We start from the raw sequence: 72,089 nt of genomic DNA on the forward strand, positions 1-72,089 counted from the left end.
AAAACTATAATATACCGATTGCAAATGTCTAAATTCCGAACACACAAACTGGACACAACATAAACCATGAACAACATTGCTGTCAAACTATAATTTCTCAGTAACATGGCTGCCAAATCATGGTAGATTAATCATCATTTAGTTAAACTGCCACGGTTCATGTTTCGGATCTAATTATGTAAAAATTGATGGTTTTAGGATAAAAATGATCTTCACGGTCCATGTTTCGGTTCTAATTATGTAAAAATTGATGGTTTTAGGGTAAAAATTACTGTTCATATTCAGAGTTTATCTAATCTTAAAATGAAGCCTTATTTGGTATATGGATGCCTTTGTTTTACATTACTCTATTTTTCTCAAAAAAGAAAAGAAAAGAAAAAGAAAAAGAAAAAGAAAAACCGAATTCTACATTTGCCATTGGAAAATGGACTACAACCAACTTTTGTATCAGATCAAACTGAAGATATCCAATGTTGCCTAAATGGGCCACATAACTATGATCCATAAAATCAAAACAAACTCAAAAGTCAGAACCCAATTGGTTTTATGAGCCCATATATTTAGGACTGCCTTATTACAATCTATATCATCAGAACAAACTCAAAAGCCCATTACAGACTATTAATATTGGTTTTATGAGCCCATATATCTAGGACTATATCATAACCAAACTCAAAAGCCCACAAGACACTATTAATTGGTCTTATGAGCCCATGTATTCAGGACTGTCTGTGACCAAGTGGGTGCCACAACCAAATTGTATGGAGCTGACATTTTCCAAAACGCGTGTATAAAAGTCATTGGTCAATGCTATACAAAGACGATATGAAACATCAAATTTTGCACTATTCCTTACTTTCCGGAGAAAAAAAATTGTGACACGACCAAACAATACACATTCAAATTAATCAATAGATGTTATTTATCATATAAAATTCATGCGATATCATGTCTTCAATATGTATTGGTTATATTGAATTGCTTATTCAGTTGGGTATTTCACTTTAATTTTCTTTTTCTTTTTATTTCACTGAATTTGTCTGAAGATGATGCTTGTTATATCCTCATAATTCATTAAAGTATATTTTACAAGACAAGTATTCTATTTTATATTTATTATCAGAATTATGCAAAGTAGGGCGACGTGGGTTTGGAATAAGGATGCCCAAGTAATTCCATCCCAGCCATCCGTAACTATATATATGTTAAATTGATTATAAGGATAATTAAATAGAATAATATACCCAATTAAGTGTAAAAAGAAAATCACAAAAAATAACATGATTCATTTTGGTTTCAAGATACTGACACGAAACACGGAAATGATATAACACAAATATGTCAAATTCTAAAATAGTAGGTTACGATCATGGCATGGACCCGACTAATACCAATATAAATTTTCATTTATATGTTTATTGAAAAGGCAATTATAGAACTTTAATTGTTAAATTGATTAAACAGATAATTAAATAGAATAATATACCCAATTAAGTGTAAAAAGAAAATCACAAAAAATGACATGATTCATCTTTGTTTCAAGATACGAACACGGAAATGATATAACACAAACACGTCAAACAGTAGGATATGAACATGGCGTGGACCCGATTAATACGTACCAATATAAATTTTCATTTATATGTCTATTGAAAAGGCAAATATAGAACTTTAATTAACTTATAAAATTCTATACTAAAGTTACATAAGTTGAAAGATGATGTTATTTGAATGTCAACAAGAATACGTTATATCATATATGGCATTACTACTCTCATTATAGCTATGTTTTTGTTCTTTAGAGGTTGAACATTGCCACGCATGTTTATAATGTCGTTTTGTGTTTGTTTTATATAAGACAAAAGGGTAGGATATGTTAATCAAGTGTTCGGAATGTATCTGCCGAGTGTCGAAGATGTGTTGGCCAAGTGTTTAAAAAAATATATATATATTTTTAAATAATGAACATGGCCATGAAGTGTTGGACACGAATTTAGGAATGTTCACGGGGCATCGGTGTCCAACATGATGTCGGGCACAATTACGGCAACTTATAGAAGTATTAGAGCTTCTTAAGTTCTACTTATTTAAAATAAAGCCTTCAAACACTCTTGTCAATTTAAAAAATGTTATCACATCATTCTCAAAGAAGTTTAACTCGTATTGAAACCATTTCCATCTAAGGTTATCTATATATATAAGTTTAATGAAAATGAATAATTAAAGATGCGTCCTTATCGGAAAAGATATTTGAAAATTGGATGTCTAAATTATTACATGTATTGTGAAAACTGAAAACAACTGTTGGTGTAAACAAACTTAAATACGCCGTGTTGACATATATATATATATTGCAGTAAACAAACTTAAATACGCAATAGCATCGGTTGAAAATAAAAATATATATATTTTTAAATAATGGACACGGCCATGAAGTGTCGGACATGAATTTAGGAGTGTTTACGGGGTGTCAATGTCTGACAAAATGTTAGGCACAAACACGGCACCTTATAGAAGTATTAGTGCTTCTTAGGTTCTAATTATTTAAAATAAAGCTTACAAACGCGCTTGTCACATTATTTTCTATATAAGTTTAAAGAAAATGAATATCGGAAAAGATATTTGAAAATTGGATGTCTAAAGGTGTGAACAAACTTAAATACGCTGTGTTGACACACACACAAGATAAAATTATTTATTTATTTATTTTTAAATAATGGACACTGCTATGACGTGTCGGACACGAATTTAAGAGTGTTCACGGGGCTTCGGTGTCCGACACGATGTCGGGTACGAACACGACACCTTATAGAAGTATAAGTGTTTCTTAGGTTTTAATTATTTAAAATAAAACTTACAAACACGCTTGTCAATTCAAAAAAATATTATCACATCATTTTCAAAGAAGTTGAGCTTGTATTAAAACTATTTCCATCTAAGGTTATCCCTATATAAGTTTAATGAAAATGAATAATTAAAGATGCATCTTTATCGGAAAAGATATTTGAAAATTGGATGTCTAAATTATTGTAATGTGAAAACTGAAAACAAGTGTTCGTGTAAACAAATTTAAATACGCAGTGTTGACATATATATATATATATATATAAGATGAAAGTTAAGCAGTGGCATCAGTTGAAAGTTAAGCAGTGACATCAGTTGAAAATAAAAAAATTTATTTTTAAATAATTAATGGACACGAACATAAAGTGTCGGACACGAATTTAGGAGTGTTCACGGGCGTCAATGTCCGACACGATGTCGGGCACAAGCACGGCACCTTAGAGAAATATCAGTGTTTCTTAAGTTCTAATTATTTAAAATAAAGCCTACAAACACGCTTGTTAATTTAAAAAATGTTATCACATCATTTTCAAAAAAGTTTAGCTTGTATTAAAACCATTTCCATCTAAGGTTATCCATATATAAGTTTAATGAAAATAAATAATTAAAGATGCGTTCTTATTGGAAAAGATATTTAAAAATTGGATGTCTAAATTATTGTATTGTGAAAACTGAAAACAACTGTTGGTGTAAACAAATTTAAATACGCAGTGTTGACATATATATATATATATATATACATCAGTTGAATATATAGAGCTAAGAAGCACGTCTCGATCATATTTTGGTTTGAAAACAATAAGCAAGTAAACACCTTTACGTAATGTTAAAAGTTGATCAATTCAAAGGACCAAAAATTCTTGTCTTGACCAGAAAATAGAAATCCATACCTCGGTGTACTGGTTTCAATAACTTTGATATATATATTTTGGACTGATACTAATGAATATGTAAAAATAAATGCACCAATCTTAGTTCTTCCTTGTCAAGAATATAACATCTATATATATATATATATATATATATATATATATATATATATATATATATATAGATGTTATATGTGCGTGCGTGGACGTGCTTATACTACAGTATACCATGGTTGCTTGTAAAACTTCTCAAGCTCTTTTCCTTTTTTCTTCTTTCACTAATTGAAAGTTGCTTAGAAACAAGCTAGGAAATTTCGGTTAAATTAATTAGCTAATATTTATCGTAATAAGATTGCTTAGTTGACCAAACATATTGGAGTCATTTTAGCTAGAGTAATGTTATAAGACTTTAGTTAAATTAATAGATGTATTAAATAATTTATTTAATTTTTCACACTTCGAAAAAAGTACAGTTTATACTTAACAATCAAATATAAAGAGTTCATCACTCTTGTGAGTATTGTTTTAATAAATGGTTTTACTCTTTTCTGTGAGTATAATTATAAATGTGTGTATATATATATACACACACATTTTTCTTTTCTTTTCTTTTTTCTCTCTTTTTCCAACCACTGGTTTGATAATGGGATATAACGTGCAGAGTGGTGGCCGACCTTCAAAATTTTTTAGAGTCAACAATTTTATTTATGTTAATGTATGAAAAGTGTGTGTGTGCGTGTGTATATATATATATGAAAGTTAACTCGATTTGCATGAAAAAAATAATGAGAGAAAATCCATCTGAGGGATCATGTAGGTGAGTAAATTGAGGATCACGTGTTTTTGGCAGACAGTGAACCGAAATCAGCTCTTATTGTTTGCCCTAGGCTATATATATAAAAATATGAAGTTAATTTATTAGGTGGAGTATTATTATTTAACACACTTAGTCAACCACTACCATTACCTTGTGGTTGGATTTCCTTAATTAAACAGTGGAAGCATGTGTAAGGTCGAAACCTAACTCTCCAGTAAATTTGACCCAATACACACATATGGCCCACATAAATAACAATAAGACAACGTCTGAAGTGGGTTGGCAATGCTTTTAATTCTAACGAACCTTAATCAAACCCTATTTAATATACACTTAGATTCAGATCCATCACCCGACACCTATCTCTAATTCCAATCCCAATTAAATAATCCAACATGCATGCCATAACAATTCACTCACACACATATTTTCTCATATAAACTCATATACAGTATGATAAAAAATAAAAAGAATTCTTATTTTGGTGTATTCGAAAGAAAAAGTTAGAAGACAAAGGAACGTTATTAAGCAAAACAATCAACTAGCGATCTCATTCTTTTAGTTTGGTGTATTCGACTAGAAGAAAATTATAGTTTCTCTACTTACTGAGAAAAGAAAATTTTACATTTTTCAGGGCTAAATAATAGAGGAGAATGAAAAATTGTGTCCCAGTTCAATAAAATTATTCTGGTGACGAAGCAATGAGAACACACCAAACTTTTTGAATTTTTGAAGAACCTGAGCTGCTAGAGATGGAGTAAAAAATAATCTCTTTGACTTGTAAAACTAATTGATGTTTTATCCAAGATTGATACAAAGATGGATTTGTGAAGAAAAGAAGTAGTTGACAAAATCACCAAAACAACCCTATCTAAGCGAGAAATTTTTTAGAATATGTCATAAAACAAGATGAAATTGTCGGTTACCTTACAATATATTACTGTTATATATGTGAAAGAAAATTTATTTAAATCATTTAAGAATCATTATTCAAAGAATTAGGTACCCGTCAACAAAAAATATTGCTATTAATAGATGTTGGATTGTGAGAAAATTGAGTTTAAAATTCAATTATGTGTAGCTGTTCATGCATCAAACTTCAAAAGCATTTTTTCGTTCATATGTTCAACTACGCTTTCTCCACGTGATGTTTATACTTGTTCAATTTCGTCAACGAAATCCAAGGTATCATCCAAAGAAAAGTCTTGGGCAGTACATTATATATACAATGGTATTTTACCTAACACAACACCAAACAAGCCAATGGCTTCTCTTCCCCCTCCAACCACAGCCTACGCCTCCTCCACCACCACCACCACCACCTCCGCCTTTCCATCTTCCCCATTCTTTGCCAAGAAGTCTCAAATCTCAATAACAAAATATCGACGTCCCACTAAAGTGTCATGCAAAGCCAAAGATGGTGACCAGAACCCTAGCACTAGCTCCAAAAATGGTACTGAAGCTTCTCTAGGGAAGTTTGATAGGAGAAATGTGCTTATAGGGCTTGGAGGGCTCTACGGTGCGGCGACATTCAGTGCTGCTGATCCCCTAGCATACGCTGATCCGGTGACAGCACCCGACATAACAAAATGTGGCGCGGCCGACTTGCCTACCGGTGCAAAACCCATAAATTGCTGCCCTCCAGCTACCACAAAAATTGTGAATTTCAAGCTTCCACCGCCATCTAACGCCATGCGCGTTAGGCCGGCTGCTCATTTGGCGGACAAGGAATACATAGCCAAGTATACCAAGGCCATTGAGCTCATGAAAGCCCTTCCTGCAGATGATCCACGTAATTTCATCCAACAAGCTAATGTTCATTGCGCTTATTGTGATGGTGCTTACGATCAAGTTGGGTTTCCGAATCTTGATATTCAAGTACACAACTCATGGCTCTTCTTTCCTTTCCATAGATACTACCTCTACTTTTATGAAAAGATCTTGGGTAAATTGATCGATGACCCCACTTTCGCTTTGCCATTTTGGAATTATGATGCTCCTGGTGGCATGCAATTGCCAGCTTTTTATGCTAACTCTAAATCACCACTCTATGATCCTCTCCGTGACCCAAAACACCAGCCACCAACCACCATTGATCTTGATTTCAACGGCACTGATGAGAAAATAAGTAGTCAACAACAAATGTCAAGCAATCTCACCATCATGTACCGTCAAATGGTTTCCAATGCCAGGACCACCCGGCTTTTCCTCGGCAGCCCTTACCGTGCCGGTGATGATGCTGACCCCGGAGGTGGCTCGGTCGAGAACATCCCACACGGTCCGGTGCATATATGGACCGGTGACCGATCCCAGCCTAATGGAGAGGATATGGGAAACTTCTACTCCGCCGCAAGAGACCCTATATTCTTCTGTCATCATTCCAATGTTGACCGGCTATGGTCGGTGTGGAAAACCCTGGGAGGAAAACGTCAGGACTTCACAGATCCAGACTGGTTGAACGCGGAGTTTCTCTTTTACGACGAAAATGCTCAGGCTGTACGCGTCAAGGTTCGAGATTGTCTGGACACGAAGAATCTGGGATACGTTTACCAAGATGTGGAGATTCCATGGCTGAACAATCGGCCAACGCCTAGTGCTAAGAACGCTACCAAAAAGCAAAGCAAGGCTGGAGTGGCAAATGCGGCGGAGACATCTAGTGTTAGGGATGTTTTTCCGACGACTCTAAACAGAGCGGTGAGGGTTTTGGTTCCGAGGCCGAAAAAGTCGAGGAGCAAGAAAGATATAGAAGAAGAGGAGGAGGTGTTGGTGATAGAAGGAATAGAGTTGGATAGAGATGTGTTTGTGAAGTTTGATGTTTATATTAACGACGAAGATGACGATAACAGAGTAAGGCCAGACAAGACTGAGTTTGCGGGGAGTTTTGTGAATGTGCCGCATAAGCATCATAAGCATTCGAAGAAGAAGACAAATACTCGCTTGAGGTTGGGGATAAGTGAGTTGCTGGAGGATTTGGGAGCTGAAGATGATGATGAGGTGATTGTGACTTTGGTGCCCAGGAATGGAAAAGGTCTAGTTACCATTGGTGGTATTAAGATTGAGCTTGATTCTTGAATCAATAAGTCTTAGTATTTATTTCCATTCATAAATTTTACTTCTTAATTATTAGAGCTTTGATTGTCTTGATTTTGTTCCATCGAAGTTAGACATCAATATTTGTATTTTTTTTTTTTTTTATCATGCGCATCTTTTGTCTGTAACAATAAGCTTCTCATGCAATTACTTGAAAAGAAAATAAAGATAAAAATTCATTCACTTCAAACCCAATTAATTCCTCTTGTTGAAATGTGTTCTCTTGTAATGGGCTGCTGTTAATATTTCCATTCACTTTGGTCTGGGACTTTGGGCTATCCCTTGCTTTTGTTGTAGCGAATTCGCTTTGGTTCTGGCATTTACCCATTTCACTTCAAGCCCAATTCCTCTTGGGCTCTGTACACATATACTGTTTTCAATTTAATTACTCCCATTTACATTTAAAGCATGCCATGCATGGCGATGGTTAAAAGAGGAGACTTGTCCGTTTGGTTGGGAAGTGAAATGAGTATAAATAGGTTATGTGTTAGTCTCAACTTAAGTTGATATCAGAGTTATACTTAGTCTTTGATCCCGCATGCCACGCCAAGCGCTCTGCATGAATGTGTTCGGGTGCATCATCCTGAGTAGGCAAGGTGGCCCGTTGCGAATTCGGATGGTGAAGAATGTTATAAATAAATTAGGTTGTTAGTTCCACCTAATAGCTATATTCCTAGCTATATTCCAAGAAACACGAAATTTTCATAATTAAACCTTTTTAATAAGTCATATAAACTTGTTTAATTAGTACCCACCAAACGTGAATCCTATAAAGAATTAATAAGTGAAATGATTTGCAAAGTCATGAACTTGGTCTTTAAAAATTATTCAATGAAATGCATGTCTTTATTGTTTCGAATGATGAAAAAATAAAATAAAAAATTCTATCACAAATCGGTGTTTAGACAAGTTTCCTTATATACAATAAACTCACTAGTTATCTTGGGATCGTTGCTCGATCTTCATTTGGTTAAATGATCTAAATAAGCATTAAATTAAATACTACAAGGACAATATTTGGGTCTTCTCTTTTACAAGGATGAAGTTTATCCTTCAGTTACTGTGGTCTAATATAATTAAAATATATATATTTAAAGAAATGGGCATTACCCATTTCTTACATATTAAATTATTTTTTTCCTTCTTTTTTTTATTATTATTTTTCTTTCCTTCTAAATCACGATTATTTAGCGTGCCCTAATTTTGTTGTATAATGATCTCTTTTTTTTTTCTTTTTCTTTTTCTTTTTATTGCAAGTTTTTTGCTCTCATATATGATTATTTAATGAAAGTTTGTAAGAAAACCTCTTTGCTTTGTTTTAATAATAAAATATTGGTCATGTTCAAAAAGTGAGATGGTTACTGAGGAATACTTACGGATTCAATCTTGTTCTGTTTCTAATTTTGCAAGGAATAAGGCCCAAATTTACATTGTGGTTGCTAGACAATTGCTTAATAACTGACTGTAACATTTGGATTGTCAATGAAAGCTTAATTTTAGCCATTGTACCAGACACGTGTCGAGAACATGTGGTGGTTGGATATAAAAAGATGGGGGAGTGGGGGTTAGTCTCTCAATCATGGTTGGGTTAGGGTTAGTCCACCATAATTTATGCTTTGCTCATGGACATTTGTAATTGTGGTTCATTGTATGTTTTCTTCGGTTTGCTCATGGACATTTGTAATTGTGGTTCATTGTATATTTTGTTGGGTTCTAATTATGGGCCTTCGTAGGTCCTGGACCACTTGAAATTTTAGCCCTAAAATATGGCATTACAATAAATCGGATTTCAATCCGAATCCAATCTGTTTAGTCTGATATGAATTAAATAAAAAATCTAATTATGATCTATATTTGATAATTCGATTATAATCCAAATTCAATAAGCTGTTAGCTTAACAAACCGGACATGAATTTGAGTTAATCCAATCCGTTAATAATTCGATCCGATTAAAATAAAATATATTTGTATATATATATATATATATATATATATATCAACAATCAAATCAAGTTTGTATAAATGTAAATCATGAGATCAAAAAATCTAATCACAATATTATATTTACAATACTAAAGTGTTCCCACCCAATTAAAGACGTAAGAAGTGGGCAAGTAAATCATGCTTCCAGAGAGAGACAGAGAGAGAGAGAGAGAGAGGTGAAGGAAAGTCATATTATTTATTCTTTCCTTTGTCTTCTATTTTTCCTTCTTTTTTTTTTTTTTTTTTTTTTTTTCACGTAGTATTACAATTTTACTAGCCCTAATTTTTTATATTTCAAAGCTAAAGTTATCTCAGATTTTTCTTATTTTATCCTCCTCTCTTTTTTCTGGTTTATGGAGACTTTAGTTCTTTCTTACCGAACCCATCTCAATCTCTCTCCTTTTTTACCCTAATTTTGATCTCCTTTGTTTTATCGGATTTGTTCCATCAACCATAATTCAGTACAAATCTAATATCTTGATAGGTCTAATTATAAAATAACGAACACTTCTATTATTGTCAATGGCTTGGTCCTACGTTCTCACCTCACAATGGACTTTTCTTGGAATTTGGTGCATAAACGTGTGGGAAAATAGTCAATATTACTTAAATTGCTTATGTAAACTGATTAGATTTTTGTTGAAATTTTTTTTTGGGTCATTTAATCTGTAAGAGAATTTTAGCCATAAAAGATGGCATTGCAAAATCACGTGCTATTCTATTATTGTCAATGGCTTGGTATCTCACTCTCACAATGGACTTTTCTTGGAGTTTGGTGCGTATATTACTTAAATTGTTTGTTTAAACTGATTAGATTTAGCCCTATCCATCTACACATCAGATTTTTGTTGAATATATATTTTTTATTTTCTTTTGTCAGAATTATTACATTCAATAAGCCAAATGATGTTGTAAGTTTGGATTGGTCTTGTTTTTTCCACCTCAAATGGATACGGAGTATTACTTAATTTGACGCGTAAACGAGGGAGAGAATCAATCAATTAATATTATCTGAATTATTACTTAGTCAGACTAATCAGAACTAGTCATCTAAAAAGTCGAGATAGAGCCTTCTTAGACACGGAAAAAAAAATTCTCACTGAATTGGTCCAGTGAGAGAATATAAAAACTGACTTTGGAGTTAAATTCGTGTTTATTAAGTTTTTAATTTATACATATAACTTTAGTTTAATATATATTAATACATAGAAAAAATTAGGTTTTAGTGATCAATCTTAAATAAAATTGATGTAAAGTTACCATAAAGTAAAAAAAAGATGAATTCTGACTAAACTTTTTTTTCGTTAAAGGTAAGCTCGTATAAAAAGATGAAAAAATTTACAGTGAGACTCCAGATGGGGAAGATACAACAAAGACCAACAACAAAGAGGAAATAACCTATACAAATTTTGATCTGCTACAAGCAAAATATTCAAAAGCTATACTAGCCAATTAAACTACAACCTTTTCAACAGCAATAACAGCATCAACTAATGAATACCATGTCCTCACGGCAGCATTCCAATAACCTTCTCAGCAACATAGGTCAAGGTAGGAGCAAGACTTGTGTAATACCCCTAAGTTTAAAAGGATAGTCCTGGTATTTAATTAATTGTTTAATTGTATTTTTAATTGTTTAATTGTTTTGTTTTAATTGTTTAATTGTGTATTTGCTTATTTTTTTTCTTAGTTGAGTGAATTGTGTTAATTGTGTTAGTTAATTGAATAATTTATTTGCTTAATGGTATTTATGTTATTTAATTAAATTATGTGTTTTTTTTTTTTTTTTTTTTTTAGTTAATGGTTTATTATATTCTTTATTTAATTTAGATGAATTAAATGTTTTAATTGTTTTAGTGTTTTATTTTAGATATCACGTTTTTGTATAGCCGACTTTTAATTAGCTTGGGATTAGGATTAGGTTTTTATTGGGGCTTATATATAAGCTTGTACAAGTCTGCTAGGGTTAGAGAAAACCCTATTCACGTACTTAGTATATTGAGAGAAAACAGAGTAAGGTTGTGAGAGACAGAGAGGAACCGAGAGTGGAACTTGGGTAATTAACAAAGCAATTCAAGGAGGACGTGGTTGTTTCTAGGTGGAACCAAAGCACTGGAGGTATAGAACTACAGCCTAGGACATTGACGGAAAGTTCAGAGACGTGGATTAGAGTTTAAAATCTGAAACTCAAAGGCAAGTTTCTGTTCTTCTCTTTCCCTTTAATTTGAGTTCTGTGCATGCCTAGCTAGACTCCAGGAGCTTAATTAATGCTAAAAACATAATAATCATGCATGTTTAATTGGATTAAAACAGAGAGTTTCGGATTTTATATGCTTCTTCATGATTTCTTTATTTCTTAGATCTTTATGCATGAATTGTGGTTTAATTTGAATCTTTATCTGCAAAATCATTTTAAATAATTTATTATAGATGTATGGGATATAGGTTGAAGTTTGGAGACCTTAACAATGGAGTTTTAGGGTTTACAAAGGCTAAATAGACGATGAAGACGACCTCCGCACTAACTTAGGGGGCTGAGTTGGTAACTTAGGGGGCAGAGTTGGAAACTTAGGCTGCTTAGTTGTAACTTAGGCGGCTGAGTTGGGATTTTTGGCTTCAAACGCCCATATTTATTTTAAAACCTATTTTAATTAAATCAAATGGGTTAAATGGACTAGGGAAGGTTCTAAAGTGTATAATACATCTCTTAGGCCTAAGGAATTGGACAAAATGGATTTGAAAATAATTTTATAAATTATTTAAAGGATGAATCAGTATAAAAGCTTACAGCTTAGCATACTGATAAGGGATGGAAAGAACTAAATTGCTTAGTTAAATTTTGGGTAAGATTATAAATCTTATATTTGGATGCATGATAGATCATTTTATGTTTAAAGTTTGAACTATGCATGCTCTGGATGTTAATTGTTGGAATATCAAATTCTCTAGTGCAATTACATGAATTAATGCTGGTATGTATATTGCTGAAATTTTAAATACTTTTCTGCAATGATATGGATAATGGTTTGGATTGTAAATTACTAACTTATTATGCATGTGTTGTAATTTACAAGGATATGGAGGATTGTATGCACCGGTATGAGACGGTGACATATTAGGGATGGTTTAGCTCAAAACGCTTAAACCTAACCTATCGGATTAAAGGAATGGATTGAAAAATATTGAATCCTAATTATGACTAAGTCAGATCAACTGCGACTAAGTTGAATGGCTTCTTGGATTAATGGATGGTAGTTAAGTCATATCAACTGAATAAGTTGGGTGACTAACTAGTTTGTATATTGTATGTCATCTTAATAAGTATTTGAATGACATACTCTGGTTTTGGACGGACTTTATATATATGTTTATAGTACCACGAGATGAGCTTGAGTCTCAGACTCGTTGGTTATGGTGCGTATATGCAGTGGATGCGTAGCTGGTTAAAGTAGGTTGAGGTGCACCCTGTTAGGTCTAAGTACTCATACCCACCTTTAGGTGCGTTTTCGCATGTTGCTTTCTATTCAGGTTGAGACCCCTACTGTAGTCCAGTGAATGTCCCTTAGTATGGATATATATATGTATGGACTAGATAGATATTGTTGAGCTATCTAGGATGTATTTGCGTATCGGATTACTGTTTGGATCGTAGTAGAATAGGACTTGCATGTGGGCCTGACCTACTCTTTATTTTCTAGGTGTTCGTCAGTTCCAGGGTTAGAGCTTGGACGTGCAGAGCAGATACAGACACTCACTCCTCCGTTTACGTAGGACTACTCTCTATGTTTAGCTTTATGTTTCATTTCAGTTATTTCAGTTTTAGTTTCGGATTTTATTAGGGGTCCACAAGGATGGATTTCCGAGTTGTTAAACTTATGGAGTTTTGGATTATCGGATTTCAATAATTATAGTTTGAGGATTTTTAATTTAGAATTCTTTCAGTGTTATTATTTATTTTCTTCATTATTTTGTAATCTATCTTCGTTTTAAAATACTTTAATTGTCTGATATCCCTCGAGTTTGGGCCTGGGCCTGATCAACCCGCGTCTCGGATCCGAGAGGTATCACAGTTGGTATCAGAGTACTCCAGGTTCAAGTGTTTCTAGAGTGTTTCGTATTAAGTCTTCCGCGTAGCATTTTCTCCTGATTAGAGCTTAAGTTTAGGATTCATTGAATTCCTTAATGGTTCATTTAAACTCGTACTGATGTCTATCTTTCTATGTTAATAGCATGGTTAACACTGGAAGAGGATAGAACATGAACAGTCGACAGAGGAGAGCGGAACGTAGGCAGCAGGAACGCCTACAACGTCGGCAAAGGAAGGAAGAGCAGCAAATGCCAGGGTTTCAGGAGGAGGTTCAGCAGGCTCAGGATCAGGTCAGAGATCCAGAGTTTCCTCCTCACATTAATGACCTTATTGCTCGGGCTATAGAAGCAGGGGTAACGACTGCTCTTCAGAATCAGCCTCAGGTACAGCCGGCACCTTTACCAGCACCGATTGTTTAGACAGATACTTGGGAGAAGGCTAGGAGTTTTTTCACAAAGGGGAGTCCACCTGGTTCTCGTGCTCTACCGATGCGAAAGCAACTCACCAGTGGAAACAGGATATCGAGCGACATCTTCTCTTAGTTCAGTGCACGGAGGTTTAGAAGCAGATGCTTGCTACCTTCAAGCTAGTTGGGGATGCACTACAGTGGTGGGAGTCAGTTACCACCGCAGAGGAGAGGATGTCGTTGACTTACGATCAGTTCAGTGCACGCTTTGATGAGAAGTACTTCCCTTATGCAGTCAGGGCAGCCATGAAGACTGAGTTTCTTAATCTGCAACAGGGGAACATGACAGTGGCGGAGTATGAGCAGCAGTTCACGCGCTTATCACTTTTTGCACCGGAGGAGGTGGATACAGAAGAGAAGAAGCGCAACAGTTTCGTTAAGGGACTAATGTGGTCTATCAAGAGAGCTATTACAGGTAATCCAGCTTATACTACATATGCTCAGGTGGTAGACGCTGCTCTACAACAGTATTAGTTGACTGTGGACTTCAGACAGGCCAAGGGTGAGAAGCGGGGTGACAGAGACTCTGCTAATCAGTCAACTGAGAAAGGGAATGGGAACGGACACCGACAGAATGACAAGGGCAGATTCCAGGGACAACAGCCTTGGAAGAAGCATAAGGGTAGTTCAGATGCTCCCAAGGATGTGGCACCTATTCAGCGTCAACATAATGGGGGACCACAGGCTGGACTGGGTCAGCCACAAGCTAACCGACAGAGGAGGCCATTTGGTACTTTCCAGGGTAGTTGTTACACTTGCGGAGAGTATGGTCACACTTCCAGGCAGTGTCCTACAGTTAGACAAGGACAGGGACAAATACAGGGGCAGGGACAGCATGTGCAGCAGGGGCAAAGGGCGCCAGTGCCTCTACCAGCTCCACAGGTTTCTCGGATTCAAGGACAGACTTATCCGGCATTACCGGCACCGCCGCAGCTTCAGGGATAGGCACCGCAGCAGCTATATTATGGCAGGGTGTACAACCCTAAGCCACAGGATATGCAGGCACCTCAGGCTGTTGAGGGTAAGTTTCCTATACATGGTTTTCATGGACGTGTTTTATTTGATACGGGTGCTACACACTCATTTATAGTTAGGACTTTTGTTGTTTTATCTGGGATGAGGACGAGGGTATGCACTAAACCTCAGGGTATTTCTACACCATTGGGCGATACAGCTATTATACATGAGAGTGATGGGCCTGTGACACTAGATATTGGCAGACTCAGATTTCTAGCCAACCTATTGGTCCTGGACATACAGATTTATGATGTGATACTTGGGATGGATTGGTTATCTCACTACTATGCCCAAGTTAATTATTTTGATAGGTCTATTGTGTTTACCATACCTGATCAGGACATGTATGTTGTCGCTATGCCGCGTTCTAGCGGAGGCATTAACACCTATTTGTTCCATGTGGAGGAGGAAACGGAGGAGGGGACTACTGTGTCATTGGATAACATACCGATTGTACAAGAGTTTCCAGATGTATTTCAGGAGATTTCAGGGTTGCCACTTAGTCGCGAGATCGATTTTGTGATAGACTTAGTTCCAGGCACTGTGCCTATTGCTAGGGCACCCTATAGGATGGCACCGGTGGAGATGAGAGAGCTGAGGGATCAGATTCAGCAGTTACTCAGCCAGGGTTTTATACGTAGGAGTACATCACTTTGGGGAGCACCGGTTTTATTTGTGAAGAAGAAGGATGGTTCGCTTCGCCTGTGTATAGATTACAGGGAGTTGAATAAGGTTACTATTCGTAACAAGTACCCTCTACCTAGGATCGATGATTTGTTTGATCAGTTGCGGGGAGCCACATACTTCTCTAAGATTGATCTGCGTTCTGGGTATCATCAACTAAGGGTTAGAGAGCAGGATGTTCCTAAAACAGCGTTTCTCACGAGGTATGGTTTTTATGAGTTTCGTGTCATGCCGTTTGGGATGACTAATGCACCTGCAGTGTTCATGGATTTAATGAACAGAGTCTTTCGGGCTTATTTGGATCAGTTTGTCATTGTCTTTATTGATGATATCTTGATCTATTCTAGGTCTGAGGACAACCATGCTAGACATCTTCGTATAGTCTTGCAGACGCTTCGTGAGCACCAGTTATATGCCAAGTTCGAGAATTGTGAATTTTGGCAGCGGGAAGTGAAGTTTCTGGGTCACGTGGTGTCAGAAGGGGGGATAACGGTTGATCCAGCCAAGGTTTCAGCTGTGGTAGAGTGGGGACAGCCTACTTCACCTACCGAGATTCAGAGTTTTCTCGGTTTGGCAGGATATTATCGTCGGTTCATCCAGGGGTTCTCCAAGATAGCAGGACCACTCACTCATCTGACCAAGAAGGGTTTACAGTTCGTGTGGGATGAGCACTGTCAGCGAGCTTTTGATGAGCTGAAAAGGAAGTTGACTTCTGCACCGGTTCTAGCTACTCCACAGAGCGGGATAGAGTATCTTGTCTACACGGATGCTTCGTTGCAGGATCTTGGATGTGTTTTGATGCAGGAGGAGCAATCGATTTCTTATGGATCTCGGAAGCTTAAGCCTCACGAGCTTAATTACCCAACACATGATTTGGAGTTGGCAGCAGTGGTCTTTGCCTTACGGATCTGGAGGTATTGTCTGTTAAGTGAGTCCTTCAGACTATTCAGTGATCACAAGAGTCTGCAGTATTTGTTCACTCAGCGGGAGCTGAATATGAGACAGCGCCGATGGTTGGAGTTTGTGAAAGACCATCATTTCTCTATCCAGTATCATCCAGGGAAAGCGAATGTGGTGGCAGATGCACTCAGTCGCCGACCTGTTAGTAGTCTTTCTGCTCTTTTCACCACTAAGTGGAAGGCTTTGAAGAATGTGGATGAGTTATCGGATGCTTTTATGACTTGCATGGTGGTTACACCTTCCATAATTCGCAAGGTTTTACAAGCACAACTCACCGATCAACAATACATTGACAAGGTTGCAGAGATAGCTTCCGGAGAGGTTCCATTCTACTATGTTGGGGCTGATGGAGGTTTGAGGTACAAGGGACGGTTAGTGGTACCTTCTGCTGATGATTTGATGAAGGATATGATGACTAAGACTCACCACTCTGAGTTCTCTATTCATCCAGGAGGCGATAAAATGTATTAAGATATGAAGCGGCAGTTTTGGTGGGCAGGTATGAAGAGGGACATTGTTTTTTTTGTCTCACGATGTAGTACTTGTTAGATGGTCAAGATTGATCATCAAAGGCCACCAGGAGCTCTACAGCCACTACCGATTCCGGAGTGGAAATGGGAGAGAATTTCTATGGATGTTGTGGAAGGATTGCCAAATTCTTTCAAGGGGCATGATTCCATATGGGTCATTGTGGATAGGTTGACCAAGTCAGCTCATTTCTTGCCTATTTGCACTGACTACACTTCGGAACAGTTGGTGAGGCTTTACATTTCCGAGATTGTAAAGCTACATGGCATTCCATTGTCTATTATATCAGATAGGGATTCGAGCTTTGTATCTGAATTTTGGAAGAGTTTTCAGCAGGCCTTGGTTACAGAGTTGCACCTTAGTACTGCTTATCATCCTCAGACTGATGGACAGACTGAGCGGGTGAATCAGATTATAAAGGATATGCTTCGTTCGTGTGTTCTTGATTTCAAGGGCCATTGGGAGGATTATTTGCCACTTGTGGAGTTTGCTTATAACAATAGTTTCCAGAAGACTATTGGGATGGCACCATTTGAGGCGTTATATAGCCGACCGTGTCGATCGCCTATTTGTTGGATGGAGGTTAGTGAGAGCAGATTCTTGGGTCCTGAGTTCATAAAGGATACTTCCGAGAAGATATCTCTTATACGAGATCGCATGCGTACTGCCCAAAGTAGGCAGAAGAGCTATGCGGATCGTCGCACTCATGTTTTGGAGTTTCGGGTTGGGGATCAGGTTCTTCTCAAAGTATCTCCTATAAAGGGTGTTATGTGCTTTGGGAAGAAAAGGAAGTTGTCTCCGCGGTTTGTCGGTCCATTCATGATTATGGATCGTGTTGGGGCTGTTGCTTATCGGTTGGCACTTCCGGATAACTTGGGTCGCGTTCATAACGTGTTCCATGTTTCCATGTTGCGAAAATTTCTGCGAGATGAAGATTGGTATCAGCATATCGATGTTGGGGAGATTGAGTTGCAGCCAGATGCAACCTATTTGGAGCCGCCGTGTGGTATTGCAGACCGAAGGGATTTGATTCTTCGTAACAAGGTTATTCCCTTGGTACGTGTTCAGTGGAGTCATCATAATGAGGCTGAGTCCACTTGGGAACGGGAGGATGTCATTCGCTCGCAATTTTCTGAAATATTGGAAGAAGGTAAGAGCGAATTCCGAGGACGGAATTCTTTTTGTTAGAGGGGAAGAATGTAATACCCCTAAGTTTAAAAGGATAGTCCTGGTATTTAATTAATTGTTTAATTGTATTTTTAATTGTTTACTTGTATTTTTAATTGTTTAATTGTGTATTTGCTTATTTTTTTTCTTAGTTGAGTGAATTATGTTAATTGTGTTAGTTAATTGAATAATTTATTTGCTTACTGGTATTTGTGTTATTTAATTAAATTATGTGTTTTTTTTTTTTTTTTTAGTTAATGGTTTATTATATTCTTTATTTAATTTAGATGAATTAAATGTTTTAATTGTTTTAGGGTTTGGTTTTAGATATCACGTTTTTGTATAGCCGACTTTTAATTAGCTTGGGATTAGGATTAGGTTTTCATTGGGACTTATATATAAGCTTGTACAAGTCTGCTAGGGTTAGAGAAAACCCTATTCACGTACTTAGTATATTGAGAGAAAACAGAGTAAGGTTGTGAGAGGCAGAGAGGAACCGAGAGTGGAACTTGGGTAATTAACAAAGCAATTCAAGGAGGAATGAACGTGGTTGTTTCTGGGTGGAACCAAAGCACTGGAGGTATAGAACTACAGCCTAGGACATTGACGGAAAGTTCAGAGACGTGTATTAGAGTTTAAAATCTGAAACTCAAAGGCAAGTTTTTGTTCTTCTCTTTCCCTTTAATCTGTGTTCTGTGCATGCCTAACTAGACTCCAGGAGCTTAATTAATGCTAAAAACATAATAACCATGCATGTTTAATTGGATTAAAACATAGAGTTTCAGATTTTATATGCTTCTTCATGATTTCTTTATTTCTTAGATTTTTATGCATGAATTGTGGTTTAATTTGAATCTTTGTGTACTAAATCATTTAAAATAATTTATTATGGACGTATGGGACAGAGGTTGAAGTTTGGAGACCTTAACAATGGAGTTTTAGGGTTTACAGAGGCTGAACAGACGAAAAAGACGACCTCCGCACTAACTTAGGGGGCTGAGTTGGTAACTTAAGGGGCTGAGTTGGTAACTTAGGCTGCTTAGTTGTAACTTAGGCGGTTGAGTTGGGATTTTTGGTTTCAAACACCCAGATTTGTTTTAAAACCTATTTTAATTAAATCAAATGAGTTAAATTGACTAGGGAAGGTTCTAGAATGTATAATACATCTCTTAGGCCTAAGGAATTGGACAAAATGGATTTGAAAATAATTTTATAAATTATTTAAAGGATGAATCAGTATAAAAGCATACAGCTTAGCATACTGATAAGGGATGGAAAGAACCAAATTGCTTAGTTAAATTTTGGGCAACATAATGGATTGTAATAAGATTATAAATCTTATATTTGGATGCATGATAGATCATTTTATGTTTAAAGTTTGAACTATGCATGCTCTGGATGTTAATTGTTGGAATATCAAATTCTCTAGTGCAATTACATGAATTAATGCTGGGATGTATATTGTTGAAATTTTAAATACTTTTCTGCAATGATATGGATAATGGTTTGGATTGTAAATTACTAGCTTATTATGCATGTGTTGTAATTTACAAGATATGGAGGATTGTATGCACCGGTATGGGACGGTGACATATTAGGGATGGTTTAGCTCAAAACGCTTAAACCTAACCTATCGGATTAAAAGAATGGATTGAAAAATATTAAATCCTAATTGTGACTAAGTCAGATCAACTGCGACTAAGTTAAATGGCTTTCTGGATTAATGGATGGTAGTTAAGTCATATCAACTGAATAAATTGAGTGACTAACTAGTTTGTATATTGTATGTCATCTTAATAAGTATTTGAATGACATACCCTGGTTTTGGACAGACTTTATATATATGTTTATGGTACCACGAGATGAGCTTGAGTCTCAGACTCGTTGGTTATGGTGCGTATATGCAGTGGATGCGTAGCTGGTTAAAGTAGGTTGAGGTGCACCCTGTTAGGTCTAAGTACTCATGCCCACCTTTGGGTGCGTTTTCGCATGTTGCCTTCTATTCAGGTTGAGACCCCTACTGTAGTCCAGTGAATATCCCTTAGTGTGGATATATATATGTATGGACTAGATAAATATTGTTGAGCTATTTAGGATGTATCTGCGTATCGGATTACTGTTTGGATCGTACTAGAATAGAACTTGCATGTGGGCCTGACCCACTCTTTATTTTTCAGGTGTTCGTCAATTCCAGGGTTAGAGCTTGGACTTGCAGAGCAGATACAGACACTCACTCCTTCGTTTACGTAGGACTACTCTCTATGTTTAGCTTTATATTTCATTTCAGTTATTTCAGTTTCAGTTTAGGATTTTATTAGGGGTCCACAAGGATGGGTTCCCGAGTTGTTAAACTTATGGAGTTTTGAATTATCGGATTTCAATAATTATAGTTTGAGGATTTTTAATTTAGAATTCTTTCAGCGTTATTATTTATTTTCTTCATTATTTTGTAATCCGTGTTCGTTTTAAAATACTTTAATTGTCTGATATCTCTCGGGTTTGGGCCTGGGCCTGATCAACCCGCGTCTCGGATCCGAGGGGTATCACAGCTTGCCCACAAGCTGTGGAACATCCCTGCTGAAATAAAGTTTGTTGTTGAAAAGGAGAGTTGATCATCATCATGTCAGAGCTGAATTTTAACTTGAGTGTTGCTAGTCTGGCTCTCACACAGCTTTTAACTTGCGCAATGATGTTGTGGTAGGGTGTTGCTTAGTTACTAAAGGCTCTAGCATTCCTTTCCATCCAAATAAAGTACACTGCAGCTGCCCACAACAGCTTATGTACTAAGCAATCTGCTGGTAACCAATGTGTGGAGCACCTTTGGATCATGTCATTCCAGCTGTTTGGCCTGATGTAGAACCTAGCCATTCTTGAATAAACTTCCATATGTTAGAGGAGTAATCACACTTGAAGAAAATGTGGTCAATTGACTCCCAGTCAGTCTCACAGAGGTAGCACTTGTTCATGTAGTGTTTGTATAGGACAGGTTTGGCATCAAGTGTGTAAAGTCTTCCTTTTACGACCAGCCAAAGAATGAGACTATGCTTTGGGATGCGATGCTTAAACCATACCACTTTATGCCAGGTAAAGATTGGTGATGGTGGGCTGAAGTATTTCAATGTGCGAGCCATAGAGAAATTTCTGTTTAGACACGGTAACCATTCGACTGAATCTGGATTGGAGGAGGGTGAGGGCAGTTCATGTAATTGGGAAATGAAACTTCTAGATTGGAAGAAATGGTGAAGCTGAATAGTGGCTAGATTAGCCCATTGGTTGTTGGAAATTAGTCTATCAACTAAGATGTTGTTATCTAGTTGAAGAATTTCCAAACCAATGAGACCCAATTACTGTACAAGAGGACCATTTGGTAGCCAGTAGTCTAACCATAAACTAGTATCTTTCCCTATCCCCACCCTGCCTTAGTAGACCTCTTGCCATTGTTCTCAGTCTCAGAAGTTTCCTCCAAAACCCTGAACTCAGACATGAAGTTTTAAGCACCCAAAAGCTCTTTGATTTTACAAGGTATTCCAGTGTCCATGCAACCCACAGGCTCTCCTTTCTCGAACAAATTTTCCAAATATGCTTCAGACTGGCAACCCTATTAGACAGCTCCAAATCTGGAAAACCAAGCCCACCGTTACTCTTGGGTCTGCACACAGCTTGCTAAGCCACCTTTGCTCCCTTATGCTTCAAATTAACCCCAGACCAAAAGAAGCTTCTAAGCAGCTGGTTGATTTGCTCAAGAACCTTTTTGGGAAGAATGAAAGCCTGAGACCAAAATGATTGAATGGAACAAAGAACTGATTTAACCAAAATAGCCCTTCCTGCATACGATAAAAATCTTGATGTCCAGCTTCTAATTCTTGCTGTGATCCTTTCAATGAGTGTTTGGCAATCCATTATTTAAATTGAGGATGAAGAAAGTGGCAACCTAAGATACATGACAGGAAGTGAACTTTTTTCAAATTAAAAAAGTGATAAATTGCTGCTTTCGGACCATTGTCAACCCTTGAGAAGAAAACCTTGGATTTCTCCCTATTCAGCTGCATTCCAGAAATATTAAAGAAAAAAGATAGAGCTTCTATTAACACCTGAACTGAGTCTAAGCTAGCATGAGAGAACATCAAAATGTCATCTGCAAAAGAGAGGTGGGTGATTGACAGCCTTTTGCACCTCCAGTGAAACCTGAATCTTGGATTGTTTGCAATGTGTTTGTCAATACATAGGGACAATACTTCCATTACAATAACAAATAACATGGGGGAGAGAGGATCTCCTTGTCTGATACCTCTCCTTCCTTTGAAGTAACCAAACAGTTCCCCATTCAGTGAGATTGAAAAAGCTGGTGTAGTTATACATTGTTTAAATCTAATTGATAAAAGTAGCTGGGAAACCGAATAAATGAAGAGTGTCTAGGATGAACTGCCAGTGAATGGAATCAAAAGCCTTCCTTAAATCAATTTTAAGGGCACAATTTGGGGAATGGTTTACTCTATGATAGCCATTTAGAAGCTCATGTGCTAGTATGATGTTGTCAGACATGTGTCTACCCTTAATGAAAGCAGTTTGGGTAGAACTAATAAGCAAGGGAAGTAAAGGAGCTAGCTTGATGGAGATGAGTTTGGATATGGCTTTGTAGATTATGTTATAACAGGAAATAGGTCTGAAATCATTGGCTGAGGTAGGGTTTGGTTTCTTAGGCACTAGAGCAATATAAGAACTATTGATTTCAGTCAACATTTTCCCTGAAATGAAGAAATCCCTGATAGCTGCAGTGACATCCTGCCCCACAATTGGCCAGGAGTGCTTAAAGAAATAAGAATTGTATCCATAAGGCCCCGAGCTCTTGTAGGGGTGGAATGAGAGAATACAAGCCTGTATCTCTTGGTCTGTGGGTATTGCTGTTAAGGAAGGTAGGAGGTTTGATGGTACAGTCTTTGTGATAACTACTGAGAATGATTCCATACCTGGATAGCTGAAGTTGCATTGGCCAAGGATGCTTTAAAAATGGCTGAACAACTCATTCTTAAGGTCCTGACCTTGGATTTGATTCCCATTTGGATCAATAAATGAGTGAACTTTCCTCCTGTTGGCTTTGGAGTTGAAGCTTTTCATGAAAAATGTGGTATTCTGGTCCCCTTCCCTAAGCCAATGTACTTGAGATTTTTGCTTGAAGAACATCTCCTCCACCAGTAAAAGTTCAGTGAATTTCTGTGATAGCTCCTCCTCCCTAAGTCTGAGTACATCATCAGATGGGTTAGAATAAAGGCTTCTCTGGCAAAGGGACAGGTCCTCTCTAACAGCAGCTACCCTCCTTGAGATTGCACTGAACTCCTTCTTATTCAACTGCTTAAGTGGTTGTTTTATTTTCTAAATTACCCTGCTCACAGTTTCACCTTCAAATGGAGCAATGACGTCTTTGCTTAAACATATAATTAAGGTTTGTGAATTTTTCTAATTAAACAATACTTAGCATATAAATAACGTGTGTGTGTGTGTGTACATATTATCTTCAAATAATTGAAACCGTAATGATTATCTTCTGTTAGGTTTTGTATTAAATCATCAATTTTTGTTTTGTTGTGACATGTGTGTTTCTTTGGATTTTATTAAATGCAATTTAATTTAATTTTTAATTTTTTATTTTTAAAGTTAAAACAAATTTTAGTATAAGAAAACACAAAGAATTGCACAAAATAAAACTTTGTGCACCTCTAACGACCACAAATTAAACCTAGAACCAAAATCACTGTCTTATGTGTCAATTCTGTGGAATGGAATTTTGACTTAGAGTTACGAGTGGTATGTAACAGTTATGTAATCAATTAATAATAGCCGTATGAGTGGTTTTTGTTAGAGTTGAACTTTCAATGGATGATTTTCGTTAGAATTGAATTTTCTCAGTATTAATGTGACTTATCTTGGTAATATCCATTGCTTGAAAATTTGTTAATTATCTTCAACAATTTTTAAAATTATAGAAATCTAATTTTTCCTAAATATAACTTGTTAATTATCAACAACAATTTTTAAAATTATAGAAATCTAATTTTTCCTAAATATAACGTATTTGCATATATAGTAAAATAAAATAAATGGTAAAATAAAATATAATGAATAACTTGTAACGACAAAGTTATGTTAGATGCTCACTAAATATTATCCATATACTCGCATAAAACAATTAAATTTACCCGACTTTCAAATCACTTGTCATTTTCCTTAAACATAAGTTATATACCAATTTTTTTTAAGAAAAATAATTGTTTTTTTTCAAGTAAAAAAATAAATAAAAAATTACGTTTGGTTATGTAACTTGACTAAATATCATATTTCTCATATTCTCTTTTTATTCACCAGAGCATATTAAGTAGTGCATGTAAATTTTTTTCTGCCCTTATTCCATGGTATATTACGGGTATTAGTATGGACAATCTTGGATTCTTATCGTATTTAATAGTACATCTCAATATCACTACTTTATTAGTAACAATCAGAATTGAAAAAAGTAGGTTTTTTTTTCAAGTGATGAGAAACGAACCTTGGAATTCATGGTACTTAGAATAACCAACATAATTGTATGTTTTGGAAAAATCATCTTAAAGGTATTTGGTAGGATTTTCTTGGAAAATTCTATTATAGAGAAAAGCAATATTAATTCTCTTATTTTATGTGCTACATCACTAGAGCTAGAAAGCTTACGAGAAAACTAAACTATATCCTGATGACATAAAATAGTTTAAGCTTTGTTCTTCAACAAATTTTAAGAACGTTTTTTATTACCTTTTTCAAGGAGTTTATAAAAAATTACCCTAGTATAGAACCCCTGAAACAGCTTAATTAAGCACCTACAGAATGTTTTAATTTGTAAAATGAAATAAACAGAATGGTTTATAAGTTAATCAGCACCATGAACTAGCAATCTCAATCCACTTTCGTCTATTTGATGAGAAAAAGATTATATAGTGTCACGGTTAAATAATAGACCAGAATGAAAAACTGGATCAAAGTTTTAATGAATTTATTTACCAATTTTTTTTTACAAATATAATTATTATTCTGGCGAGAAGTAATGAAAAAACACCTTATTTAATTTTTGGATTTTGAAGAACGCGTGAACTGTGAGAGATTAGTAAAACCGATTTCAGAATTACATAAACAATTTTAATGTTAGAAAACAAGATGAAATTGTTGGTTACCTAAAAATAACTGTTACATACCTCAAAGAAAATTGATTTAAGAATATTTATTCAACTAGCCGTGTATGAAAACAATATTACTTTGATATAGCCGTTGGACGGTGTGAAAATTAAGTTGTACAGTAATTTTTTTTTTCCTTTCTTCAAAAGTTCTATTCAATTATAGCAGTGTATCAATATTCAAAAGCATTTTTTTCTTTTATATGTTCGGCTAATTCCCATGCATTTTCCACATGGTGTTCACACTTCTCTAATTCTGTTAACGACGAATTCAAGGTGTATCATGCAGCAGCAACAACAACAACAACAACAAAAAAAAAAAATTGGGCACTACATTATATAGACCAAATTAAGGTATGTTAGCTTAGACCACAAACAATTCAGGCCATGGCTTCTCTTCCCCCTCCAACTATAGCCTACTCCTCCTCCACCATCACAACCTCCCCCTTGTCATCTTACAAAAGATGGTAACCCACGTCCTCTAAAGTTACCTAACTAAAAAAAAAAAAAGAAGAAGAAGAAGATAGTGATATCATATATATATATATATATATACACACACTAAATCTAAATTTGAAAACTTTCACTTAACTTTGTAAGCATTTCCTTTCATTTTTTTTTCAAGAAGGATAACCAAAACTTGTGGGTGAGTGATCGATGCATGGTTTGTTAGGGTTAGTCGCAACATATGCTTATTGTGAGGGAGGTGATTTTTATTTCTTTTCTTTTATCCCAACCATAATTTACTATTTTTCTAAATTGCCTTTCTTTTCTTTTCATTTATCTCCAATTAACTGGACCTTAGAAATAAATGTGAGCTTGAAAAAAAAAATAATAAAAAAAATAAAAAATTGAATTCGGGTCATAATGAGACAGTGGGTTAACATATCCATGAAAAATTAATTTTAGTTATTGAATTAGACACTTGCTGCTCTATGTAGGAACGGAGACAGTTAAGGACCAGAGGGGGCACGTGCCCTCCTTGGATTTTCTCCCTCTCTTATATTCTATATATGTTTTTTTAATGAAAATAAGGAAAATGTCCCCCCTTGAATTTTCTTATTCTTTATAAAATTCTATACATGTTTCATATTTTTTTTCTTCTAAATTGTTTCTTTAATACATATATTCTATATCTATAAATTAATTTAATTTCAAAAATATCACTATCTCTTTCTATATATATATATATATTTATATACAAATACATTATATTGTAAATATATGGAGGTTATGCAATACTTATGATGTGCCCCTTAAAAAATTTTCTAGTTTCGTCACTGCTGAAATCATGTGATGCGAAGGTTGAATGTGAAAAGAACTTGTGGGTGAGGGACTGATGGTTTTGTCTCAATCATGGTTTGTTACAGTTAGTCGCGACAAATGGTTATTTGGTGAGGGAGGTGACCTTTGTCTTTGTGGTCCATTGATTGTTTAGTTAATGCATGTGAAATGTGTTCTTTTGTTCTAATTATTGACTTTTTGTTATGGTTTTGTGGAGTACAAAAAATTTTTAGGATGGTTTAATTATATGAAAATTTCAATTTTTTGATCAGTTTTAATTTTTTTATTAGTTTTGAACTCTATAAAAGATAATTTATTGTACGAAAAATTATTTGGGGCTATGTATAGTGTTGTATGATTGATTAATTTGTGTCACCATAAGAGAAAGTAATTGAGAGATTGAAAGAAAATTATTCATTGTAATTCTTCATCTTTTATGTAGTAAAATTTGTTCGATGCGCTCCATGAACGTAGTCTTAAGATTTGGGTGAACCATGTATATCTTGTGTTCTTGTGTGTGATTGATTTTTTTTAGTCTTCGTAATTGTTTGTGTTTATTACTCAAACAACATTGTTATTTACATTTCTGTCACAATAACTGATATCAAAAGATCAAAAGATCCGTTTAATTGTGCAGAGCAACTCAATACTTTTTTGAGTCATTTAATAATAAATTTACAATATGAGTGTAAGGGCAATTTCTCCACAAAAGATTACACAGTAAAGTTGTGAGCACATTTTAAAGAAAAATAATACACGCACTAATTTGTTTAGCCGATCCTTTATGTAGGGGCGGAGGGAAGGGGGAGCTATTGGGGCCATGGCCCCACTAATTTTTTTGGAATTTTTATTTATTTATTATTATTATAAGTAAAAATAAAATAGTATAGTATATATGGTATAAAATCTATAATTGGTCCCCCCTAAGAAAAAAAAATTTTCTTTCTTTAATCAGCATTTAACAAAAGATAGTTTATATATAATTAAAAAGAAAGTGATTTAATTAATAACTATAAAACCCCGATAAAAATTGATTCACATAAAAATTTAATGTGACTATCTTCAAATTTCAATTCAAATACCGTTCTTTCCATAATGTGACTATTTTAAAACCTTCCAACTTAAGCACGATTCTTTCCATCACTTTGTTTTTCTTTATATATGTTTTTATTGAAATGCTTTTATAAGAAATTAATTTTTACAAAATTTAGAACAAAATTTTCATTTGAAATTTTGAATATCAATAAAAATCGATGATTTAAGAATCTAAATTCTTATTTTATTAATTTTTATTTTTATTTTTTATTTTTATAATTATTATTTTTTATCATTGTTATTGTTTTGTTAAATTTTCAATTGTTATTATTATTTTTTTTTTTAAGTTATTTTTATTTTTTTCTTTTCGGTAAATAAAGAGAGTTATTTAATTGAATTTTTTTTTATAATTTTGGTATAAATCTTATTTGTGTTTGTTCAAAAAGTTTGATAAAAAATTTCATTAAATAACTAGTTTTTTATTTATTTAAATAAATTGGAAAAAGTATATAGATAGATATATTTTTGTATGAATATAATTAATAAATTGTAAAATATTTTTGCCTACGTAATAGATATATACAAACCCCCCCCCCCCCCCCCCCCCCCCCCCCCCCCCCCCATCTGGAGATCCTGGCTTCGCCCCTTACCTCTATGTGACCGTCCAAGTGAAAAACGGACTTTTTAATTTTTAATACATATATATAATAATATTTTAATACTTTTTAATATATATATATATATATATATATATATATATATATATATATTTCATTAACGATTATATTCTACCGACTATATTTCAAATTTCTATATTTTTCATCATGTGTATTTTCTTTTTTCGAAACAAAAAAATGATTAAATTATTTGTTGTACTATTTCTCAACGGCAATATTCTTCAACAACTTTCAAAAAAAAAAAAATTATTGTTCAACTAAACAGATATATTTGTAAATAATTTAATTTAGTAAATTATTATTTTTTTTAAAAAAGAAATTAAATAATAAAATATTCATTATAGGTTGATGAATTGAGGTTAAAAAAATAAAAATTAACTTTTTGAGGCAATAGACCAAACATTGTCTTAATGGCAATATTTTCAGTGTTTTCATATATGTGTGTGTGTGTGTGTTTGTGAGAGAGACAATTAAAGTTTATATAAGGTACAATGCACAGGAAAACATTGGCCATTAAGAATTACAAAAAAAAGACCCATTGGTAAAAGCCCAACCCACCAAACAAGGATCGAATTAATCTAATCAACGACCTACTAAGCGTGTGTTTGATTTATAACTATAAAAACAGTTTTTGTTTTTTGAAAATTATATAAAAAAATTCTATTTGGTTCAGCTTTTTAAAAAACTACGTTATATAAAATATTTGTTTTCAGATAATTGTTTATTTATAATTATCTTAAAACAATTTTTTGTTGTTTGAATTATTGAGCGCTATTTTTAAAGTTAAAAACTCGGTCCTAAAATTTTTCAAAGTGCTTTATATTTTTTTTTTTGGTAACCATGAACCATTTAATAATTTATATGGGTGGGTGTGAACGTGCATCAAAATTCAAAAGCTTTCAATTTAGGCACCAATGGCTTCCCATTTGTCACGTGATGTTTATACCATCTATTCAGTGGAGGAATATGAGGTTGTATGCAAAGAAGAATGATGGGGGGCAACATACATGCTCTATAAATAGCCAAAGGTCTGTCAGCTTAAACCCACTCCAAACAAGGCCATGGCTTCTCTTAATTCCCTTCCAACAACAGCCTACTCCTCCTTCACCATCACAACCTTCCCCTTGTCATCTTGCCCATTCTTTAGCAAGAAGTCGCAAATCTCAATCAAAAAAGATCATGGTAACCCTAAACTGTCTTGCAAAGCCATAAATGGTGACCAAAACCCTAATAGTACTAGCTCCAAAAACAGCACTGAAACTTCTCTAGGGAAGCTTGATAGGAGGAATGTGCTTGTAGGGTTAGGAGGGCTCTATGGTGCCTCGTCTCTCTGTCCTCATGGTCCCCTAGCATACGCCAATCCTCCAGTGTTAGCACCGGACATATCAACATGTAACAACAACAATTTGCCTGTATATGTAAGACCGCGGCCCCCAATTTGCTGCCCGCCATCTACCACAAAAATCATTGATTTCCAGCTTCCACCGCAGTCTGATCAGTTGCGCGTTAGGCCGGCCGCTCATTTGGCCAACGAGGAATACATATCCAAGTATTCCGAGGCCATTAAACGCATGAACGAGCTTGATAAACACGACCCACGTAATTTCATGCAACAAGCTAACGTTCATTGTGCTTATTGTGAGCATGCTTACCGACAAGTTGGCTTTCCAGAACTTGAGTTTCAAGTACATCAGTCATCGCTCTTCTTTCCTTTTCATAGATGGTACCTCTACTTCTATGAAAAAATATTGGGAAAATTGATCGATGACCCCACTTTCGCTTTGCCATTTTGGAATTATGATGCTCCCCCTGGCATGCAATTGCCTGCAATGTATGCTGACTCTAAATCACCACTCTATGATAAGCTCCGTGACAAAAAACACCAGCCACCAACCATTATTGATCTTTATTATGACGGCAAGACTGATAAACCAACAAGCGATGAAAAAAAGGTGTCCAACAATCTAATCATCATGTACCGTCAAATGGTGTATGCCGATACCGCTCGGCTTTTTCTCGGCGGCGGTTACCCTGCCGGCCATGCTCCTGAAAAAAGATCTGGCTCGGTCGAGCTAGTGCCTCACAATATAGTGCACGATTGGACCGGTGACCGGATGCAGCCTAAAGGAGAGGACATGGGGGTCTTCTACTCGGCCGGAAGAGACCCTATATTCTTTGCTCATCACTCAAATGTTGACCGACTCTGGACAATATGGAAAACCCTAGATGGAAGACGTAAAGATTACTCCGATCCGGATTGGTTAAACACTGAGTTTTTCTTCTACAATGAAAATAAGCAGCTTGTTCGTGTGAAGGTTCAAGATTGTCTGGACGCCAAGAAGCTCGGGTATGATTACCAACCCGTGGACATTCCATGGAAGAACGCTCGGCCAACGCCTAAGGCTGAGAACGCTACCAAAAAGAAGAACAAAGCTAGTGGCTTACAAATGAGATCAGCACCTAATACGGCCCAGACATCTAGTGTTAGGGCTACTAGTGCTAGTGATGTTTTTCCGACTACTCTAAATAGAGTGGTAAGGGTTTCGGTTCCAAGGCCGAAAAAGTCGAGGAGCAAGAAAGAGAAAGAAGAAGAGAAGGAGGTGTTGGTGATAGAAGGAATAGAGTTGGAGAGAGACGAGTTTGTGAAGTTTGATGTTTATATTAACGACGAAGATGAGACGCCGAGCGGACCCAACAAGTCGGAGTTTGCCGGGAGTTTTGTGAACGTGCCGATGGGTATGGGTTCCATGAAGACAAAGGCTTCCTTGAGTCTTGGGATAAATGAGTTGCTGGAGGATGTGGGTGCTGAAGATGATGATAACTTGTTGGTGACTTTGGTGCCCAGGGCTGGAACAGATCTAGTTACCATTGGTGGTATCAAGATTGAGTTTGATTCTTCTTGAATGATGGAATTGAATTAACATTAAGTCTATTACTAGTAATATTTCATAATAAAATAAATAAATTTTACTTCTTAAATAGCATTGATTGGATTTTGATGCAGATAATATATATATAATAATTAGGTTAAAGAACTTTAAAATTCATTTATAATTTTATTGACTATATTTATTATTTTATTCTATTCTATTTATTTATTTTTTTCATTGGCTAGAAACTTATATACACTCACTTTAATTTTTTGGACATACAAACTCTTACCATTTATTTTAAAAAGTAGAAGAAATACCACGGGACAAAACTCTTGGTATTATTCTACTCCATGAGTTTTCATATTTTGAAAGCATAGCTTTAATATCTATACTACTAAGTATATATTTTTCAATACTTACCATCAAACTGTTACTCACCATGGATCTCCGATCAGATTGCGAAATCAAATTTTCACATTATTCAAAAAAATACCCTAGGCTATCTACCTACCATAGCAATTGGAACTGGTACGGTACCAGCTTATCTAAGCATCCACATTGTAAGTTTTAAATTGATCATCAAATTAATTTCACAATAACAAATAGAAGAAATTTTTTTTTTTCTCATATTGAATTAAATGAATTAATTTTTGCTTCACAAAAGGAAGAATGAAGCACCCACCACAATTACTTAACCAAAATAATTTTTTAACATTTAAAATTGCATATCTATAATGACATAAAATAACTCAAAACACGGGCATTACCAAAAAACAGAAAGCATCAACGTGCTAATTTCAATGAGGGCATATTTTAAATTTTACAAATATATATATATATATATATATATATATATAGAGAGAGAGAGAGAGAGAGAGAGAGAGAGAGACGAATGTGATACCACCAAAATAAATAAGTAAAATAATGGAGTCTGTTGCAATGTGATGGGATGAAGAGATGAGAGAGAAGGGTCCGCTTGAAAGAGGGAGAGTTAAATAACCGTACATGAAAAAATATTAGTGTGAAAGAGATAGTCAGATAATGTAAAATTACATTCTTATCTTCGATCTGTTCCATGGCGTGTGGTTAGGAAAGGTACCTTTTGAGTTTTGAATATAAGCCCTTGTCTCTAAGCTTCATATGTTTTTATTTTTAAAGGTAAATGTGTTTATTTGTCTCTGTCATTTGGGTTGTTGAATTGTCTTCTTAAGAAGAAATAACACAACAGAATTGAAAGATTTTGACTAGAGATGATAGTGGCAGTGGAGAGGTGGGGAGGTTAAAGAGATGGAGAAGAGAGAGAATTTTAGAAGAATATTGGGAAAAAAATTAGAGAGAGAAAAAGTTATGATATGAAAATTGATGAAGATAAAGAATAAAACCAGAGAGAGAAGCCACAAAATTTGTGAGCGAGACTGGAGTACACAAAGAGCTCCGGACATGCAGAAGAAGAGATCCGGTGAAATATATTATGTGCGAATTATGTTGGAAATAGTGAGCTTGCATACGCACACAACATTCAATATAATATTTTGAAGAAAATAAAATGAAAGAAATACTTTTATTTCACTTGATTAAAAATGAGGATAATATATAAGATTATATAAGCTTCAAAACACATATATAATAACCACATATAAATGAAAACTAACACTTACATAATATTTAGCAGCTATAACTCACACTAACATGATTATTACTAGTCATAATTATCAGGATCAGGATCCTCTCCAGTTGTACAGTGTCATGTGTTCTCCATTGGAGTAAATGAACAAGGAAGGTAAAAATCTATATTAATTTTATATACAATTTTTGCATATATAAAATTGATTAAATTATCTAGATATGAGAGCCATATCATCATCAAAATTATCATTAACAATGCTATCAACATGTGTTGACTTTCAAGCAAGATTGTTTTCTTTCTAATTTTGACTAAAATTTTGCATCTCGAAAATTTTCAATGAGCCTACAGCCTTATCTACTTTAACACTAGACAAATCACAACGTTCAGTGATAGTTTCAACCCTTATATGAAATCTTTTAGGTAAAGACCTCAAGATTTACTCAAAAATTTTCTTATCAGTAACTCTTTTGCCTAAGTGACAGAGTTCAGAAATAATTTAAAAAAAAAACTAGAATAAAATCAAAAAAAAAAAAATCATCTTCTTTCATCACAATATTTCCAAAATTATAAGAAAACATTTGAATTTTGGACATGCAGCTTCACTTTCGAAGTCCCTTCACGAGTAACGTGCAAAATATTTCAAGCATCTTTAACAGGTTTTACAATCAGAAATTATATCATATTTAGATGGAACAACGGAATTAATAATTCCATATAAAGCCTTTCTATTAGTATTAGTACGATCAGTTTCAAGTACAGTGAATGAAAAAATATCTTTTAAAACCTAAACAACCTTACCATCCATAATTTTTTCCTTAGTAGGAGGCCATGGTATGTAACCTGTCTCAATAATAGCCCAGACTTTAACTCCTAAATTTTGCAACTAGGTTCTCACATTTGATTTCCAAAAATTATAATTGTTTCCTTTGAATAAAGGACCATGTTGATTAAATCCACCCTCTTTTAAAGTATAAGACATGATGAAAATATTTTTGAAAAACAATCAAAAACTTTTCACTATGATCAAATCAATGTGTAGAAATTGACTCTGATACCGATTTTGAGTTTATGCAACAAAAGATATTATGGAATGTTTAAGTCTTTTTTTTTTTTTTTTAAATTTTAGAAAAGATTAAATTATCGTCTTTCTATTTTAATTACCTTTACTTAATTTAGCAAATAATTAAACAATCACATGCAAAATAAAAGCAAGAAAGTAAATAGAGTTTGAAAGATGACACCAGGATTTTTAGCGAGGAAACCCTAATTGATTGAATAGACCAATTGTTGTAAGAAAAATCTCTTGAACTGTGTAATCCAGAGCAAAACGATCCACTATATTTGAAACAAAGTATAATGGACTTTGACTCAGGCTCATACCCTATCGTTTTACCAAAAATCAATTGCTGACAAACATCTGGCTTTGCAATGTCCTGTCCAACAGCTCTTGACTCCAGGCTTATTCTTGATCGCTGTAGAATGATTGCCGGTAGATCAAAAAATACTCCTCGAATACTTTGACCCTTCCAAAGTGTAATCGTTCACCCTTTTTTTTTTAAGATCTGAAATTGATGCAGAAGAAATAGATCTGCTTCTATAATCGTTGTCGATGCAATATTAATGAACTTTGAACACGATCAGGAATTAAACAACACCCTAAAATCACTCTTGTGTTTATGTGCGTGTTCAAGAAATAAAAACAGAAAAATCGAATTTGATTTTATGCAGAATATTTCTCAAATAGGCTTTTAAAAAAACAGAAGTTTTAATGCAAAAGCCGTATCAACCAAGATGAAAAATAAGGTTTATACAGGTTTTCAAAGACCTAGATATGCATAGGAAAGAAGTAAATTTTGTGCATAAGTCTTTTGAAAAGAAATCCAAACCAGATAGGAAGTTTAGATAGAACAAAAAATTTATACCTAATCTACAGAAGCATTCTGAACCGGTAGCCACTTTTTTAACCGGTTCAGAGCGTCCAGAAGTATTTACGAATTTGAATCTAAGGTCATTGAACTGGTAGGAAAAGTTGGTAACGGTTCCCAAATGACAGATTCGAATGGGAAGGACAAAACACTTAGAATTTTATGTTTTGAAATTTTTGAAACAAACAATGTATGTAAAGTGTCCTAACCTTTCACTCAATTTCTTAAAGTGTTGTTCATACCTTTTTTGTAGATCTTAGTTTATCAGATACGAACAACTCTTCAATTCCGCAACCGATCTTGATCTTGAATTTGAAATTTAAAAATACAACTGGATCGGAATTGTTTAGACACAAAAATGAGGCAATTACAAAATATATATCTCACAAATTTGTCATACCACCTTATATGCAAAAAAAAAAAAAAATGACATTTAAACCGAATTTCTGATTGTAGAAGAACAAACCGAAGACTTTTACAGCTTTGGTTAGATGAAAGTGGGATCTAAAGCTGGAAAAGCTTTAGATTAGTGAGAGGTTCAAAGTTTCAGTCTGAACATCTGTCCTTCAATTAGCTACAAGTAATTTTTTTGGGCACAAAACTAGCCCTCAAATAATAGAGTGGGTTACTTAACTAAATGACCCTTAACGAGAAGGGAGAATTACTAAAATACTCATTTTGGTGGATATACTAAAAGTGACATGTTCGGTAGTTGCACCCCGTTTTTGTAATTTGCTTTAGATTAGTAATTTGTGTTTGGCTCACAAAGTGGTCTGAGGTCGCTAGCCAATGAATGGTTGACCTAGAACGCGGGCGTGCTAGAATCCTGATGGACTCGAATATTTCTTACCAAACTATACCTACCAGGTCGGGTCGCCGACCTAATATGATTCGGGCGAAAGTTGGAGAGTAGGAATGACCCTCTCCTTAAGGTTGTTATTGCCTTTAAGAAATGACTTTAAATATTCAGGATAGATATCAATTAGAAACAAATTAATTGAACAATAAATATACCTGAATCTGCAAACCTTTCTTCATTGAACTTGACTGATTACAATGATGAATGAATTACAAACTCTTGATTGAAGTGGAAACTAAAGTATTGAATGCTGAAAAATGAACTAAGTACTAAACTGATAGTGATAAAACTGAACTTGAACAAATAAAAACTAAGTGCTAAGTGATATGAATGCTAAAGGTTGAACTTTAGAAATGGTCTTAGACCTCTTCCTTGTAAGTCTTGAGTAGGTATTTATAGAAGTCTCCATCTGGTGTTGTCCCTTTCAAACCGTTTCTCTAGAAATTAATTGGTTGTAAGCTGAAAATGACTTCTCCTAACCATCTTGCTGAGCTGGTCAGGTTGATTGACTTGCATATCTCTCTATGGGCAGATACAAATGTGTCTGACATAGTATTTTTGACTAAATGGTGCATATTTTTTCATGCTTGATGATTTTGGTCTTCAAGCCATTTTCAACTCTATGCACCTGTCATGCTTGGCTTGATCTATACACTGGCTTGACATCATCTGATTACTGACAATTCTGACTTTTTTCATCAAATGTAGGTGAGACCCTTCTATCTGTAGTTCTGAATCTCTAGACTTCTGACATGGTCAAGTTGTCTTTTTTTATTTCAAGCTTTCTTTAGGTTTCCAGGCCTGACTTGTTGGGTTCTTGAGACATTGGGATTCATAGCCGTTCTTTATTTGAATTACACCAAATATTCTTCAAGTGACTATTGCCCGAAGAGATATTATACCCATCATAATCTACGCTTGTCCATCACTTAGTAGTACCCTTGATCGATCACCGGTAGAGACTGTCGACCATGGTTGGTCGAGAGATTTTCTTAAGTCATAATGATTGAGACTCTTGATCATGGCCATAGAAAATTTTAGGTCATGATGGTTGAAAAACTTTCTTGAGTCATAATGATCCACGGATTTCCATCAGCCTAATGGTCGATGGACCTCCATCAGCCTAGTCATCGACGAGACCTCCGTCAGCCTAATGGTCGATGGACCTCCATTAGCTTAATAGTTGATAGACCTCCATCAGCCTAGTGATTGATGGACCTTCGTCAGCCACACCTCTGTCAGTCTAGTGGTCGATGGACCTCTGTTAGCTTAGTGATCGACGAGACCTCCGTCAGCCTAATGGCGATGGACCTCCGTCAGCCTAGTGGGCGATGGACCTCCATCAGCCTAGTGGTCAATGGACCTCCATTAGTCATTAGTGACTGAGATACCTTGGCCATTGTTAGCCATTTTATCTCGTCAAGAATTCCATTATTCTTTAATCTCGACCTTAATTCCATCCACCATTTTGGACGGGACTCTTCAAGAAGATGGGGACAGATCTCAACTTCTCTACGAGTTTCCACCCCCAATCAGATGGGCAGACGGAGCACATCAACGCTCTCCTGGAGCTTTATTTGAGGCACTATGTGAGTGCTAATCAACGAGATTGGGCCAAACTCCTTGGGGTGGCACAGTTTTCTTACAACTTGCAGCGAAGTGAGGCTACCAATCACAGCCATTTGAGGTTGTCACCGGACGGCAGCCTATGACACCCAACGCTATTGCTTCAACTTGAGATGGTAAGAGTCCGGCGGCCTACAAATTTGCCAAGAGGTGGCATGAGCAGTCCGACTTGGCTAGGGCGTACCTTGACAAGGCGGCAAAGAAGATGAAGAAGTGGGCCGACACCAAGCGAAGGCGGGTGGAGTACATAGTGGGAGACCAGGTGATGGTTAAGCTACTACCCCAATAGTTTAAGTCTTTCCGGAGCGTGCATAAGGGGCTAGTAAGGAGGTACGAGGGCCCGTTCCCCATCGTCAAACGGGTGGGCAAGGTCTCCTACATGGTGGAGCTTCCACCCAAGTTGAAGATACATCTAGTCTTCCATGTCAGCATGCTCAAGCCTTATCATGAAGACATGAAAGACCTTACTCGAGGCATATCGCATAGGGCACCCACGGCCGTTGTCACATCCTTTGACAAAGAAGTTGATTGCATCCTTGCAGATCGTGTGATGAGCAGGAGAGGTGTGCCCAAATATACAGAGTATTTAGTGAAGTGGAAGAACCTGCCAGATAGCGAGGCGAGCTGGGAGCATGAGGATACACTATGGCAGTTCGCAGAGCATATCCAGCGGTTCAAGCAAGAAGACGCGACAAGGGCGTCGCGAGCTTAGGTGGGGGAGAATGTCACACCCCGCTACCAAGAGGCTATGCCACGCAGGCGCCACGCAGATGCCCAGCAGACGATGACATGGAGCCTGCATGGACTGGAGCTTTCTAGACTTCTCTACACAAGTATGGAACTTTTCGAAATTCTCTAGATTAGTGTGAAGTTGTCTAGCCGTTTCTAGACTTGTCTAGAGTTGTATAGAATTCTCTAAACTTGTCTTGTACATAGTAGATAGTTCTAGAGTTGTGTAGATATTTCTGGATGATTCTAGACACTAAATCTAGGCCACACATTTGTACACATCTAGAATGTTCTTGTAAGGCCAAAGGCCTATAAATAGGAGGTGAGAGATCATTTGCTCCTCACCAAGCAACCAAGTTGTAATCTCTCATCTCAAGCAATACAAGTCCTATACATTTCCAAACTCTCTTGCTCACTTGCCTAACCTTTTCCTACACACCCAAGTAAGCAAAACACTTGTCTAGCCTTAGTCTTCACTAAGCTATCACTGACAATATTCTGCGGAACTCCCCAAAGCTTGACCACATGGTCAACAAACAACTCTGCTGCCCTCTCTGCTGTGCAGTCTGCTGGTGCGGGTATGAAGGTGGCATACTTGCTGAACCGATCTACCACCACTATAATGCTCCCACAACCTTCCGACTTGGGCAAACAAGTAATGAAATCCATAGAGACACTCTCCCATGGTCTCTCTGGAATAGGAAATGGCTCCAATAGGCCTGCAGGATGCTGTTGCTCAATCTTGTCTTGTTGGCACACAAGGCAAGTCCTCACATATGTCTCCACATCATCACGTATCCGAGGCCAATAGTAAGAATCTTCTAGGAGTGCTAGTGTGCGCCGCATACCTGGGTGACCAGCCCATTTGGTGTCATAGCACTCCCGTATCAACTCCTTTCGCAAGTTGCCCCACCTGGGCACAAAAAATCGGTCCCCTGTAGTGAGAAGTAAATCATCCCTTAGCCAAAAGTGCCGAGTCTTCCCTTCCTTAGCCAGCTGAATAAGGCTTTTGGCTAAAGGGTCATGCTGTAACCCCTCTTTGATCCGCTCCACAAGAGAGTGTTGGGGCCGACTGATAGCTACGAGCTCGGCCTTGCGACTAAGCGCATCCGCCACAACATTGGCCTTGCCCGGCTTATATTCAAAATGATAAGTGAACTCCGCTAGGAAGTCCTGCCAACGAGCTTGCTTGGGGCTAAGCTTCTTCTGTGTTTGGAAGTAGCTGGTGGCAACATTATCCGTCTTAATCACAAATTGTGCCACGAGCAAGTAGTGCCTCCAAGTACGTAGGCAATGGATGACCGCCGTCATTTATTTCTCCTGCACCGTATAGCGCCGCTCGGTGTCATTAAGCTTGCGGCTCTCATAAGCTATGGGGTATTCTTCCTGCATTAACACGCCCCCAATAGCGAAGTCTGATGCATCTGTGTGCACCTCATATGGTTTGGAGTGGTCGGGCAAGCTAAGTACCGGCTCCTCTGTAACTGCCCTCTTCAAGTCATCAAATGCCCCTGGCATGACTCTGTCCAACTCCAAGCACGCACCTTCTTGAGAAGATCTGTCAATGGGGCTGCTCTCGCCGAGTAACCCTTAATAAAGCGGCGGTAGTAGTTGACAAGCCCAAGAAATGAGCGTAACTCTGTCACCTTAGTGGGCGGCTCCCACTCTTGAATGGCCCTCACCTTTGCCTCATCCATCATCAACTTGCCATCCCGTATCTTATGCCCTAGGAACAACACCTCCTCTTGGGCAAAGGAGCATTTCTCCATCTTCACATATAGGTCGTTCTCCCGTAGGACTTGGAAGACCGCCCTTAAGTACTGCACGTGCTCCTCTAGAGTGGTGCTATACACAACAATATCATCCAAGTACACCACCACAAAGCGATCCAAGTAGGGATGGAAGAGCTTGTTCATCAAAGTACAGAAAGTAGTAGGTGCATTGGTGAGGCCAAACGGCATAACAAGAAACTCATAGGAGCCATACCTCGTCACACACGTAGTCTCAGGCTCATCCCCGTCCGCTATCCGCACCTGGTAGTACCCCGAGCGCAAGTCAAGCTTAGTGAAGTAGCGTGCTCCACCAAGCTGATCAAAGAGATCGGCAATGAGAGGAATGGGGTACTTATTTTTTATAGTCACCTTGTTGAGCGCCCGGTAGTCGATGCACATGCGCAAGGACCCGTCCTTCTTCCTCTGGAACAACACCGGTGCGCCATATAGGGCCTTCGATGGTCGAATATAGCCCGCATCTAACAGTTCCTTAAGTTGCCTCCGCAACTCCTCCAACTCTGGGGGTGCCATCCGGTAGGGCACCAAAGTAGGGGGTTTAGAACCCGGTTCCAGCTCAATCTTATGATCCACCTCCCTCCTAGGTGGAAGCTTCTTGGGCAGCTCCTTAGGCATCACGTCCGTGTACTCGTCTAGCACGGCTCGTATCTCCTTAGGCACCTCTTTTTGTGGGGAAGGGACTAGCTCATCTTCGGGTGTCTCCAGTAACGTAGCAAGGTAGCTAGTCTCTCCCTTCTTGAAGCCCTTCTTGAACTGCATAGCTGACAAAGCTTGGGCTTCCAACTTGGCGCCTCGCTCCACCGGCACCATGCATGCTGTATTGCCTTCCATAATACACATAGTGTTAGCAAAAGGAATGGGGAAGGCTCTCACCTTGTCTAAGAACTCCAACCCAAGGACTAGTTTGAAGTCGTCCATGGGTACCACCAATAGATCTATGTGGCCACCCCACTCGCCAATGCATGCTTGGACGCCGTGTACCATGCCATGTATAGCCTTTGCCGTCGAGTTAACTGCCTTCATGGAGCCCCCTTCTTTGCTATATTTGAGGCCCAACCTCTTGGACTTGTCAAGGCTCACAAAGTTGTGGGATGCACCCGTGTCCACCAAAGCACGTGTGGGTGTCCCATTGATGCTCGCCTCCACGAACATTAGCCCTTTAGCCGCCGCCTTAGGGACTTCAGTTTTAGCCTTGATGGCATTAAGGATTTGCAGTGAACCCATCTACGCCTCCTCCTGTTGTTGCTCTTCATAGCGGCTCGTCATGGCATTGAAGGTCTTCCGCTTTGGGCAATCTCGTACCCAATGTGGTCCATCACATATGAAGCAAGAACCCTTAGGCTTGGGTGCTCTTTCCTTGTTCTCCCTTCCCTCTTTGCCTCCATGGCCACCACCTGGCTTACGGGACCAATCCTTGTGGGGTGCAGCGCCCTTGTCTCCCCCACCTTTGCCGGCATACCTCCCCTTGTCCTTGTCTTTGTCTTTTGGCTTGGACGAGCGTTCCTTCTTGGAGCTGAAATCAATAAAGGACTCCGCTTCTGCAATAGCTGTGGCAAGGTCTTGCACGTTGCGCGGCCTCAACTCTGTCTTAGCCCACAACTGCAATCCATCCATGAAGAAGAAAAGAGAGTCCTTGTCGGACAGATCCAGGATCTCAAGAGTCAAGTTAGTGAATTCCTTCACGTAGTCCCGAATCGACCCAACTTGTTTTAGCCTTCGAAGTCTGCCCCTAGCTTCATCCTTGGCATTCTCAGGATAGAAATGCTTCTTAATTTCCCTAGTGAAATCAGCCCAAGTATCAATAGAGACCGTACCTTTACCTATGTCACCATACTTTTTCCTCCACCATAGCTTGGCATGGTCGGTGAGGTAGTGGGTCGCCGTGCGTATCTTGATGGTCTCATCGGTCATGCCCGTAGCCTCAAAGTATTGCTCCATGCTGAAAAGGAAGTTCTCCAACTCCCTCGCTACCCGGTTCCCACCATAGCACTTAGGCTTGGGAATATCAACCCGGGGTGCTACTACCCCCGTAGTAGCTGTGCCGGACGGCACCGCCCATTTGCACAATGTCCAGTCCGCTCGCATTTCCTCCATTTGCTCGCGGAAAATGCCAAGCTCCTGATCAACATAGCCACGTAGGGTGGCAAACTCCCCCAACATAAGTTCTCGAAGTGCTTGGAGCTCCTGCCGAAAGTCACCACTTAGGGCATTGAGTGACCCTTTGACAGCATTTTGGACCTCAACGTCCTCCGACTCCAGCCCATCCATGCGCTGGTGAGCATCCTCAAGCTGCTCCAACACGTTGGCTATGGACCCCTCCATCTTTGCCACACGTGCCTCTAAGCCCGCCATGATGTCCTTCGACTTAGCCCTCGTCCTCACTCCGCCTGGAGGGGGATTTGTTTCCCTTCCCCGTGGAGTCTCCTCTTGGGTGCCAGTCACGTCTGATAGCTTCGCCATAGCTTCCTCCACACAAGGTGTGACGCCTCACGACCTTAGCTCTGAAACCAACTGTCACGGACTTGAACCTTTTCAAGCTACTGTGTGGCCTTAGACACTTTCAAGCCCCCTTGAAAAGCTAAGTCAGCCTACCCGAGTGTGCTAGCTTAATGAAGACTAAGGCTAGACAAGTGTTTTGCTTACTTGGGTGTGCAGGAAGAGGTTAGGCAAGTGAGTAAGAGAGTTTGGAAATGTATAGAACTTGTATTACTTGAGAGGAGAGATTACAACTTGGTTGCTTGGTGAGGAGCAAATGAACTCTCACCTCCTATTTATAAGCCTTTGGCCTTACAAGAACATTCTAGATATGTACAAATGTGTGGCCTAGATTTAGTGTCTAGAATCATCCAGAAATATCTACACAACTCTAGAACTATCTACTATGTACAAGACAAATCTAGAGAATTCTATACAACTCTAGACAAGTCTAGAAAAGGTTAGACAACTCCACACTAATCTAGAGAATTCCGAAAAGTTTCATACTTGTGTAGAGAAGTCTAGAAAGCTTCAATTCATGCAGGCTCCATGTCATCGTTTGCTGGGCGTCTGCGTGGCGCCTGCGTGGCATAGCCTCTTGGTAGCGGGGTGTGACAATAGGCTGGCCTGCTATCCCAGTTTCACTGGCCTGTTCTCTTTCTACATCCTCTATCTATGAATCTATATACATTTCAAATATATATATATATATAATAAAATGAGGGGTCGTTTGGTAATGTTTTTGTGTACATGTTCCTCATTTCTTGTTAATTTATATTTCTTGGTTTTTTTTATTTTTTACGTTCCTTTTTAACAAAATTATCGTTTGGTAACGTTCATTTGTTTCTTGAATTCTGTATATATTCACTGTCCAATTTCTAAACTATGAATCATTCATATATCTATGGTTTTATTTATTTATTTATTTATTTTTACCATCCAACAACATATATCTATGGTTTTTGATTTGGCCAATCTTTAAGGTTTCAATCATAATAAGAAAGAGAGAATCATGCGTGATTAAGAGATAAACGGTCTGAGTGAGTGACTGGCCAAATATATAAGGTTTTGATTGCAGAAGAATAAGCATCAAACAGGGTGACAATGATAGAAGTTACCTTTATGAAAAGAACATGGAAAAAAAAAATAAAGAAGAACTAGTAGCTATAGTTGCCGTTGCTGACGAGGGTGAAGCAATAGCTTGGAGAGAATGGGGTGTGAGTGTTAGTAATAAACGTATAATTTTGGAATAAGATTAAATATATTTCCCGTATTTTCATCGGGAACAAATGGAAACAATTTTTTTTTTTTTTTTTTTTTTTGCATAAAATGGGGTCTTTTGAGAACATGTTTCAAAAATTTAAAATTAAAAATAAAATTACCAAAAATACTTATCAGATTTATTTCTATTTTTATTTTGTAGCATTTTAAAAACGAATATTAAATAGAAACATTATCAAACGACCCCGGAATAATCACGTGCAATTTTTAAACAATTTTTAATTCTATAACTCCCTCAGTCATTTGCGGAGGATATATATATATATATGGAGTTTATTGTGAATTGCTATTAGTCAAAAGGAGTTATAAGTTGATTGAGTAGTCAGAGTCGTGAACCTGTTGTAAGGTCTTAATTTTCCCACCACAAAATGAACTTTTCTTTGGAATATTGTGCATAAATGAGTAAGAGAATAGTCAAGATTACTTATATATATATATATATATATATATATGGAGTTTATTGTGAATTGCTATTAGTCAAAAGGAGTTATAAGTTGATTGAGTAGTCAGAGTCGTGAACCTGTTGTAAGGTCTTAATTTTCCCACCACAAAATGAACTTTTCTTTGGAATATTGTGCATAAATGAGTAAGAGAATAGTCAAGATTACTTGCGGTGTGGTCGAATGGAATAAAAATTTTGTTTGTAATTAGAATTAAAAAAAAAAAATTTAGTTCAATTTTATTTTGAAGTTCTAAAATTTTAATTTTGTCTACTTCTTAATTAATTAGCAGTTGGTTTGATTTTGATCCACCAAAGACTCACAGTTTGACATTTGTATTTTTATATTCTTTTCCGTATTTTTATTTTTTTATTTTTTAATGAAATATTAAGCGACACATGATTTTTTTCTTTTAAAATTGTGAATTTCAAGCTTCCACCGCCATCTAACGCCATGCGCGTTAGGCCGGCTGCTCATTTGGCGGACAAGGAATACATAGCCAAGTATACCAAGGCCATTGAGCTCATGAAAGCCCTTCCTGCAGATGATCCACGTAATTTCATCCAACAAGCTAATGTTCATTGCGCTTATTGTGATGGTGCTTACGATCAAGTTGGGTTTCCGAATCTTGATATTCAAGTACACAACTCATGGCTCTTCTTTCCTTTCCATAGATACTACCTCTACTTTTATGAAAAGATCTTGGGTAAATTGATCGATGACCCCACTTTCGCTTTGCCATTTTGGAATTATGATGCTCCTGGTGGCATGCAATTGCCAGCTTTTTATGCTAACTCTAAATCACCACTCTATGATCCTCTCCGTGACCCAAAACACCAGCCACCAACCACCATTGATCTTGATTTCAACGGCACTGATGAGAAAATAAGTAGTCAACAACAAATGTCAAGCAATCTCACCATCATGTACCGTCAAATGGTTTCCAATGCCAGGACCACCCGGCTTTTCCTCGGCAGCCCTTACCGTGCCGGTGATGATGCTGACCCCGGAGGTGGCTCGGTCGAGAACATCCCACACGGTCCGGTGCATATATGGACCGGTGACCGATCCCAGCCTAATGGAGAGGATATGGGAAACTTCTACTCCGCCGCAAGAGACCCTATATTCTTCTGTCATCATTCCAATGTTGACCGGCTATGGTCGGTGTGGAAAACCCTGGGAGGAAAACGTCAGGACTTCACAGATCCAGACTGGTTGAACGCGGAGTTTCTCTTTTACGACGAAAATGCTCAGGCTGTACGCGTCAAGGTTCGAGATTGTCTGGACACGAAGAATCTGGGATACGTTTACCAAGATGTGGAGATTCCATGGCTGAACAATCGGCCAACGCCTAGTGCTAAGAACGCTACCAAAAAGCAAAGCAAGGCTGGAGTGGCAAATGCGGCGGAGACATCTAGTGTTAGGGATGTTTTTCCGACGACTCTAAACAGAGCGGTGAGGGTTTTGGTTCCGAGGCCGAAAAAGTCGAGGAGCAAGAAAGATATAGAAGAAGAGGAGGAGGTGTTGGTGATAGAAGGAATAGAGTTGGATAGAGATGTGTTTGTGAAGTTTGATGTTTATATTAACGACGAAGATGACGATAACAGAGTAAGGCCAGACAAGACTGAGTTTGCGGGGAGTTTTGTGAATGTGCCGCATAAGCATCATAAGCATTCGAAGAAGAAGACAAATACTCGCTTGAGGTTGGGGATAAGTGAGTTGCTGGAGGATTTGGGAGCTGAAGATGATGATGAGGTGATTGTGACTTTGGTGCCCAGGAATGGAAAAGGTCTAGTTACCATTGGTGGTATTAAGATTGAGCTTGATTCTTGAATCAATAAGTCTTAGTATTTATTTCCATTCATAAATTTTACTTCTTAATTATTAGAGCTTTGATTGTCTTGATTTTGTTCCATCGAAGTTAGACATCAATATTTGTATTTTTTTTTTTTTATCATGCGCATCTTTTGTCTGTAACAATAAGCTTCTCATGCAATTACTTGAAAAGAAAATAAAGATAAAAATTCATTCACTTCAAACCCAATTAATTCCTCTTGTTGAAATGTGTTCTCTTGTAATGGGCTGCTGTTAATATTTCCATTCACTTTGGTCTGGGACTTTGAGCTATCCCTTGCTTTTGTTGTAGCGAATTCGCTTTGGTTCTGGCATTTACCCATTTCACTTCAAGCCCAATTCCTCTTGGGCTCTGTACACATATACTGTTTTCAATTTAATTACTCCCATTTACATTTAAAGCACGCCATGCATGGCAATCGTTAAAAGGGGAGACTTGTCCGTTTGGTTGGGAAGTGAAATGAGTATAAATAGGTTATGGTTGGGAAGTGAAATGAGTAAAAAATCTGATTATGATCCAAATCCGATAATCTGATTATAATCCAAATTCGATAAGCTGTTAACTTAACAAACCGAACATGGATTTGAGTTGATCAAATCCGCTAATAATCCAATCTGATTAAAATAATATATATATTTTATATATATATATATATATATATATATATCAACAATCAAATCAAGTTTGTATAAATGTAAATCATGAGATCAAAATAATCTAATCACAATATTATATTTACAATACTAAAGTGTTCTCATCCACATATTATTTACTACTCCCCCTTGTACCTATCACCCAATTAAAGACGTAAGAAGTGGGCAAGTAAGTCATGCTTCCAGAGAGAGAGAGACGAAGGTGAAGGAAAGTTATATTATTTATTCTCGGGTAAAGTGCATTAAACCCCTTTATACTTTCTTCTCTTTCTCAAAAAAATTCCCCTAAACTTTAAGAAATACATTTAACCTCCTAACCTCCTAAGGCCGTTAATTGACCATCTGATAGTTAACGTGAATAATGGCACGTGACCCATGTGCCTTAGAAAAAATACAAAATACCTCATATACCCTTATAACCGTTAAAAGTCCATTATATTCACCATTACTTATATACATTCCTTATATATTCATTCGACGCAGGAAAGAGGCTGAAAATCATAAAAATAGAGGATTTTAGGAAGCAATTTCATAAACCCATTTTCTTATCATTGATAATTGGAGTGTTGGCGTGTAAATCTGGGAATGAGGTAGCTATTTATGCTATTGAGTGAAAGATATAGAACTTTTTAACTTGGGTATAGCCATCAGGAAGTGAAGTTTTGATCGGATCCAATAATACAATAATACAGGTCGATTCAGAACCGGATCTCTAAAAACCAGTTTTTGTAAACCAACGATGGGATAGCTTCACATCCGTAGCCAAACACCGTTCTTCGGTCTACAAAACCGGGTTGAACCAGACCCAGATCTCTGTAAACCTGGTTTTATTAAAATAGGGTTCGGATAGCTCTACATTTGTAGCCAAACACTGCTCTTCTTCTTCACTGTCAACGCCGGCGAAGACCACAATCTGCTGCCGACAACAAAAAAAAAAAAACAAGGATCCGAGGTCCAGAATGGAGAATCGAGACCACCACAAGTCAATTAACAGCCAAGGGACGACGGTGAAGCCTCTGCAAATCGCTCAGCTACAGCAAAGAACCACACTCAGTTTCAAACGAAGCCACCGACAACAAAATCAATCACAACGGCGACTACACAGCACAGTCAATCTCTGCAAACTTCGGATCTACACACTGGTTCGTGACGAAGGCACAGTGATGACAACAACTCCTCGCCAACAGTCCAGAAATGGTCGTCGATCAAGAAAAATGTCCACAACACAATTTCAACCGCAAGCCGAGTTCGTCAACGCACGGTGATCTCTTCACGAACTAGTACACACCCTAGCACCACGGTAGCAAAGTCAATGGCCGGATCTCTTCACGACCTAGTACACACCCAGCAAACAGGGTTGAGAGAGAGAAATTGGAAGTAAGAGGAAAGGAAAATTACTGGAATTTTCAAACTGAGAGTCAACAGCGTGTACATAAGACTTGTTTGTCATATTGTTAAGCACTAGTTTGGGACTTTTTGGCGCAAGAGAAGGACACGTTTGGCGCCCATTAGATACAATCGATGTTATTGATAAGGTTAGGTGGGTACGTGTTGCTTCTTTATTAGTTCTAGAGATTACAATGCCACATCATCATCTGTTGAACAAAAAATCACTAAGATGATGTCGTTCCATTAAGGGCTAAAAGGTAACTTCAATTTTCTGTTAACGGCTGCTTCACGGCAGGTTCATAAGTGCAACAAATTGATAATTTAGGGAATTTTGCTTACTTTAGGGGGATTTCTTGCAATAGAGTCATACTTCAGGGGGATTTAGTGCATTTTACCCTTTATTCTCTCTTTGTCTTCTATTTTTCCTTACTATTTCATGTACTATTACAACTTTACAAGCCCTAATTTTTTATATTTCAAAGCAAAAGTTATCTCAGATTTTTCTTATTTTCTTCTCCTCTCTTTTTTTTGGTTTATGGAGACTTTAGTTCTTTGTTACAAACCCATCTCAATCTCTCTTTTTTTACCCTAATTTTAATCTCCTTTGTTTTATCGGATTCGTTCCATCGATCATTATTCAATCCAAATCTAATCCCTTGATAAGTCTAATTATAAAATCACGTGCACTTCTATTATTGTCAGTGGCTTGGTCTTATTTTCTCACCTCACAATGGACTTTTCTTGGAATTTGGTGCATAAACGAGTGGGAAAATAGACAATATTACTTAAATTGCTAATGTAAACTGATTAGATTTTTGTTGAAAATTTTTTTTGGGTCATTTAATCTGTAAGAGAATTTTAGCCATAAAAGATGGCATTGCAAAATCACTTGCTCTTCTATTATTGTCAATGGCTTGGTCATATTTTCTCACCTCACAATGGACTTTTCTTGGAGTTTGGTGCGTATATTACTTAAATTGCTTATCTAAACTGATTAGATTTAGCCCTATCCATCTACACATCAGATTTTTGTTGAATATATATTTGTTGATAAGCCAAATGATATTGTAAGTTTGGATTGGTCTTGTTTTTTCCACCTCAAATGGATACGGGGTATTACCTAATTTGGAGCGTAAACGAAGGGGATCAATCAATTAATATTATCTAAATTATTACATAGTCAGACTAATCAGAATTAGTCATTTAAAAAGTCCAGATAGGGCCTTCTTAGACACCGAAAAAATTCTCATTGAATTGGTCCAGTGAGAAAATATAAAAACTGACTTAGGAGTTAAATTCGTGTTTATTAAGCTTTTAATTTATACATATAACTTTAGTTTAATATATATTAATACATAGAAAAAATTAAATTTTAGTGATCAATCCTAAATAAAATTGATGTAAAGTTATCATAAAGTAAAAAAAAAGATAAATAGTGACTAAACTTGCAAAAAAGTGATCATTGTAATTTATTTCTAAATTACCCTTCTCACAGTTTCACCTTCAAATGAAGCAATGGCTTCTTTGCTTACACATATAATCAAGGTTTGTGAATTTTTCTAATTAAACAATGCTTAGCATATAAATAACGTGTGTGTGTGTATATATACATATTATCTTCAAATAATTGAAACTATAACATTTTTCTTCTGTTAGGTTTTATATTAAATCATCAATTTTTGTTTTGTTGTGACATGTGTGTTTATTTGGATTTTATTACATACAATTTAATTTAATTTTTTATTTTTAAAGTTAAAACAAATTTTAGTATAAGAAAACACAAAGAATTGCACAAAATAAAATTTTGTGCACCTCTAACGACGACAAATTAAACCAAGAACCAAAATCACTGTCTTATGTGTCAATTCTGTGGAATGGAATTTTGACTTCGAGTTATGAGCAGATCGTAATCAATTAATAATAGCCGTATGAGTGTGTTTTTGTTAGAATTGAATTTTTTCAGTATTAATGTGACTTATCTTGGTGATATCCATTGCTTGAAAATTTGTTAATTATCTTCAACAATTTTTAAAATTATAGAAATCTAATTTTTTCTAAATATAAAGTATTTGCATATATGGTAAAATAAAATATAATGAATAAATTTCTTAACTTGCTGGCCTTATAATGACAAAGTTATGTTAGATGCTCACTAAATATTGTCCATATACAAGCATAAAATAATTAAATTTACCCGACTTTCAAATCACTTATCATTTTTCTCACTTATCATTTTCCTTAAACATAAGTTATATACCAATTTTTTTTAAGAAAAATAATTGTTTTTTTTCAAGTAAAAAAATAAATAAAAAATTACGTTTGGTTATGTAACTTGACTAAATATCATATTTCTCATATTGTCTTTTTATTCACCAGAGCATGATTAAGTAGTGCATGTAAATTTTTTTCTGCCCTTATTCCATGGTATATTACGGGTATTGTAACTTTTTTTTTTTTTTCAACCACGAAGTATGGACAATCTTCGATTCTTCTCGTATTTAATAATACATTTCAATATCACTACTTTATTACTAATAATCAGAATTGAAAAAAGTAGGGTTTTTTTTTTTTTTTTTTTTTTTTTTTTTTTTTTTTCAAGTGATGTGATACGAACCTTGAAATTCATGGTACTTAGAATAACCAACATAATTGTATGTTTTGGAAAAATCGTCTTAAAGGTATTTGATAGAATTTTCTTGGAAAATTCTATTATAGAGAATAGCAATATTAATTCTCTTATTTTATGTGCTACATCACTAGAGCTAGAAAGCTTACAAGAAAACTAAACTATATCCTGATGACATAAAATAGTTTAAGTTTTGTTCTTCAAGAAATTTTAACGACGTTTTTTATTACCTTTTTCAAGGAGTTTATAAAAAATTACCCAAGTATATAACCCCTGAAACAGCTTAATTAAGCACCTACAGAATGTTTTAATTTGTAAAATGAAATAAACAGAATGGTTTATAAGTTAAGCAGCACCATGAACTAGCAATCTCAAGCCACCATTTGGTATATTTGATGAGAAAAAGATTATATAGTTTCACGGCTAAATAATAGACCAGAATGAAAAACTGGATCAGAGTTTTAATGAATTTATTTACCAATTTTTTTTTTAAATATAATTATTAATCTGGTGAGAAGCAATGAAAAAACACCTTATTTAATTTTTGGATTTTGAAGAACGCGTGAACTGTGAGAGATTAGTAAAACCGATTTCAGAATTACATAAACAATTTTAATGTTAGAAAACAAGATGAAATTGTTGGTTACCTAAAAATAACTGTTACATACCTCAAAGAAATTGATTTAAGAATAATTATTCAACTAGCCGTGTATGAAAACAATAATGCTTTGATATAGACGTTGGACAGTGTGAAAATTAAGTTGTACAGTAATTTTTTTTCCTTTCTTCAAAAGTTCTATTCAATTATAGCAGTGTATCAAAATTCAAAAGCATTTTTTGTTTTACATGTTCAGCTAATTCCCGTTCATTTTCCACATGATGTTCACACTTCTCTAATTCTGTCTACGAATTCAAGGTGTATCATGCAACAACAAATTAAGTTGTACAGTAATTTTTTTTTCCTTTCTTCAAAAGTTCTATTCAATTATAGCAGTGTATCAAAATTCAAAAGCATTTTTTGTTTTACATGTTCAGCTAATTCCCGTGCATTTTCCACATGATGTTCACACTTCTCTAATTCTGTCTACGAATTCAAGGTGTATCATGCAACAACAACAACAAAATATAAAATTAATAAAATAAAATAAAATTGGGCACTACATTATATAGACCAAATTAAGGTATGTTAGCTTAGACCACAAACAATTCAGGCCATGGCTTCTCTTCCCCCTCCAACTATAGCCTACTCCTCCTCCACCATCACAACCTCCCCCTTGTCATCTTACAAAAGATGGTAACCCACGTCCTCTAAAGTTACCTAACTAAAAAAAAAAAAAAAAAAAAAATGAAGAAGATAACGATATATATATATATATATATATACTAAATCTATATATATATATATATATATACTCAATCTGAATTTGAAAACTTTCACTTAACTTTGTAAGCATTTCCTTTCATTTTTTTTTTCAAGAAGGATAACCAAAACTTTTTTTTTTAGGGTAAATGGTCAGCTTGTATATAAGATTGAAGAATGTACATGGAGCCCCATTTAGGGAAACGACAATCAAAGAACAAACATGAACAACAAACAAGGTGTTCGCAGGAGTTGGCGACCAAAGGAGGCACACCCTTGCTGGAACAATGCTTGCATTTCTTGGATGGAGTGAATTTTCTTCAAATCAGAGCTGGATGTGAGCTTGGTTGTTGCAAGTCTGGCCCTAACACGACTCCTCATCTGAGCTATGATGGTAGTGTATGGGGCTGATAAGTTGTTTATAGCTCTAGCATTCCTTTTCATCCAAATAAAATAAACAGCTGCAGCCCAAAGTAATTTGTGTACTAAGAAATATGAGGAGTTCCAACCATAACTTACTATTTTTCTGAATTGCCTTTCTTTTCTTTTCATTTCTCATCAATTAACTGGGCCTTAGAAATAAATGTGAGCTTGATATATATATATTTTTTTTGAATTCGGGTCATAATGAGACAATAACAGTGGATTAACATATCCATGAAAAATTAATTTTAGCCATTGAGTTAAACACTTACTGACAAGGACGGAGGCAATTAAAGACTAAAGGGAGCACGTGCCTTTCTTGGATTTTCTCCCTCTTATATTCTATATATTTTATTAAATATATGTTTTTTAATAAAATAATCACGTGCAATTTTTAAACAATTTTTAATTCTATAACTCCCCCAGTCATTTGAGGAGGATATATATATATATATATATATATGTGTGTGTGTGTGTGTGTGTGTGGAGTTTATTGTCAATTGCTCTTAGTCAAAAGGACTTACAGTATAAGTTGATTGAGTAGTCAGAGTCGTGAACCTTTTGTAAGGTCTTAATTTTTCCACCACAAAATGGACTTTTCTTGGAATATTGTGCATAAATTAGTAAGAGAATAGTCAAGATTACTTGCGGTGTCGGCCGAATGGAATAGAAATTTTGTTTGTAATTAGGATTTAGAAAAAAAATTAATTCAATTTTATTTTGGAGTTCTAAAATTTTAGTTTTTTTTTTTTATGCAACTAAATATAACTTAAATTATTTAGCTAATTAACTTTACTTATCTATATACCATATTTTTGTAAAATATTTTATTATTTTACTTTTGTAAAAAATTAAATAAAAATTATAAAACGAAATAATAAAGATTGAATGAATTCATCAACCATATGTCGCTTAATATTTCATTAATAAAATAAAGTCTACTTCTTTTTTTTTTTTTTTTTTTTTGATAAGTAAAATAAAATCTACTTCTTAATTAATTAGCATTGGTTGGTTTGATTTTGATCCACCAAAGACTCAAAGTTAGACATTTGTATTTTTATATTATTTTTCGTATTTTAATTTTTTTATTTTTTAATGAAACTTTCACCGAAGTTCGAACCCTAACCTCATTTTTGAAAAGAAAAGGGTGATATTGATGGGCCAATTGAACTTTTGGTAATTTTTTTTTTTTCATAACGATATGGCTGACCCTTTAGAAATTAATGTATAAAGTATAAAGACAACTAACTTCACAATGAGTGTTAGAGAAAGGTTCTTTATGCAACTTCCGAAGCGAGTACCACTTATAGTCGGATTTTCAAATTTTTTCTTGTTTTTTAGGGTTTAAGTATTTTTAATTTTTGTTGTTGGTAATCCCTCAACCCTGATATATATCGACAGTTCAAGTTTACTTAATGTGTAAAAAGGCTTTTATTTTTTAACTTTTTGTTTTTTTTTTCTTTCTAACAGTAACAAATTAACGAAAGTGATATTTATGAAAGGAATTTGTATTTAGTAAATCCACACTACAACTTCCGAAGCTACTACCATTTATAATCAAATTTTCATTTTTTTTTTTAGGATATAATTAAGTATTTTTGAGTTTTTTTTATAAATAATAAAAGCCACAATTATATTGAATTTGATTGTCCCTCGTCTCAGATATCAATAGCTTTTAAGTGCTCCTGTGAAAGTACAAAGAATTTCCCCCAATTTCAGAGAAAGAAATTTTTCACTCCCAATCTTTTCTAATCTCTTTTCCCTCTCGATCTCCCTTATTTATAGACGGTTACAACCTCCTCTGGCCTGGGCCTTATCTGCTCCCTTTTGCCTGGACTCAACTTCTCTTATTTTAACATGGGCTTCTGCAATAACTTTATGGATCTAGGCTCATCCAGCGTGAACCTGTTCCATCCTGTCTATCCATACCCGACCCGTCCTTTGCAATACGGATCATCCCAAGCCCGAGTCATTTTGGTGTCCTCATCTGCCCCCAATAATCTCTCCCCTCATTAATGAGGGTGAGATTATTGAAAAGACACGATCTTGGTCTGACGGCTACGAGCAATGACACGAGGAATCGAACGGCTGGCACAAAAACCCAAGCTTCGAGATCTGCAGCGCCACTTTTTGCCTTGACCTTTTGAGTTCCATGTCGCCTTTACTTTTCCTCTTTAAAAACTCCGGTCTTTCAACCTTCACCCTTCTTCTTATATCTCGCTTCTACTCTCCGCTGCCTTCCTGCACATTCCGGCGATCCTTTTTCAATTTCTCCAGCGAGTTTTTCCTTTTCGATTTTTAGCTACTGTGCCGTTGCTGCGTTCATCACAAACTTTCAAGGTCAGTTTTTTTTTTTAAATCTCTCTAAAAAAAAAAACCTTTACTGCCTAGGACTCTTCCCCTTCTCCATGGCTCCCCTTAATCTGAACGCCAATCGATCCAAGAATTGCATTCCTCGCGATGTTTCCCTCAGAGTCTATCCAATAAACTTAGACGGGAGATCTGGTGAGGGTCTTTTTCCTGGGGAAGTTTTATTCTCCGCTGTTCACTTGAACGTCATTAGGTTCCCCCTACACCCATTCTTTTGTTATGCTTTCAACAAATTGGGGCTCTGCCCCCTGCAAGTTAACCCTAATTTTCTTAGGGTAATTTCAGTCATCCTGCTCTGGAATGGTGACAGGGGTCTCAATCTCGACATTATTGACCTTCTCCTCTGCTATCGGATTAATAAGATTCACAAAATGATTTGTACTATCACTTCTTCCCTATTGACAAACGGGGGATCTGCACTGATAAAAACTCATTTGAAAAAGGTTGGAGACGAAATTTAATTGTGGCTAGTGGGAATTGGCAGACTCCGCTCGGCCAATCCTTCTCTATCCCTTCTTCCTTTGGAGCATGTTCTGTCTCTGGCTACAAAAAGCTGAAAACACATCCTACTGAATGCCACTGTGAAAGTTGTCGTCCTCGTTTTTGCACTTTTCTTTGTAGATGCCTTCAAATTCCCCATGATGAACTGGTTTATAGCATCTGCAGGGCTAGGCTAGACACCTTCCAAGAAAGTGTGCTGAACAATGTCCCTTCAGCTACTGATTTGCTTACATCTGACAATCTCTCTGACATCTCTCTTTTAGGGTCTATAATGGAGAACATTCAGATCCCATTTTTCAGCAGGAGGAGGCGTCCTGCTCCCACCCCTTTTAACGCTCCTGCTATCACATCATCATCTACACCTGCTTCCACATCGTCTTCCCTTGCTGTCTCTGCCCCAGAGCAAGTTGTGATTGTTCCAATTGTGACTCAAGTCACAAACCATTCTGCTGATGAGCCTTCTGAGCTCACTCATGCTGAGAACCCTATTGTGGGCCATACTACTGAGATCCGTCCTGCTGCTCCCATCATTATGCCTTCCAACATCTCGTCTGATACTTCCTCAAAGAGCACTCAGGATGCTGGAAATTCTCAAAAAATGGAGGGTTAGCTAATGCTGGTCTGTCAGAAAAAAGGTTTAGGAAAAAGGCCAATGCCTGAGGGCGGTCATGACTGGAGTGATATCCCACCAGCCCGGAGAATCAGGATGGCTTCCTTCAGGGTTACTGAACCATTGCCCCCTGCCCGGTTCTTCATATCGGCCAGAACCTCTGGTCCGACTCCATCCGTTCTTCCATAGCGACCTTTACTCAGTCGTAAAGATGGATCGACCATTGGCCCCACTGACTCAATATACAAGGACCCCCTCACCTCCTTTGCTTTCTACAAGGGTTTCTGAACCCCCAAAGACCTTGAGATTCAGAACAAGTTATCCTTTGGTGAGATGTTTCAGCGGTTCCCAGCTGCTGCTATGGAGGTGACTCTTCTTTTTATTGAAATGCGTTTCTTTTCTGCTATAACTCCTTAGTAGCTGGTCTGACTTGAATTTCCCTTTCTTCATGCAAACTTTATTCGGGATGTTCACTTTCAAAAAAACCATTGAAACTCTAAACAAAAAGCTTAAATCCCTCTTTGTGGGCCTTAAAAGGTCTGTTGAAGCAGAGAATCTCCTCGAGGCCAAAGTTGCTGAGCTAGAGTCTAAGCTGAGCAAGTCAGAGAAGGGGGTTGCTGACTTAAAGGCAGAGAGGGACGGTCTGGCAAATGAGAGGGATTCCCTCAGAGCTGAACGGGATACCCTGAAGACCGAACGGGATTCTCTTCAGGATGATGTTGATGTTTTGAAAATTGAGAAGAGTGTTGCTCTGACAGAAAGAGACTCTCTCAAAGTTGAAAAGGGAGACCTTCAGCACTCATTCATTGCTGAACGGTTGTCTCATGCGAACTCACAGTAAAAGCTTTTAAACGAACGGTCTTCCTTGCTGAACATGATCGGCAAAGTCGAAGGGGGTATGAAAGCTCTCCTTGCTCACTTCACCAGAACCAGTGCCATCCGGTATGCTGAAGGGTACAGAGATGGTTTTATTGACCGTTCTCCCCCTGAAGGTGAATCAAGCTCTTGTGCTGGTCCAGATGAATTAGATGCTTCTCTGGATATCCACCCCCCAAATAATTATCAAAACCCATCATGTGACCCGGCTAAGAATATTTTCATCGAGTGCATAGAGGTTGCATCCTCAGGAATTGTCCTACCCTTTCATCCCCTGAATATTCTTCCCCTTTCTACCATTGTGCCCTCTTCCTCAGTTGTTGCTAACAGACCTATGCCTGCTGAGGGAGTGATTCATCTTGACTCCCCTTCTAAGGATGATAGGGCAGCTGAGAATAGAGAAGACCTCAATGGTTCAGAGGATGATGGTGGGGAGAACGATAAGTTAAAGCCTGGAGAAGATCATCAGAACTAACATCCTGCAGTAGTTTTTTTTTTTTTTAAAAAAAAAAAAAATCTTCATGTATCGAGCTATGTACGTTAGGACCTTTTTTGTAATGAATGACAATGTTTTTGCTCAGTATGACTTCGATTCTTCAAGTTTTCCATTTTCAGCTTTGCTGTGTATTTTCATAAGTGTTTGGCGTTCGGCTTAAAGTGCTAACTGCCACTAACTTTGCTGAGTGCCTGGTGCTCGGCTTTAAACGCCTATTGCCACTTAGCTTTATCTTTGTTTTTGAGTAAGTGTTTGGTGTTCGGCTTAAAGTGCCAGCTGCCACTAATTTTGCTGAATGCCTGACGCTGGGCTTGAACGCCACTTGCCACTTGGCTTTATTTTTGTTTTTGAGCAAATGTTTGGCGTTCGGCTTAAAGTGCCAGCTGCCACTAACTTTGCTGAATGGGAAGGATGTCAATTAATTCTTGAGCAAAGAAAAGACTTCTTATAAAGCTTGGGAATTTCGTGCACTTGCAAGTATACAATTTAAAGCACGCATATTGCTTGAAATTAAACTTTACTTTTACTGGTAGTACCTTTTCAGGGATGTAGCATTCTATGACTTATTGACTACCCTTCCGGCTATAGTTTCTAGGACGTACGCCCCCTTCCCTATGACCTCTGCTATTCTGTATGGACCTTCCCATGGGGAGAACATCTTTTTGACTATCCCCACATTCCTTTTCAGAACCAGATCACCAAGAGCGAAGTCTCTGTGCCTTACCTTCTTATTATGGCTATTCATAAGCGTCTGTTGATAAGAGGCAAGCCTTATTGCTGTCGTATCCCTTTTTTCCTCCAGCAAATCGAGGTTAAACCTTAGCATTCTGTCATTCTGCTCTTCATCCCACGCCAAGCTCCTTACAGTTGGAACCAAGTGCTCAACTGGTATCACCTCCTCGGTGCCGTATGCCATAGCGAACGGGCTTTCTCCGGTCGGCCGTCTTGGGGTTGTTCTGTAAGCCCACAAGACGTTTGGAAGCTTATCTTACCATTTTCCTTTTTCATTTTCTAACTTTTTCTTAATGCAGGCAAATATTGTCCTGTTTGTGATTTCGGCTTGACCATTAGCTTGGGAATGACTGACTGTTGCTAACTTCTGGTTGATTCCATATTCTTCCAGCAGCTCTTTCACTTGCTTGCTATCGAGGTTGGTCCCATTGTCCATCACGATTGACCTTGGTACGCTAAAACGACAGATAATATTATTCCAAATGAAGCATCTTACTTGAGTTTGGGTGACAATGGGGTACGACTCTACTTCTACCCATTTGGTGAAGTAATCAGTTGCTAGCAAAACGTACTTATTCTGCGATCTTACAGTCGGCAAACGGCCAACCACATCCATCCCCCATTACGTGTAGGTTTTCAGGTGGTTGATGTATCAATGACCCGAACCTCTGGCATTTATCGCATCTTCTAGAGAATTCTTCTGCATCTCGTGCCATGTTTGGCCAGAAGTACCCTTGTGTCATCGCCTTGTGTGCTAAAGATCTTCCTCCTGAATGATTTCCGCATACTCCCTTATGAATGGTTCGCAGAATTTGTCTAGCTTCTGTTGGGGTAGCACACTTCAAATATGGACTCGAGAAGGAGCGTCTATACAGCTGATCACGCAAAATGGCATACTTTCCCGCGTTGGACCTAATTTTTCTTACCTCGTCTTTTTGCTCGGGGAGTGCACCATTACGTATGAAAGCCATGATCGAATCAATCCAGCTCGGCTCATATGGTATAACATTAACATGTTGAGCGCTCGGATTAGGCAGCTCATCAAAAATGAAAGGTTGGACCAGCACGTCAACCGGGATGACTCTAGCCAAAGTCTCTCCAGAACTGGATGCACTACAAGCCAAGCGATCGACATCTTCATTATACTCTCTCGGCAGTTGGATGAACCTGATCTGATCAAAGCCTTTCGCCTCACGCAGAACCGCAGTTTGGTATGCTTCCATGGTCTTATCCTTGGCCCCATATTCCCCAGTGACTTGCCGAATGACTAGTTGTGAATCACTATAAGCAATCAGATTCTTGATCTTCAGTTCTTTAGCTAACTTCAGCCCAGTTATCAATGCCTTGTATTCTGCCTCATTGTTGGTTGCGTTAAACTCAAGTCTTATTGCTTGGCTCAGTGTAGTTCCTTCTAGTGTTCGCAATTGGATTCCAATCCCTGCCACCATTTGATTCGAAAAGCCATCCACGAAGAGCTTCCATAAGGAACAATTATAATCCTCCACCAAATCTTCAGCATCACATTCAAGTAGGAAATTCGCCACCGCTTGACCTTTAATTACCATCCTGGGCTCGTACGCAATATCAAATGAACTCAATTCAATGGCCCACTTGGTCATTCTCCCCGATAGGTCCAGTTTGTGCAGGATCATTCTCAAAGGGAAAGTTGTTAAAACGACGATCAAATGGGATTCGAAATAATGTCTAAGCTTCCTTTTTGCGTTGACCAGTGATAAGATCACTCGTTCGGCCCTTGAATACCTTCTTTCCGGCTCAGACATTGTTTTGCTAACATAAAACACCGAGAATTATTTTTCTTCTTTGCAACGGATCAGAACAGCACTAGTCGCTATACTGGATATCCCAAGATACAGAAAGAGCTTCTCATTCGGCTCGAGAGCAGACAGAACCGGAGGGTTGCGTATGTATTCTTTCAGGCTGGTTAGCGTCTGTGTTGTTCATCCCCTCAGCTTTGCCTTCCATGCCCTCGAATTGTATCAAAGAAAGGTTTATAGCGGTCTGAAAACTTAGAAATAAATCGGCTCAGTGCAGCTATTCGACCTGTGAGTGCTTGTACCTCCTTAATTGTCTTTGGCTCTGCATTTATGATCAGGGCTTCTGCCTGCGCTGGCCTGGCCTCAATTCCTTTACGATTGACCACATGTCCCAGAAATTGACTGGAGCTTACGCCGAATGAATATTTGGCCGGATTAAGCTTCATCCCATACTGGCGCAACACATCAAACACATCCTGTAGGTGCGCTAAATGATCGCTCTTCTTCTTACTCTTGACCACCATATCATCAATATAAGCCTCGACAGTGCTTCCCATTTGGCCCTTAAAAATCTTGCTGATCAACCTCTGATAAGTAGCTCCAGCGTTTTTTAATCCAAATGGCATGACTTTGTAGCAATAAGTCCCTCGTTCAGTAACAAATGAAGTTTTCTCTTCATCAACTGGGTCTATGGGAATTTGATTATAACCAGAATAAGCATCCAGGAAGGTTAATCGCTCGTATCCTGTGGTGGCATCTACCATTTGATCAATCCTTGGCAATGGGAAACTATCATTTGGGCAAGCTTTATTCATATTAGTGAAGTCGATACACACTCGCCATTTCCCATTCTTTTTCTGCACTACAACAACATTGGAGAGCCAGGTCGGGTACTGAACTTCTCTGATGAATCAGGCTTCAAGCAGCCGATCAACCTCCTCAACTATAATCTGGTTTCGTTCTGGAGCAAATCTTCTCTGCTTCTGCCTTACTGGCTTTGCATTCGGGTCCACATTGAGGGAATGCAGGATACAAAAGGATTTATTCCGGGCATATCTGAACGGCTCCATGCGAAAACATCTGCATTCCGAGTCAAGAAATCAGTCAACTCTAGTTTTTCCTCCGCGGTAAGGCTGGTTCCCACTCTTGTTGTTCGGTCCGGCTTCTCATGGTCAATCTTCACTTCATGAAGGGGTTCTGTGGTCAGAACTAGTGGCTCCTCCTCCCCCTCTTTGCTGGGAGAAGGTTTCTGTAATTACTATTTTGGATTGGTAGAACGGATGGGATTTTTCCCTTTTTCAGTAGATTTCAAAGTCACTGAATAACATTCTTTAACTGCAACCTGGTTCCCATGTATGTCTATCACTTTGGTCCCATCTGGACCCAAGCATCGCATCACTTGATGCAAGGTTGATGGAACGCCCTGAACCCGGTGAATCCATCCTCTACCCATCAAGAGGTTGTAGGATGGATGAATTTCCACGACCACAAAACTTCCAGTCAAAACTTGTAATACCCCTAATTTTAAAAGGATAGTCTCGGTATTTATTTATTTGTTTTAATTGTATTTTTAATTATTTAATTGATTATTTAACTAATTGCTTATGTGTTTAATTAAATTAGGTATTACTTGATTATTTGATTACGTGTCTATGTATTATTTGTATTTGTCTATGTGTTAATTGTTTAATTAGATTATGTGCTTAAATGGTATTTTGATTAACTGTAAATTAAATATATATATTTTTTATTATTTTCTTTTATTTTTCTTTTATGGTTATGGTTAGTAGTAATGGGCCAACCAATTGGGTCTCATGGACTACTTGGATAGGAGGTTGGATGTGTATGGATTATTACCCATGGGTAGTTGTGTATGTATATATATAGATATATATTATATACATATATAAAAAGAAAAGTAATTTATTAATTATTTTTATGGTAACTTGGGTAGCAATATTTAATCTGATGTATATGTTTTATATTTAAATAATAAAAATATACGTAGATTTGATACGTGTTATGTTTTAAGTTACTTTATAATATTATGATAACTTAAGTATTATTGGATAATTCATTAATAAATAATGGAATGTGTATAATTTATTTATTTAATAAAGATATACATAAATTATATACGTAACATATTTTACTTACCTTTTTAATATATATAAGTAGGAAATTAATTGATTAATTACTTTTATCGTAACCTGGGTAGTATTATTTTATCTGATGTATATGTTTTATATTTAACTAATAAAAATATACATAAATTTGATACGTATTATGTTTTAAGTTACTTTATAATATTATGGTAACTTCAGTATTATTGGATAATCCATTAATAAATAATGGAATGTGTATAATTTATTTATTTAATAAAGATATACATAAATTATATATGTAACATATTTTACTTACCTTTTTAATATTTTAATTTTTATTTTTTTTAAGTTGACATGGATTGGGAAAAAGGTTAGGGTTATTTTATTTAGCCTATAAATATATAACTATAGGTTATAAAAGGGAGTTAGAAATATTCACGTGATATATTCTAGAGAGAGAGAGTTAGAGAAGGAAGGAGGAAAAGGAAGGAAGGAGGAGAAAAACCCTATAGAGAGAAGATCATCAAGGAAGAAGTAGTTTAACTTTCGATCCGAAAGTTTAAGGCAAGTTTTTCTTCTATCTCTTTCACTTTGATTCATGTTTCTGTACATGCCTAGGAAATTCCAGGATTTATTAAACACATAAAATTAAATTATTATGCATGTTTAATTGGATTAGAATATAGGTTTTATGAATTTTGTTCAAATCTGTTCTTGTGTTATGAATTGATAAATGCATGATTTTGATTTGATTTCCGGTGTGAAATTTTACATGTTTAGATTATGTATTTTTCATATCTGTGGAATGATGGAACGTAGAAACATGCCTAGGATTCCTGAACATTAAAGAGGAACTAAGTTTGGGTTTAAATAAATTTAAATAGACTCAATCATAATGATGCTTGCTATTTGAATGTTTTAAACAAATGAATGAATTTATTCTTTTAATATGTTTTAGCAATTGAGATTAAATGTGTAGGATGAATTGGATACAGAGAATACTTATTTGACGATATAATAAAATATCATCATATGTATAAGAATCAGTTAATGTAGGACATATGATATAGGAAGCTTAAATAAATAATAAGTCATTCCTATTTTGTGATAACTTGATACCATATTATCATAATTATTTATGGATTGTTTAATGTATTTCCTTAATCGTTACATTAATTGTTGGATTGTATGGTTTAATGCACCGGTATGGGACGGTGGCATTCTAGGGACGGATTAACTTATCAGTTAAGTCCTACCTATTTTATATAAGGGAATGGATTAATTAAAATTTTAAGTCCTACTTATATTCAAGTCAGGTCAGCTGAACAAGTTGAATGACTTATGGAGGATTAATTTATTATATAAGGGAATGGATTAACTAAAATATTAAGTCCTACTTATATTCAAGTCAGGTTAGCTGAACAAGTTGAATGACTTATGGAGGATTAATTTATACTGAATAGGATGGTTACTAGATTATATATATATAAGTATGGTGCCATGATATGAGCTTGAGTCTCAGGATCAGTGGTTAGGGTACGTATATCGTCAGGGATATGTAGCTAGATATAGTGTAGTTGTGTACCCTGGTAGGTCTAGGTACTCATGCCCACTATATGTGCGTTTTGCATGTTACCTACTATTCAGGTTGAGACAACCCTATAGTCTAGTGAGGTTCCTTTAGTGTGTATATATATATATACGGACTACTAGTTACTGTTGGATTGACTAGGATGTATACGTGTATCGGATTTCTGCTTGGACTGTAGTAGAGTAGAACTTGTTTGTAGGCCTGACCCACCATTATTTTTCAGATGTTCGTCAGGAGTAAAGGTTGTTCGTGCTAAGGGGGATCAGTCTACTTCATTCTTCCGATGCTACATAGGAGTTCCTTTATGGTTCAGTTTCTTGATTTAGACAGTTATTGCTGTCATTTGTTTAGTTTGGATTTTCTAGGGGTCCACACAGTATGGATTCCCGAGTTGTATTTTAGAGGATCAGTTGTATCAGAAGAGTTTATTAATTAATGAAAATATATTCTGAGGTTTATTATTAGATTATCATTTTAGTTTCTTGTCAGCATTTTATTCTTCTTTATTCTTTTGTACTCTGTGTTCGTTTATTATCAATTTGTTTTGATATCCTCGGGTATTCGGGCGTGGGCCTGGCCAACCTGCATTCGGGAATCCGGGAGTATCACAAAACTCGCTCAACAGCTTGTGCTGTCAATTCCACCATTCCAATGGGTTCCACTCGCTTCCCATCAAATCCGAGCAACGGATATCCTGTGGGTTTGAGTTTTCTGGGTTCAATCTCAAGTCGGTCGAACGTCACCCTGGGCATGACATTCGCACTACTGCCTGGATCAATCAGAACTCTTCGCACAAGGCATTCTGTAACCGTCAGACTGACTACTAATGGATCTTCATGAGGAATCTGAACACGTAGCAGGTCCGTTCTATCAAACTTTATCGGTGTGGACGTGTTCTGCTGGTGCAAAACATGCACACTGCCAATCCTCCTTTTCAACTGGGCCTGGCGTAACCGCGTTCTGAGCAATTCTTCTGACTCTATTGTTTGTTCAGGCCGGCCATGAATTGCACTTATAATCCGAACAGGCTGGGAGTTGTGTGGGTTCAGCCTCTGGTTCCGCTTGATCTGCTCAGTCGGGCGGTTCTGCTCTTGCGCCGGACCTTGAACATAGCTTGCAAATTCCCCTACCTGCCTCCTTAGGTTCCTGCATTCATTAGTCTGATGTCCAAAATCACTATGGAAAGCACAATGTTTAGTTTGATCCCTCTGTTCAAGAGGTTGCCTGATTGGCAAAGGAGGACGAAACTTATCTTTGTTCTCTTGGTATAGCCTTGCTAAGGTGACTCTGAGTGGAGTTATTGATTCCTCCTCCCTGGGCCTTTTCTCCGCCTTCCATAAGGTGTGACGTTGCGGCTGAGCTAGTTTTTGCCGGATCTTGGCTTAGGACTTCTCTTCCGTCGAAATAATTGACGTCTTCCTTGAATTAGCTGCATCTTCTTCCTCAAGACGAACAAAATCGTCAGCTCTCTCGTTCAGCTCGTCCACGGTCTTTGGCGTATTAACCACTAAACTGGTGTGGAACGGCGCCCCCCGATTCATTGCGAGTTTAAATGCTTGGACTGCTGTGGACGGATGACACTCCATTACCATACTTTTAACGAGGTTGAACCGGGTGAGAAAAGACTAGAGCCGTTCATCCTCATGCTGCTTCATTGTGAAAAGGCTTGATACATTTTTAGCCAGACGTTTATTCCCGTAGTACTGGCTTATGAACTTATCGCATAAATCCTGGAAACTGGCGATTGAGCCCTGAGCCAAATTCTTGAACCAATTAAGAGCTGGTCCAGCCAAGCTCGTAGGGAAGCATTTGCACATGAAAGGATCATTGTTAGTATTCAGAGCCATTTTCAACTGAATATGGTAAATGTGATCGACCGGATCGGTTGTTCCGTCAAACAGAATGAAAACTGGCATGGAGAACTTTTTTGGATTCGATGTGTTCAGAATTTCATCAGTGAACGGAGATGCGACTGTTCTTGCTGCTGAGCGCAACGCTTCGTTTTCCCTTGAAAACCGTGACGAAAACCCCCGATCAGCAGATCTCCTTTCTGAACTGTGGTAATCAAATGTTGCTAATGAAGGTCGGTAAGGCGGATCGAATGACTTGTCCTCCGCAAACTCACTTCGCCATGGTGACGCAACCCTATGTTCATATGCCGGTGCTTCCTCCCTCATAATTTCATTCGCGATGTGGTTTTAGATGAATAGATCCTTCCCGATCCTTTACTCGACGGACATTCGGAGGCAGATCACAGATTATAACTTCATCATGATGTGGATCAACACGATTGACACCTTCTGGATCATTTTGACGATCAGCTTGGGACGGTAAAGCTCCCTCTCCCTCAGGAGGTGGCCTCGAAATTGCAAGAGCCTCACGACGCTCCATTCCAGCTCGTAGCTCTGCATTTTCTTTCCTCAAAGCGTCGATCATGTTCATCAGCTCATCGAGCTTCGTCTGCTGGCTGTTCTCCAAAGGATTTGAGTTCGCCTTTCTGATCATCATTCCAGATCGGAGCAAAGTCATCAACTGCAGATTTCTCGATCAAATCGGAGTTCCGCTAACGCGCATACACCAGATCTAAACTCACACTTGCTGAATTCAGTCCGTTACTAGCCGGATTCAGTAATCACAACAGATCGTAATTGTGCAGTTCGTCGAATCAGGTACAGATCTGATCTGCTTGGATCGGACGCCAACTTCGCGAAATCAACCAGAGCCTGGACTCATTGAGACAAATCGTATTATTGCCAATGTTGATTCAGCTTTCGTAGATTAATCATTTTCCTCGCAGAGTGCTTTGAATCGAATTGATCTGAAACAACATCAATGAATCCTTCCTGTTATTCCCACAGACGGCGCCAATTGAAAGTACAAAGAATTTTCCCCAATTTCAGAGAGAGAAATTTTTTACTCCCAATCTTTTCTAACCTCTTTTCCCTCTCGATCTCCCTTATTTATAGACGGTAACAACCTCCTCTGGCCTGGGCCTTATCTGCTACCTTTTGCCTGGACTCAACTTCTCTCATTTTAACATGGGCTTCTGCAATAACTTTATGGATCTGGGCCCATCCAGCGTGAACCTGCTCCATCCTGTCTATCCATACCCGACCCGTCCTTTGCAATACGAATCATACCAAGCTCGGGTCATTTTGGTGTCCTCATCCTGCAAAATTCGGTTTACTCTAATAATCAAATTCATCCCACTCCACTTGCTTCAGTGTACGACTAGGAATTGTCATGTTAGCTTTTGCGTCATTTTCGTGTTTGGGTGTTTTTAAGGTTACGTCTGTTGTAACGTTTCACCTAAAATATTTTTATGTTTTTGGTATTTAACAAAGGTGAGGTCGATGTCGAGAACTAGTGTTTATCGGACCATGTAAATAATTTGTCTAAAATTGATGAATAAATTATTTTTATTAACTTTTAGTATATTTTTTTTCATAAATATTTTTGACAACTAAACAAAAAAAAATTAAAAATATATATATACATATATATTTTCTGACATCGAAGCAAACTTAGCCAATAAACTAACAATCTTAATCTCACAGTTTGGTGTATTGGATGAGAAGAAGATTAGAAGTTTTACAGCTAAACTGTAAAGGAGAATAAAATATTTAGTACAAACAAGTTCAATATATATAATTATTCTGGTGAAAAAAACATCTTCTTTAATTTTTGCATTTTGAAGAACATGAGCTATGAGAGATATATGAGTAAAAAAACAACAGTTTCGAAGTTTGTCCAAGATTTGATAGAATGATGAATTTGGTGAATATGTGTAACAAATGGTTGACAAAAACACCAAAAGTGGTCCATTTGAAAGAGATTTTACATAAATAATTGGGAAAATTACATATAAATGGAGTCAAAGTTTCATATTTATTTAGAGGCTGAGTCAAAATTCCATATTTCTCTAAAATGGATTGCTGAGGTGGCACATGATTTTTTACTGTTTAGAAATTGTAATGCCTAAAATACCCTTCCGCGAATGGACTACTTTTTCTTCGAAGGTACTACTTTTTTGAACTGAAGGTACTACTTTTTGGCGTCCAGGTACCATGTTTTTTAAATACCCGCGAAGGTACTACTTTTTCTCCGAAGGTACTACTTTTTTGAACTGAAGGTACTACGTTTTTGTTAGGGAATGACATTTTAGGCACCACAATTTTTTAAACAGTAAAAAACCATGTGCCACCTCAGTAATCTATTTTAGAGAAATATAAAATTTTGACTCAGTCTCTAAATAAATATGAAACTTTGACTCCATCTATACGTAATTTTCCCTAAATAATTCACTACTAGTATTGGAATTAGTGTTAGAAAACAAAATAAGAATTCACAAAACAGTGGACAGCTCCACACACGTACACGAGGGGATCCACTATCTATTAATAGATGTTGGACTGTGTGAAAAGTTTGCTTTTATTTATGTTTAGCCGCCCCTTTTTATCACGTGATGTTTATAATTGTTTCATAGTGTCAACGAATTGAAAAATCGTCCGCAAGAATACACTATATATATATATATATATATATATATATATCTCCAAAGGTCTTGTAGGTTAGGAAATGTACAATTCAACAAGGTCATATATGGCTTCTCTTTCCCCTCCTACCACCGCCTACTCAACCACCACCACCACCACCACCACCACCACCACATCCTCCGCATTGTCATCTTTCCCATTCTTTAGCAAGAAGTCACAAATCTCAATAAAGAAGCGTAGTAACCGACGTCCCTCTAAAGTGTCATGCAAAGCCACAGATGGTGACCAAAACCCTAGTACTAGCTCCGAAAGTGGTGCTGAAACTTCGTCAGGGAAGTTTGATAGGAGGAATGTGCTTGTAGGTTTAGGAGGGCTCTACGGTGCCACGACTCTCGGTGCTCAGGGTCCCCTAGCATACGCTGATCCGGTGTCAGGACCGGACTTATCAAAATGTGGCGCGGCAGACTTGCCTGAAGGTGCAGCGCCCGTAAATTGCTGCCCGCCATATACCTCAAAAATAAAAAAATACAAGCTTCCACCGCGAACTAATGCCATGCGCGTTAGGCCGGCTGCTCATTTGGCGAACAAGGCATACATAGCCAAGTACAATAAGGCTATTGAGCTCATGAAAGCCCTTCCTGCAGATGATCCACGCAGTTTCATGCAACAAGCTGATGTTCACTGTGCTTATTGTGATGGAGCTTACGACCAAGTTGGGTTTCCAGACCTTGAGCTTCAAGTACACGAGTCATGGCTCTTCTTGCCTTTTCATAGATGGTACCTCTACTTCTATGAAAGGATCTTGGGGAAATTGATCAATGACCCCACTTTCGCTTTGCCATTTTGGAATTATGATGCTCCTGGTGGCATGCAATTGCCAGCACTGTATGCTAACTCTAAATCACCAATCTATGATCCTCTCCGTGACGCAAAACACCAGCCACCAACCATGATTGATCTTGATTACAACGGTACCGATGAAACCACAACAGCCGAACAACAATTGTCCACCAATCTCTCCGTCATGTACCGTCAAGTAGTGTCCTCTGCCACCACGGCTAAGCTTTTTATGGGCAACCCATACCGTGCGGGTGATGATCCTGAACCCGGACAAGGCACACTAGAGACCACCCCGCACGGTCCAGTCCATCGATGGACGGGTGACCGTTCGCAGCCCAATGGAGAGAATATGGGGAACTTCTACTCGGCCGCAAGAGACCCTATATTCTTTTGTCATCACTCTAATGTTGACCGATTGTGGATCATATGGAAATCCTTGGGAGGAAAACGCAAGGACTTCACCGATCCAGATTTTCTAAACGCTGAGTTTCTCTTCTACGACGAAAATAAGGAGCTTGTGAGTGTGAAAGTTGAGGATTGTCTGGACCAGAAGAATCTCGGGTATGTTTACCAGGAAGTGGACATTCCATGGCTGAAAAAGCGTTCAACGCCTGGTGCTAAGAACGCTAGCAAAAAGAAGAGCAAGGCTGGCGTGGCGAATGCGGCCGAGACATCCAGCGTTAGTGAAGTTTTTCCGACGAGTCTAAACAGAGTGGTGAGAGTTAAGGTTCCGAGGCCGAAAAAGTCTAGGAGCGCCAAAGAGAAAGAAGAAGAGGAGGAGATATTGGTTGTATATGGGATAGAGTTGTTGAAAGATGTGTATGTGAAGTTTGATGTTTATATTAACGACGAAGATGATGCGACTACGATCAGGCCGGACAGGAGTGAGTTTGCCGGGAGTTTTGTGAATGTGCCGCATAAGAATTCGAAGAAGAAGACGGCAACGACATGCTTGAGGTTGGGGATAAGTGAGTTGCTGGAGGATGTGGGAGCTGAAGATGATGATGAGGTGGTTGTGACTTTGGTGCCCAAGAATGGAAAAGATCTAGTTACCATTGGTGGTATCAAGATTGAGTTTGATTCTTGAATCAATTCGATCATCAACAATATGTCCCTCTTAATATAATATTAACTTTGATAATAATTTTTACTTCTTATTTTGGTTAGTTAAGAGTACTCTAGTACAATTAGAACAAGCGGTACAACTCGCTTCTGTAGTACGGTACTACATGTTTCTATATCTATCAATTTGATCCATCTAAGTTTTTTTAATTTTAATTTTACTATTTTTGTACTAGTACAATGGTAATGAAAAAGAGAGGCTATTTGTATGATTTTATTTTCATTGTATTCATTCCACATATATACCATCTATCTCTAAATGTATCCACTCAATCTCTCTCAAATTCTCAAACATCTCCCATGTTTTCTCATTCAAAAACACAAAGGCATAAAGCCAAGATGACAGTAGAGATGTATAAAGTCAAGTCAGAAAAGACATACAAATCTTGAAACAAAGCAAATAAATAAAGAACAAACTCCAGATTTGTGAAGGAAACAGAGCCCAACACTTTGTAAACAGAACCACTGTGGGAGAACGCAACAAATGAGAGACCGAAAGATCTGATCATCATCACGGTAACCGCTCAAAAGTTACAACCACAAGATATTCCAACACCCAAGAAAGCCCGCATTAAATCAAATCAAGGAAAAAAAAATTAAATCAAGATGGAGAAAATCAAAACTGACCTAGACCATAGATTTAGTCGGAAAAAACAACAGATTTATCTATGTGATCCGAAAACGAACCGAATATGAATAGATTTAGCCCAAAAAAATAAAAAAATAACGTAAACTATATATATATATAGAGAGAGAGCATGTTTATTGAAAAACGTCATGTTTATTGCAGTCGTAGAAGGCGATCGTCGTCTCCCCACTTCCATGTCTGTGTTCACTGTCCAAATTCCAAACCTTTCAAATCAGTACTAGCTCATTCGTATTTCCTATCGTCCTCTTTCTTCAAATAATATCAATTTAAGAATAGTTGATGCACCCTGACATAGACCATTGACTCATTTTCCTTCACAAAAACCATACCCTATGAAGCTTGAGTTTCTACCCGAAAGTCACCATTCTTGACCATACAAGTTGGAAGGAGAAGATAAGTTGGAGAAGAAGATAAGGTAATCTTATCCCCTCTGATTCTCTCTCTCTCTATGTCTCTCATTTCCTTCATATTTTCACATGCATCTCTCTTTCGTTCACATCTCTTGAATAGCCACCGAGTTTAAAATTTAAATGCTAATAAGTGATCATTTATTGATTCATTACATTGACCTAAATGTCCTTTTAATAATAAATCATTCAAACACCTATAGGTTACCCCTTTTGTTTGAAAGGAAAAAAATTCCAATATGATTTTTTTTTGTTGTTAGAAAAATTCCAATATGATGATTTTTAAAATTTTACACATAAATACATCATAAATTATTGACATCTACGGTTTTAAGATAATGGAAGTGCAAAAGAATTTATTTTGTTTCCAAACAAAATGATATAATAGTTTGACATCATTCAGTTTTCTTTCCAAAGCACAATTGTTGTGATAAACCTTTTTAATATCTATTTTATTCAGGAATTTTTAATAAGTGCATGTATAATCTGCAGATGCCCATGTAAGAAGGTTGTGTGTGTGTGTGTCTATATATATATATATATATATGTGTATGTATGCAAGAAATGCATGTACAGTGACCTTGTAAAACAGTAAATTATCGGAAGAAAAGTTATATGGAAGCATTTTATACAGCACATATAAGTACTATTCACTATAAAAGATTAAATGCCATGGCGAATTTAGAAGAGTGCCTTTAACAAAGATATTATTTATAAGATCTACTCACTCTACATGGAGGCTATGGAGCCGCTAGCACTGTCGGTGGTGTCATCAACGTGGCAAGCATAGAAAAATTCTAGGGTTTAAAGAGAGGAGTGAATAAACGAGGTTGCTTTTCTAGATAAAATAATAGTTTGACAAAATTAACTTTCAAAATCA

General features: G+C 37.0%; 4 protein-coding genes across 4 annotated transcripts; all 4 read left to right on the top strand.

The window, feature by feature from the left end:
• Positions 1-5,786: 5,786 nt before the first annotated feature.
• LOC132316699 (polyphenol oxidase, chloroplastic-like) lies at positions 5,787-7,815 on the top strand. Its single transcript, XM_059815174.1, has one exon. The coding sequence runs from the start codon at positions 5,794-5,796 to the stop codon at positions 7,600-7,602; it is 1,809 nt and encodes a 602-aa protein (XP_059671157.1). The 5' UTR covers positions 5,787-5,793; the 3' UTR covers positions 7,603-7,815.
• Positions 7,816-29,738: 21,923 nt separating this feature from the next.
• Positions 29,739-31,687, top strand: LOC132316703 (polyphenol oxidase, chloroplastic-like). The gene has a single exon (XM_059815177.1). It carries the CDS (start codon positions 29,770-29,772, stop codon positions 31,609-31,611), a length of 1,842 nt encoding a protein of 613 aa, XP_059671160.1. The 5' UTR covers positions 29,739-29,769; the 3' UTR covers positions 31,612-31,687.
• Positions 31,688-44,516: 12,829 nt separating this feature from the next.
• LOC132316709 (polyphenol oxidase, chloroplastic-like) lies at positions 44,517-46,377 on the top strand. The gene has a single exon (XM_059767053.1). The coding sequence runs from the start codon at positions 44,787-44,789 to the stop codon at positions 46,164-46,166; it is 1,380 nt and encodes a 459-aa protein (XP_059623036.1). The 5' UTR covers positions 44,517-44,786; the 3' UTR covers positions 46,167-46,377.
• Positions 46,378-68,151: 21,774 nt separating this feature from the next.
• On the top strand, positions 68,152-70,370 carry LOC132266207 (polyphenol oxidase, chloroplastic-like). The gene has a single exon (XM_059767063.1). It carries the CDS (start codon positions 68,274-68,276, stop codon positions 70,116-70,118), a length of 1,845 nt encoding a protein of 614 aa, XP_059623046.1. The 5' UTR covers positions 68,152-68,273; the 3' UTR covers positions 70,119-70,370.
• The last annotated feature ends 1,719 nt before the right edge of the window (positions 70,371-72,089 follow it).

This window comes from Cornus florida, unplaced genomic scaffold (genome assembly GCF_030987335.1).
Source record: "Cornus florida cultivar Cherokee Brave unplaced genomic scaffold, ASM3098733v1 CherokeeBrave_3.0.0_Hap2_Chr01, whole genome shotgun sequence".
NCBI lineage: Eukaryota > Viridiplantae > Streptophyta > Magnoliopsida > Cornales > Cornaceae > Cornus > Cornus florida.

What these genes read in the sequence shown, in the direction of transcription:
- LOC132316709 (XM_059767053.1), top strand. Translation starts at nt 44,787, where the DNA reads ATGCGCGTTAGGCCGGCTGCTCATTTGGCGGACAAGGAATACATAGCC.
- LOC132316699 (XM_059815174.1), top strand. Translation starts at nt 5,794, where the DNA reads ATGGCTTCTCTTCCCCCTCCAACCACAGCCTACGCCTCCTCCACCACC.
- LOC132316703 (XM_059815177.1), top strand. Translation starts at nt 29,770, where the DNA reads ATGGCTTCTCTTAATTCCCTTCCAACAACAGCCTACTCCTCCTTCACC.
- LOC132266207 (XM_059767063.1), top strand. Translation starts at nt 68,274, where the DNA reads ATGTACAATTCAACAAGGTCATATATGGCTTCTCTTTCCCCTCCTACC.